The sequence below is a fragment of the Acartia tonsa genome, chromosome 7, assembly GCF_053477335.1.
Source record: "Acartia tonsa isolate MP-2025a chromosome 7, ASM5347733v1, whole genome shotgun sequence".
Lineage (NCBI taxonomy): Eukaryota > Metazoa > Arthropoda > Copepoda > Calanoida > Acartiidae > Acartia > Acartia tonsa.
This window is the reverse complement of record NC_137266.1, coordinates 47,872,851-47,944,939: the sequence shown is the minus strand read 5'-3', so window position 1 is coordinate 47,944,939 and position 72,089 is coordinate 47,872,851. Positions and strand designations below refer to the sequence as shown.

At 31.0% G+C, this 72,089-nt stretch overlaps 4 protein-coding genes across 5 annotated transcripts in view; 3 read left to right on the top strand and 1 right to left on the bottom strand.

Annotated features, from left to right (window-relative positions):
* Nucleotides 1–16,186: 16,186 nt before the first annotated feature.
* Nucleotides 16,187–56,031, top strand: LOC145323882 (uncharacterized). Of its 2 annotated transcripts, XM_080166471.1 has the most exons (22): nt 16,187–16,299; nt 28,464–28,555; nt 28,687–28,786; nt 34,223–34,295; nt 35,122–35,171; nt 36,580–36,661; nt 37,179–37,240; nt 38,053–38,163; nt 39,035–39,127; nt 40,165–40,227; nt 41,239–41,322; nt 42,851–42,916; nt 46,862–46,982; nt 47,471–47,544; nt 49,063–49,137; nt 49,429–49,553; nt 51,255–51,363; nt 52,757–52,794; nt 53,216–53,303; nt 54,157–54,225; nt 55,524–55,608; nt 55,934–56,031. In XM_080166471.1, the coding sequence occupies exons 2-21, from the start codon at nt 28,510–28,512 to the stop codon at nt 55,561–55,563; spliced, it is 1,569 nt and encodes a 522-aa protein (XP_080022597.1). In that variant the 5' UTR covers nt 16,187–16,299; nt 28,464–28,509; the 3' UTR covers nt 55,564–55,608; nt 55,934–56,031. The 2 variants fall into 2 exon arrangements, with proteins under 2 accessions (XP_080022597.1, XP_080022598.1); XM_080166472.1 differs by lacking the exon at nt 54,157–54,225.
* Nucleotides 19,878–21,461, top strand: LOC145323881 (uncharacterized). The gene is made up of 4 exons (XM_080166470.1): nt 19,878–20,277; nt 20,486–20,614; nt 20,805–20,998; nt 21,270–21,461. The coding sequence occupies exons 1-4, from the start codon at nt 19,881–19,883 to the stop codon at nt 21,459–21,461; spliced, it is 912 nt and encodes a 303-aa protein (XP_080022596.1). The 5' UTR covers nt 19,878–19,880.
* Nucleotides 22,197–26,375, top strand: LOC145323880 (uncharacterized). Its single transcript, XM_080166469.1, has 3 exons — nt 22,197–25,264; nt 25,553–25,719; nt 26,131–26,375. The coding sequence occupies exons 1-3, from the start codon at nt 24,689–24,691 to the stop codon at nt 26,372–26,374; spliced, it is 987 nt and encodes a 328-aa protein (XP_080022595.1). The 5' UTR covers nt 22,197–24,688; the 3' UTR covers nt 26,375.
* Nucleotides 56,032–63,359: 7,328 nt separating the features above from the next.
* The window catches only part of LOC145323879 (putative protein MSS51 homolog, mitochondrial), a 23,480-nt gene continuing 14,750 nt past the window's right edge, over nt 63,360–72,089 (bottom strand). The window contains exons 7-12 of the mRNA XM_080166468.1: nt 67,889–67,936; nt 67,044–67,100; nt 66,521–66,576; nt 65,116–65,201; nt 64,574–64,666; nt 63,360–64,094 (exon numbers count right to left, since the gene is read on the bottom strand). Of these exons, the coding sequence (XP_080022594.1) occupies nt 63,984–64,094; nt 64,574–64,666; nt 65,116–65,201; nt 66,521–66,576; nt 67,044–67,100; nt 67,889–67,936 (451 nt within the window). The 3' untranslated portion in view covers nt 63,360–63,983. The remainder of the gene's footprint in view (nt 64,095–64,573; nt 64,667–65,115; nt 65,202–66,520; nt 66,577–67,043; nt 67,101–67,888; nt 67,937–72,089) is intronic.

Here is a 72,089-nt window from a genome sequence, read left to right as displayed (position 1 = left end):
ATAAGATTTGGCAGGCATATTTTTTCTTTAAAACATAGCAAAATGATTTAAAGAAAATTTTCACATTGGTCATGGCCATTACCGATTGATGCATTATATTTTTGGCTGAAGATTGTTTTAGGTATGGTTTTGATGTGGCTATTAAAATACTGGCGATAATAGGTTTTGCTATGGTTCAATAAACTAGGCACTACCAAAGACATTACTCTTGAATTTAAGTCGCTAAGTTGGTTACTGTATCCTATGTTATAAAGTAGTAAGATTTTTTTTGTCTGTGTCTAAGGATCTCATAAATTGATGGTTTAAAGTGAAGTACTTTTAAGTGAAACAATTCAAATGTCCTGGGTTGGTGGTTGGCTATTTTTCTGACCTCCATCGCCCTCAACTAGAAGCTAGGGGCGAATTACAGAGTATTGTATATTCTCTTGAACAAAATGCTAAAATTTATAGACAGATTTATGCATCTGCCTGTGGATGGTGCTGCAAATTTGTAATACATATATTTTGCTACATTATACAAACATCTAAATCCCAGTAAGATTTGTTTCCGAAGAATATTCAAATTACAATTCTAAATGGAGAAAATTTGCTATAGTAGAACAAATAATAGAAACATTGTTTAGAAATACACCTTTTTGATCGAAGACGATTATGCCTTAAAAAATAGTCTTCTGTTAATATATCAACAGTCAGGGAGGGAGGGGACATTGGGATGTTTATTACACTAGTCCCCAAATTTTTATTATAACGTTTCCTTATAGGTTGGCTAACAACTTTAGGGACTATTAATAAATTTTGATTAGTTAGTTCATTAAGTAAAGTGTCCAACCGTTTCAACCACTCTACAGAAAGGGTAAATTTGTGTATCATTATTGGGGATGTACATCATTTTTTCGGCTATTGTCTTAATCCTTTAGATCCTTGATTGATAGCACAAGCTTTTATAATAAATACCAAAAAAGTCAACTAACAGACTGATCGACATAAAAATGCTTTAATAGGAAGCATTTAAACGTAAGCTAGAACCTTTCTGCCCAGCTGTTTTATGAAAAAAAATATTTATCCCAGCGCCATGTGTAATACTATAAGGCCTTCGCAAAGATTTATTAGCATATTTAATTATTGCATATTAGCAGATTGAAAACAAGAACGACAATGACCAAGGGTTCTAAAGGGATAAGACAATGGCTTATCTTAAGATGTCTTTAGCTTAAAATTTTGTTAACTACTCAACTGATTGAGTTCTCCATTTAAGGGAAGCTTCACATTGGTCTCTGGAAGGTTGGGCTATTTTAACTTTATATTTAAGTCTTATGATGTTTTAGGCTATTTGTCTGCCCTTTTCTACCACTTCCAATACAGAGCCCCTAGATGCTGAGGGCGCAGCCGCTAGAAATAACTAGTATTAGTTTATTCCTACTTATGTCTCTATGATTAGTAAAGATTGCTAACTAACTGACGGTCAAATAAAAATAATTTATGAATAGCTATGCTACCAGACATAATTATGATTAATATTTTGCAATATTAGGATTAGTGTAAATGTAATTGTAGGGGATCCTAATCTTATAGATACACTTTTTTTGTGGTAATCAATCACATCCGCTAAAAGATACAATTGCAAACAAATCATTGGATGTGTTTGATTATGATAGTGAAGTAAGAAAAAGTACACCCTTTATGCAATAATAGTATAAAAATAAATTATAATAACTTTTTAAAAATTGTATAGATTTGACTTTTATGATCTTAAATAATCTTAACCACTGCTCTAAATATCTATATTCACTGTCTGTCAGTCCGTCAGTTCTTCTGTTTTTTATTTTCTTCTTTTTAAAATAAATGTATTATCATTATATAAATATATGTTTCTTATTTCTCTTTAATTTGCACTTTAGTGTATCCTTTTCTATGCAAATTTGTTTTCTTGTGATATTAAATCCTCTTTAATTACATAATTAGAATATGGTTTCTATAGTCATAGTTGTCTACTGCAACCACAGTAGAAAGCAAATTTTAATATCTAAGCAATTCTTCTCTTTAAGATTTATAAGTTGAATATTATATTGTTATATCAAAATATTACTTTTAGTATGTATTATTTTAAAGATCACTTTGAAAAAAAACACCAGGTTTCATTTTTTTTGTGAAATAAGATATTATACCTAGGTGATTAATTTTTGTGATGGATAACAAGGGCCCTTTAAACCTAAAGTTTCACTTTTTATCCTTCTACTTTATGCAATCGTTCTTGTGTTATATGTTTTTTTGTTGTACTTGCATATCTTTAGAACCCACTTGTTTAGAGTATAACAGATTTTGTTTGGTTTGTTTGCATTTAGAATTGAAACTGGATTAATTCAATTTCCCTTTTTTTTCTTCACCCCCTTGCTACTTCTAAAATTTAAAGCCTTTTTGTTAAGCCTTCCATCCGTGACATAATGGGGGAAATAGGATATTCTCAGACACTATTCAAGATAGACTGCTCATTTTATGGATAAGATACCATTTTCTAAAGAGCATACAGCATACAACTGTCCGTCAGTCTGTGAGTCATGCTACAAAAAAAATGAATAATGAAAACATATGTGTTTTTGAGAGGTTTGGAGATTCTCGATGTCTGATAATTGCACATACGCTCTTTTTGATTATTTTTATGAATAAAAAACATCTATTCTTTTACTCAATTTATCCGTTTTACAAGTTTTACCCCTGTTTAATCTTAAATGTTATTTTGTATATGAAAAACTAATCATAGAAATTTATTTTAATATAAAGGATAAAAAATTATATTAAAATTGTTGTGAAATAAGGGGTTAAAAACATAATGTAAGTTTTTAATTGTTGATGAATATTTCGTCCAAAAAGGATTTGCATTTAAACACCTGCAGATTATACAGGTGTGAAAATAAATCAACATTTTAAACAACTTAGCAGATGAAGAATTATGAAACATAATGAATTAAAGTCAAAGGTCAATAATTATCATCGCAATTTATCTCTTCTTTCCAGAGCATAGGCCACGCACAATGGTTCTCCATTTATCTCTGAATTGGGCCTCAGTAGAGGCTGCACTGAAAGATGAAAAATTCTTCTTTCTCAGTTCCTCAAGGAATTCCCTCCTCCAGGTTGTTTTTGGTCTGCCTGGTTTCCTTTTTCCTGTGAAGGGGTCCCAAGTCAAGGCTTGATTGGTTAAATCATCATGCCCTTTCCTTAGAGTGTGCCCCAACCATCTCCATTTTCTCTGTTTTATTGTCAGTTTGATGTCTGACATATCACTGCGCTCTAAAAGCTCAGAATTTGTGATCTTGTTTGGCCAAAAGATCTTGTGGATTCTCCTAAGACATTTGTTGACATATGTCTGTAGCTTGGAGACCACTGCTGTGTTTAGGAACCAAGTTTCGGCCCCATACAGCAAAACAGAGAGAACATTTGACTTGAAAAGTCTTAACTTGGTCTTTATGGAGATGTTGTTAGAATTCCAAATTTTGTTCAAGCTGGCAAAGGCTGTTCTAGATTTATTAATTCTAGCTTTAACATCTGTCAAAGTGCCTCCAGCTTCATCAATTTTACTTCCAAGATACTCAAAGCAGTTAACATCCTCAAGAATTTGGTTTCCAATAGTTATTGGTTCTTGGGAGTTTGCATTTAATCTGAGTATTTTAGTTTTTGAAACATTTATTTCAAGTCCAACTTTCTTGGAAGTTTCAGCTATCATGTTAGTCCTTCTTTGCATTTGACTTCTATTGCTTGTTAACAAAGCAATATCATCAGCAAAGTCCAGATCTCCCAAATATTTCGGATTGCCAAATAACTGCCAGCAAATGCCATTGCTTTCACAGTTCTTCATGATCCAGTCAATGGCAAGGAGGAAAAGGAAGGGAGAGAGAAGGCATCCTTGTCTGACACCTGTTACAATCTCAAAAAAGGTTGATAGTCTACCTTTATACACAACATTTCCACCTCCTTTATGATAGACTAGTGGCTTCGCCCCTAGCCTCTAGGGGCTTTGCCCCAAGAGGTATAATTACATCTTCTATTACTTACCCAGCAGAACGGATCACAAATTTTCGCACCTACCCAGCAGGAAAACATTTTGCGATTAAATTTGCAAAATTCGTAAAATTCGTAAAATTCATAAAATTCATAAAATTCGTAAAATTTGAAAAAAAAAAAAAAAAAATGGGGGGGGATTTTTTTGTTTTAGGGGGGGTTGGGGGTGTCCCACCCCCCAAGAAAATAGCTTAAAACCACCGCAGGACCAATAGGTATATACCCTGAAGAGTAGAATCCAATCGGTTCAGTGGTTACCGAGATCTTAAGAGACAGACAGACGGACAGACATCAAGCTACTTTGTATTATAGATAGCTTTAATGATATTGATTATCTTTTCTGGAATGCCATAGTGTCGGCAGATTTTCCAGAGAGATTTCCTGTCTAAAGAATCAAATGCTTTTTTGTAGTCAATAAAGTTTACAAAAAGCTCAGAGTTCCATTCCTTGGATTGCTCTATGATGATTCTTAGAGAGGTTATCTGATCAATAGTGGAACGGTTTGGTCTAAATCCAGCCTCATTAGGTCTTAGCTTTTCATTAACCTTCTTCTTTATTCTATTAAGAAGAATCTTACTAAGGATACGGCCAGGTACTGAAAGAAGCATTATCCCTCTGTAGTTTCCACATTGGGTCAAGTCTCCTTTTTTGGCCAGTATTGAGATATGTCCATTTTTCCAGTCCTCTGGGCATAACTCATCATTCCATATCTTAGTGATCAAAGGTAGGAATGCCTCAGCAGATGTGTCTAGGTCTGCTTTTATGACCTCAGCTGGGATGTTATCAGGTCCAGCGGCCTTGTTATTTTTCGAACTTTTAATGGCCTCTTTGATTTCCCATAGATTTGGCGCTCAACAGTCAATGTCAAGTGCATCTGAGGGTGGAATCTCAGTTTCTTCCTCTGGAACTGGGAGATTCAGCAGTTCAGTGAAATGCTCTGCCCATCTATTTAGAATATCCTCATCAGTTTTAAGGAGTGAACCATCCTTGTCCCTAATGTGTGATCCTGATTTGTGAACTTTACCTGCAATGCTCTTAGTAATCTCATAGACATCTTTCATTCTATTTTGATTAGCAGCATTTTCTGCTTGCAAGGCAAGGTTTTCCAAGTGTTCTTTTTTGTCAATTCTGACACTTTTTTGGATTTCCCTGCTGAGCCTCTTATACAGGTCTTTATCTTCTGGAGAGTTTCTAGAGAGTGTCTTTTGTCTTACCTCTCTTCTTTGATCCATGAGATCAATGGATCTTTGAGTGATCCACGGCTTTTGGTAAGCCTTTTTGAAACCTAATTTTTCTTGGCTAGTATCATTATAAAATTTTTTGATACCTTGCCAAATATCTTCCACTCCATCTTCCTCTTGAAGAGTCAGCAACTCAAATCTTTTCTTTAGAGTGAGCTTAAACTCTTGTAACTTTTCAGAGTTTTGGAGGGTTGTTAAATTATATTTCTTCCTGGGGTTAGGCTTTGTGTCCTGCTTTTTAAATCTAAGCCGAACTTTAGAAGATAGAAGATAATGGTCTGAATTCACATCAGGTCCTCTTTCAACCCTGACATCAAGGAGAGAACCTTTAAAGCGTCTAGATATACATATGTGGTCTATCTGGTTAAAGGTTCTTTGATCTGGTGATCTCCAGGTGGCAGTATGAATCTTTTTGTGTTTAAAGATGGTTCCACAAATGACAAGTTTGTTTTCGGTACAAAAACTTACAAGTCTATCACCATTGTCATTTTCCTTGCCATTACTTAAGCCTAGGCCATATCTGCCCATGACTTCTTCTAAATTCTCATTATTACTCCCCACCTGAGCATTGAAATCTCCTAGGAGCATGGTCAGATCCTTTTCTTTATGCCCATTTTTAAATACAGAGTCAAGCTGGTCATAAAATTCGTTTTTGACCTCTGTATCTGTATAAAGTCAAAGGTACAAGAATTAATCAGAAAATGTTATTTAAATCAAATGTCTATACAGATTATGCCTCTATATCTAGGATGTAGAAGTTTGGATGTAAGCAGACAATCCCTTACCTTCAATTTAGTTTGAAAGGAAAAGAAAATAAAAAAATGGAAATTAGAGGTACCCTCTTTTCCTAAAAAATGGTATGCCCCTTTTCCAGGAATCATATCGGTTCAGTGGTTAGCAAGATCCTTTAGTACACACCGACACACAGATAGATATCCTGCTATTTTTATATATAGGGTTGATTTTCCCTTGATATTTAATTGCAAAAAATTGGCTAGTTTGTTATTATTGCTAGATAATGAAAACATCGATAATCTTTACCTAATCTCTCCCTCTATCTAACCAATGAACATTTATGTTTAAATTTTAAATCCAAATTAAACAATTTAAGTTTTGCTATGTGATGCAATCTTATCATTTATCTATCTATCTATATCATATCAATTTATCAATGAATAACTTAACTTATACATAAAATGTCTTTAGTCCCAAACTGGTTAGACCATTATGATAACTTAACTGTATTACTTTATTGTTATTGGTTTCATCTCACAGACTAAAAACATAAAAACAAGGATGACAACATCCATAAAAGCGAAGCTTTGAAACAGTATGACAGACGAACATTAACTCTTGTGGAGTGTCAAAATATTGTACCTTATTGTAATAGGAATCAGTAATCCAAAAATCAGATCAATCGGATGATTTTATCACATAAAAACTTGTTGTTAAAAAAGTTAAAAAATCTAAATGTTTAAAATGGTCGTACGGACATTCTGCTAACGATTATAGAGTTGCTACGCTTTCTAAATCTTACCTAACTACAACAGGAGTCATCATGCAAAGTTTGAAATCGATAGGACAATTCTAACATGCCTAAATTAATGAAAAAAGCTATCCGTTACGGACGGACGGACGGACTGACGGATGGACGGAATGACCGACCCTAATTACAGAATAGCTTCGCTTTAGAATATTGTTAGATTTTAGCCTGTTTTTTCTGAATCAATTATTGAGTTTATTAATATAAAGGCCATACTAATTCAGTTACTTTATTAAAAACTAGTGGCTTCGCCCCTAGCCTCTAGGGGCTTTGCCCCAAGAGGTATAATTACATCTTCTATTACTTACCCAGCAGAACGGATCACAAGTTTTCGCTCCTACTCAGCAGGAAAACATTTTGCGATTAAATTCGCAAAATTCGTAAAATTCGTAAATTTCGTAAAATTCGTAAAATTCGTAAAATTCGTAAAATTCATAAAATTCGTAAAATTTGTAAAAAAAAAAAAAAAAAAAAAAAAAAAAATGGGGGGGATTTTTAGTTTTTTGGGGGGTTGGGGGTGTCCCACCCCCCAAGAAAATAGCTTAAAACCACCGCAGGACCAATAGGTATATACCCTGAAGAGTAGAATCCAATCGGTTCAGTGGTTACCGAGATCTTAAGGGACAGACAGACAGACAGACGGACAGACGGACAGACGGACAGACATCAAGCTACTTTGTATTATAGATAAAATTTAAAATAAAAAATTATTTTATTAGTATAAACTTGGCTTTTTGTCTTGATTTTTCTTTATCATTTTCATAAGACACTTAAAATTATATTTTCTATTGTAAAAATGTTGAGGTTTATATAGAAAACGTCGTTGTTTGAGTCAAAATGTACTTGGATGGCTGTCTATTATAAAGTAAATATATGTATAATGTTAGACTCTTTTTATTGAAATGTTCTTCTCTTTTAATGAAGGAAAGTTTAAATCATTTCCAAGATAATCTACTTTTCCTCTTTTTCTCTTCTTAATATTTTAATATCTTTCTATTCTTATTTATCTATCTATTGTTAAAACCGCGTCATTGTCTTACAATGGGACAATGGTCTGTTCAATACACTAGTCCTCAAAGTCTTTTAATAACTTTTTTTATATTCGTTGATTATTAACTTTGGGGACTTTAGTTAATTTTGATTAGTTGATTTATTAAGTTGATTGTTCGATCGTTTCAACCATTAATTTTACGCTGCAGAAAGGGTAATTTTGTGTATTACCATTGCGGATGTACATCAATTTATCCTTTGTCTTATCCCATTAGATCCCAGATAATGTAACAATAGACAAAGTTGTGTTTCGGCAATCAGATTTTAATATTCAATTTAGGTTAGTTTGACTAAAGTAAAGGGTTTGATTTGAAAATATAAGTTTATAAAATATTTTATAATTATTCTTTGTATTATAGACAGCTTCCCGTGGATATTAGAATCAAGAAGTATAAGATTAAGACCAGTTTTGTTATAATATTCATCGAAAATTATCTGTAATACGATGCTATAGTGAGAACCGGTTCTAATTCAGCGGGTATTAATCGTTTTCGAACCCATGCTGGAAAATGGATTCCAAGAAAGATTATAAACTACCAGATTTATTAATTAAAAAAATTTAATTATGAATTCTTAGATCCAAAATGTTTTTTTCTTCTGTAATGTGACAATTTCATATTTGTATTTTTATGACACTCTATCAAAACTCTATTTTGTTACTCTATAAAAGCTCTATAATAACACTCTGCGACAAAAAGAGAAGATTGTTTCCTATTTTTCATCCAGTGAGGCCTTTTATGTGGGCTCAGTACATTACTTGTACATACGTACTAGCGGCTGCTTCCCTCGTATTAATGGGCACTGTATTTGAATATTGAGGAAGAGTACAGAAAATTAGATTGAAACAATATCTATAAATATTGAAATGAAGAACTTATCGGTTCAGTCGTTAGAGATATCATAAAGAGAAAAAAAACTTACAACTTTGTGTAATAAGATTAAAGATCCTATTCAAGTTAAGCTAAACTATATGATTTTAAATGTGTTCATCTTTTCTTTAACTTAAATTGTCTCTAAAAATAAAATATCCTATGATTCTTTTTAATATGATTGTCCTTGGTATTTTAATATTTATGATAGCAAGCTGTTTCTATTATATTTTTGTAAACATTCTTTGAAATTGTGCATAAACTATAATTAAAATCTGCTTTCCACGGATACAAATTATAAGATTAAAACCAGTTTTGTTAGCCAAGATGAGACTAATGCCCATGGCCATATTTAAAAAAACTTGTATTACTTTTATGCCTTTGGAATAACACCTCAACTCCACACTATTGAAAAATAACAGATTAAACTTTTAAAATTGAAATTGAAATAATCAAGTTTGCAATAGTTGCAACAGAACTAAGGTTAAATCAAATAAAAAACAGGCGTTGGTCAAAGACTTTTAACAAAAATAAATTAAAGTGAAATCTTGTGTTTTTTAACAATATGAATTGTTGTTTAGATTTTTAATACCTTATTTACTTTTTATTAAATTGTTTTCCAACAAAAACCCTTTGATGACTTGACCTTTTTGGGTGTATATCGAGTTTCATCTGGTTATTTACTATTAAATGCTTCATTTCTATATTCTTATGTCACGCTTTTAATATTGTATTAATATAGTATCATTTAATATTGTATTAAATCATGTATGAAATATATCATTGATCTAATACATTATTCAGCGAACAACTATTTGTAGTTTTGTTGGATTTTAAATTTCTGTATAGAAAAAAAATGTAAATTTTGATTTGGCATAAAGATTTAAGTCTAGTCTCGCTTCGAAATCAATTAATTTTAAAAATAATCTTGAAAACAAAAAAAGTAAAATCAAACCCAAATATTAACATAAATGTCTATCTGTCGGTAGCAAAGGATTTCGCAAATTACCGAACCAATACGGTTTAAATCTACAGTAAATCTTGGTAAAGGTCCAGGGAAGGTTTGTAACTTTTTGGGGAAAAAAGGGTACCTAAAACCTTCCACTAGAAATCCCAAATATGTTTTAAACTTCGTCAATAAACAAGTGGATTTCATTCACTTCATGGGCTTTTTGATCTAGAGGTAGCCTTTTAGATAAAATAGTAAGATTTTTTTGTCTGTAGTGAAGGATCTCACTAACTGTTGAACCGATTTGGTTCTTTTTTTTACTGTTAATCTTTTTAATTAAAATTTTTCTTTTGAGAACTAAAATCGAAAATGGGGGGGGGGGGATTTACCTCCTCTTACCTTAAGTGCCCCTTAAGGTTCTAGGGGCGTAGCTGCTAGTATATCATAAGCTAAAGAGTAGCTGAACAACTATAAAGATATTGCAGAATCTTTAAGTTTTACAAGTGTATGAGTAATTGTCTCAGAATCTCCATAAATTTACATATAATTGGATTTTTACAAAACTTGTAGATCGCACATACATACACACACACACACAGACTAACAAATCAGGTATCTAAAGGGATAAGCCAATTGAAGATAAAATGATACACATCCAAAATGATGATACACAAAATAACCCCTTCTGTAGATTGAAATTAGTGCTTGAAAAAGTTCGGACACTCAACCTAATGAATGAATCAATCAAAATTCAATAAAAATCCCAAAAGTTGTTTGAAACACATAAGAACACATTATTATAAAACTTTGGGGACTACTGTAATAAACAGTCCATTGTCCCCCCTATCTCTCTGATATAAACTAATGAGATTTTCTAACAAAATTTCGTCAGGGCAAATCAAATTTTACAAAAATCCTTATATAGATTTAGCTACAAGGTAAAAAATAATAAATTTAATTACTTATAATTTAAGAATCGTTTAAGACTTGCTTTGATTACAAAATTGTGTCTAATCATCCTAGATATCTAAATACGAAAAAACCTTACGAAATAAAGAAAGGGAACTAAAACAAGTATTGTAGATATTGTGCAATTAAAAAGTTAGATTGTCCCAATGTACAATAGTCGTTTTAGTATTACAACAAAACTCCAGGGATCTAAATAATGAGATAACGGCTGATAAATTGATGTACATTGTACATTCCCAATGATGATATACAAAATCACCCCTTCTGTTGATTAAAATTTGTGGTTGAAACGTTTGAATAACCAACTAATAAAATTTCACTAAAGTCCCCAAAGTTATTAGTGCAACGAATAAGAAAACGTTATTATATTACTTTGGGGACTAGTGTAATAAACAGCTCGACATTGCTCCCTATAACTTATATAAATCTCTTAATGTAAATATCTTTGATACACATTCGACTGTAAATAATTCGCGGAAAATTAATTTTCGATTTTTTAAATTAAAAAATCCGATATTATAGTGGGGAAACATTTATTTTAGAATTAGTTAAATTTTAATGTTAGCTGTTTTTCTCCTCTAATCCTTTTCTTCTGAATTATTAATTAGGTTTTTATGTTTACCAGAAACTTTGTGTTTCTTAAATCCTTCTTCATTTTTCTTTTTTTTTTAGTAAAATGAATTGTCATTGAAAGTATTTTTAAAGATAACTCATTTTTAACTAGAAATAAACACCTTTTTTATCTACTTCTTATCAAAAATAGCAGCGGTTTATTTTTGGCCTTCAGTCGAAACTACCTACTATTTAGGCGTAACAAATTGCTTTTTTTAAAGTTAAGGCTATTGTGTACAAAGAATTTATTTTATAAGTTGCTGCATCTTGATTATATATCATTTCTTTATCTATGGCATTTATCTTGCTGCGCTACTTATGACAGTTTCATCCTTGTTTATATTTATTATGTATAGTCAAATATTATTGAATAAAAAGAATATTGTGAGACACTGAATGGGTGGATAGAACATAGTTTATCCATATTAAGTTGATGATATACAATCAAATAAATGACCAACACATTTCACCAGACCAACAGAGGGTTCCGTAGTTGGTTTACCATGCAATAACAGTATGATATCAAGCTTGAGTACAGTATTATTTAAAAAATAGATCAAATGTTATAAGGACTATAGGAGTTGCCCTTAGAATAACTTTTCTCCAGGCAAAACACAAGAAACAAGGATAAGGAACAGACAAGAGAGTCCGTGTACTTAGCAGGGACAAACATTTGACTGTAAATTACTCTGGTACCCAAAGTTTTCTTAGCTAAAAAACTTTGGATACTTTAACCCTTACAGATCGGGCCCCAATTCCCACCTTAATAGATCGGGGGGGGGGGGGGGGGGGGGCTAATTTGACCCCCCCCCCACTATTTCGGCTCCTGTTACAGTTAGAGACATAAATTTTTTTTCTGGTGGTTCATGTGCATATTTACAGAAAATTACTTTTTCTAGTCATAGCGGTCAGACCGCTCCTTAGCCGCTTTTTAGCGGCCAGCCGCTAAATATTAAAACAGCTGTAGAGCAGCCAATTTTAAAGCTAGGATTACCAAATTTTAGGTGGAACTTTTATTTTCTATAACAAAAAATTACTTTTTCTGACCATCGCCTAAAAACGGCAAATAACGGAAACCGCCATTTTCGGCGGTTACGGTGGTAAAACAGCGGTTGGCGGCGCCAATTAATATTTTTATCTGTTTCTGATCACAATAAAACACTACATAAAAAATTTGGTTGGTCTATGTTTCAGTAGCCAAAACAATATATTTCTCAAGAAAATAAACACCAAAATTCCTTATGATTACAGTATTTTTAAAAGCGAAGCTTTTCTATAATTAGGGTCGGTCAGTCCGTCCATAACGGATAGATTTTTTCGTTAACTTAGGCATGTTAGAATTGTCCTATCGATTTCAAACTTTGCATGGTGATTACTTTAGTAGTTAGGTACGAATTAGAAAGCGTAGCAACTCTATAATCATTACCAAAATGTCCGTAAGTCCATTTTAAACATGTTGATTTTTTTTACTTTTTAACAACAAATTTGTATGTGATCTAATCATCCGATTGATCTGAATTTTGGTATATTGATTCCTGGGACAACAAAGTATAATGATATAAACGAAGCAACTCTATAATCAAGTCCTAAAAATGTTAGTATGTCCATAAACATTATCCTGTATCAAGCAGTTTTTCAACAAATTTACTTACAATTTTGCTTTGACTCTTATACATTTATATTATTATTCTGATTATTCAGTTCTGACACTATGCAAGTGTTAATGTCCGTTTGTCCTACCGTTTCAGTGCTTCGCTTTTATGGATGTTGTCATCCTTGTTTATTTAAAAGTTGCTTAGCCTCTTGAAGGGGTGAAGGGTCATCCCATCCTAACAAAGTTAAGGGAATTTTTCTCAGCGCATAATCCACAGGGGGGTTACATACCTCCCCGTTCATTAGCCCAAATTTGATCCCATAAGAAAATGAAAGATATTGAACGATGAGTCCAGCTGTTTACTAGATCTTTCTTAACATACATGCATTGAAAATAGATTAAATTTTCAAGGGTTTGAACGAAACGTCCTTAAATTTTGAAACATGATAAATTTAAATGGAAATAGATTAGTTGTTTATCTTGTTTTGTCCTCGTTATTCATACATTGAAAATAATATTCTAAGATAGCGTAAATAAAGAAATATCTGTAGAGAAAAAAATGTTTCACCTTAATTTGCTTTAGATAGATTTATTTCTATTTATGGATAGGTTTTAGATTTCAGATATGTTAAGAAATGTATATTAGATCTACATGTTTTTATATGCATTCTCATATTCATACAAATTCATTATTGAAGAATATTTATCAACATCTTGGGAACACCTTATCCTTATCAAAATCTTGACTCTTAGGGTTGCTCATATGTGTTCCTCTCTGTTGCGGTCAGCTAGACATCTCACTGTGGTCTTAATTGGTACAAAATATAATTTTAGTATTTGTTTATTTTCAGTAAAAATCGAGATTTATTTTAGTCTACTATTTAAAAGAATTACCCTTATTTCAATGTGTGTTTTAATATCTATTTTAACTCCTATGGCTAGGACTAAAACAAAACTTCATTAAAGAACATAGTCCACCCGTTTCCGTCGTCTTAAGCAGCAAACAAATTGTAATAGTGAAATTTTTTTATAAGGGCTAATTTAGTTTTAACCCATTGTGACTTAAAGGTAAAAAAAAGAAAGATAGGTTAAGGGTGTAATATGCTCTCCTCCCCCTTTTCTTCAGGGGGGGGGGGAGGATAGTAGTGGAAGATGGCGATCATAACTATTCTCAGATAGATGACGGGTAATAAAAATCTGAAAATTGAAATGACGCAAATGACGCAAATTCTGACGCAAATTCTGAACGCAATTCTCACGTTTATCTAAAAATGCAACATATAATAATAGCTATTAAAACAATTTTCAAGCATAACTTTTATCTTATTAGGATAACAATTAAATAAGAAAAATATTTTTACCATATGAAATTCGTGATCAAACACCTAATTGAAAAAAAATGCAAGACATAACTTTTATTTTAAGAAAGACTAGGGGCAACGGACGCCCCCAAGAAGCCTCTAGGTGTTCTTAAGGTGGGAGGGGGATAAGTCAACCGCCCTTCTACTTTTTAACTGAGTTTTAATAAGAAATATTCAGAAAAAAATTTGGGGGTGTGATTTTAAATTGGGAGGGTAGAGATACGCTCTCCCAAAATAGTTAAAAACCTTCCCTGTACCTAAAAAAAAGCTTAATTGCAAAGGAAAACCAAACAGATGTCATTTTTTAACAATTTTATAAAAAAAAACATTGGCGCACTTGTATAAACACCTTATCGCTATCAAGTTTTGGAATAAATAATCCAGAAAAATCCAGTTCAAAGGGGAATGCATAAAGAGATGGGGCGAATCGAACTGAAAATAGTTATGATGGACATCTTCCTGATGACGGGTAATAAAAATCTGAAAATTGAAATGACGCAAATGACGCAAATTCTGACGCAATTCTGAACGCAATTCTCACGTTTATCTAAAAATGCAACATATAATAATAGCTATTAAAACAATTTTCAAGCATAACTTTTATCTTATTAGGATAACAATTAAAAAAGAAAAATATTTTTACCATATGAAATTCGTGATCAAACACCTAATTGAAAAAAATGCAAGACATAGCTTTTATTTTAAGAAAGACTATAGGGCAACGGACGCCCCCAAGAAGCCTCTAGGTGTTCTTAAGGTGGGAGGGGGATAAGTCAACCGCCCTTCTACTTTTTAACGGAGTTTTAATAAGAAATATTCAGAAAAAAATTTGGGGGTGTGATTTTAAATTAGGAGGGTAGAGATACGCTCTCCCAAAATAGTTAAAAACCTTCCCTGTACCTAAAAAAAAGCTTAATTGCAAAGGAAAACCAAACAGATGTCATTTTTTAACAATTTTATAAAAAAAAACATTGGCGCACTTGTATAAACACCTTATCGCTATCAAGTTTTGGAATATATAATCCAGAAAAATCCAGTTCAAAGGGGAAAGCATAAAGAGATGGGGCGAATCGAACCGAAAATAGTTATGATGGACATCTTCCTTCATCCATCTTCCTTCATCTCTCAGATATCTTCAAACTAGTTTACCCCCTCTCTTCCCCCTCTCTTTTTTTCCTTCCCCTTTCAAACCTATAATTCTGGTGTTCATACAAATGCGCCAATTTTTGTTTTATAAAATTTTTTTGAAAATAACATCTGTTTGGTTTTCCTTTGCAATTAAGCTTTTTTTTAGGTACAGGGAAGGTTTTTAACTATTTTGGGAGAGCGTATCTCCACCCTCCCAATTTAAAATCCCCCACAAAATTTTTTTTCTGAATATTTCTTATTAAAACTCAAATTAAAAAGTAGAAGGGCGGTTGACTTATCCCCCTCCCACCTTAAGAACACTTAGAGGCTTCTTGGGGACGTTCGTTGCCCCTAGTCTTTCTTAAAATAAGAGCTATGTCTTGCATTTTTTTTCAATTAGGTGTTTGATCACGAATTTCATATGGTAAAAATATTTTTCTTATTTAATTGTTATCCTAAAAAGATAAAAGTTATGCTTGAAAATTGTTTTAATAGCTATTATTATATGTTGCATTTTTATATAAACGTGAGAGTTGTGATCACAATTGGCGTAACATTTGTACTCTTTGGCGTCAATGCGTATTTTCAGATATCCATTACTCGCTATCGGGGGGGAGATTAAGATAAGCATTTTGTGCGTAATGTACGCATTCTTAACTTTAGGAAAATGGACTTTTATAAGTAATGTACGCATTAGCAAGTACGCCCCCCTCACACCTCTCCCCTTTTCTTTTCCCCCTTCCCCTTTTCCTTCCCCTCCCCCACAAATGTACACATCAAAGGCCCAATGTACACATTTTTTGTACACTTTGATCTAAAAAATATCTGGCAACTATTTAGCTAGGGGATCTTAGTTTGGGTGTGTGTTGGAGACCTAAAGGACGTTATTTTGTATGTGTGATTATTAGTTAAATTTAGAAGATTATTTAGGTAAATTTTGCAAATCTAAATAAATAAGTTTTTTAAAATAATTTTACTATTGCATAGCGTCATTGACATGGGTGGCCACAATGTACGGATTTACGGAATTGTACGGATTTTCAAAAAAGTGCTAAGAAATGTTTGGATTGTACGGATTTTAATTTTTGGTGTACGGAAAATCCGTACATTCTAATTATTTAAAATAAAAAAATTGTAATTTTAGCTATTTGTCATACTGTAGTTACAAAGGTTTTAGAATGTGTTAAAATTAGTGTCATGTTCTTAATGAATTAAGTAAAATTTATCATTATTTGTAAGTTACATTTGGATTTCACGGGAACCACAGAGGACAAGAATGGTGTATCAGAAGTTTAATTATTCTTTTCTTAAATATTCAATTAAGTTTTTCAAAATCATCTTATTATGATTATAAGCAAAATTACTGCAAGCGACACCTCATTTCTTCAACACCTGTATCTTAATTCATAGTTCGTTTTAGATGAGAGGACTTTTCATGAACTTTGATTGGATGTTATATTAAGTTGAGTGTATATACGTTTCAACAGCTACTTGTCATCTACAAAAGTGGCAATTTTGTGAATTAACATTGAGGATTTACATCAATTTATAATATTGAAAAAAAAATTTTCTAAGAGGATAATACCATTTTTTTTATATATTTACTAGTTTCACAAATGATATAAAATAATACTAGCTATTTACAGGGTATGGCATTAAAGTAGCTTACTGGTTGCGATATTTAATTTATATTTAGGTTTTTCCACAGGGATAAACCTTTCTCGCCCTGCATTGAAATGTTTTGTACTTTGATATACACTAATTTTTTACATATTTTTTAACAGCTTTGGATGAATTTAATGATCTTAGCTCACCTGCCCAACTATTCCAAATTTTCGGAATTTTACTGAAGGAAAAGTTTCATAGATTTTATAATTTTTATAATTTTGATCTAGTATTTTGCAATGGTGTCAGAAAATTAAGCATACATTTGGGAAGTTTGTTTTCTAAATATTTAGAGACAAATTCAACTACATTTGCATTCCTTAGGTCAAAAGTGTTAAGAATATCTAGTTTTCCTATCAAGGGCTCGGCATGCACATTGTACTTAGCATTTAAGACATTTCTTACAGCTTTCTTCTGTAGGTTATGCATTTTTGTGATATGCTCAGCCTTTGCCGCACCCCAAACAATTAAGCCATACTCTATGGCCATTTTTTGTTGAATTAAGAGGAATATTGATATTATTTTATTGATCGATTGCTGAAATACATCACGGAGCATTCTCGAAAATTGCGCGTCACACGTTTTTATAGCCTGCCGGCACACGAGTTGAAATCTCCTAAAACTTACTTTAAATCAAAACGTTTTTTATATTCTCATTCGTTTTCATTTCACCGATAGAGCTAGTACTCTCTCTTACATCGCTTTTTTAATACGTTTTCAACAGTAAGTTTTAGTTTTTTAGTGTATTATATATGTTTTTTCAACGTATTATTTCATTTACTATTTTCAGTTGGGGATTTTATTTGCATTTGGGATTATTCAGGAGAATTTCAATAGTAAATGGAGATTGGTTCCTAAATACTTATCGAATTCTTCGAATTTTCCCAATATTTAAACTCTTTTAGCTTATTTTCGACGGATTCTTTAGTGATTTATGGAATATCGATCGATAAAAAATATTAATTGTAGCATAAGGAAACGAAATAAGACGTTTTTAATGGAATAACATGAAGTTACAAAATGGCCATTTTTTGTTGAATTAAGAGGAATATTGATATTATTTTATTGATCGATTGCTGAAATACATCACGGAGCATTCTCGAAAATTGCGCGTCACACGTTTTTATAGCCTGCCGGCACACGAGTTGAAATCTCCTAAAACTTACTTTAAATCAAAACGTTTTTTATATTCTCATTCGTTTTCATTTCACCGATAGAGCTAGTACTCTCTCTTACATCGCTTTTTTAATACGTTTTCACCCACCCTCCCTAACCCTTTATTTTATTATTGGAAATTTTTATCTTTCTAATTTTCTGTATTTTTATATCAATATCGGTCATTCTAATTTGACATATTTAACTATTCATGTCTCTACATTTTTTCAGATCAACGTTTTTTAAATCCTCAGTGATCATGACACCATTTGAGTACTATAAACTCAAGAATGTTAAGACATTCCATGCTCACAATCTCCGTACCTATAGGCAGATTTTAGCTGTTAACCTGCTTTATTATGTCACTTATCAAAGTGAAACCGATAGACATTTAGTAGTCAGAGAAATGATTAATCGTGTATTTCGTTTTCGTGATCAATTAGAACAAATTAATCATAATTTAGAAGATAGTTTTTTATCCGCCAAATCTGTTTATGATAATTTTGGCCAGTCCTTCAAAGATTTTGAAGCTGAATGTCGCAACACCTTATCACTTCTTGATTGAATTAAGTTACTAAATTTTTTCTTTTTCTTTCTTATCCAAAAAATTCTTATTTTTTTTCATTTAACCCATTAGTGCCGAGCGCCACTTTTATGGGCCGATCGAGCTGTAAGTTTCAGGGAAGCTTTATAATGGTCAAAACGGAATTCGTATTTTTTTGTTTTGCTCTAGTGGCGTGCACAGGAAAGTTGCAAAAAAACCCGGTTCGGCTTGGCCATAAATACCAACCAGGCATTAACACCCGTTTTTGGTGCTTTCCCCCAGTTTTAAAACCCGGTTGACCTGTATAAACCCGGTTATTTTGACCAAAAATCGAAAAATGTAATTTTTGAACGCCAAAAGTGAGATGAACACTTTTTAGAACTTTGATACGATCCGTAATTGAAAACTACACAACCTCATGTAATCTAAAGAGCTACAAGTATAATACGAAGCGATTTATTTCAAATTTCGTGTTTAGCCGGCGATTTCGGGTAAAAAAACCCTGTTTTGTTGTTGTTGTCAAAAAAGATCTATTAGTGAAACCGGGTAATAAAAATTTCAGACTCAAAATGGAAATGCCGAACCGGGCCTATATAGGGCGTAAAAAAACGATAAAAAAATCATATAAAAAATAATAATTTAAATAAAACGAATTCACAAATAGATGTACTTGTCAATAAACATTAGATTTCACGAAAAAAATCAGCGACTTTACTATAAAAACAAAAAAGTTAGATGGGGTATTTTGAATTGTCATGATTTTCAAACTTTGTTGATCTATACCAGCAAACGGAAGTAAGCTAAACTGCCAGCTCCAGGGGGAAATGAAAGCCAGGGTAGTAGAGGGGGGATTCATACTGAGAATGATGCAATTATGAAGCCGGAAACCGGTTTTTTTTCCATTTTCTGGCACCGGGTTTTAAAACCCGGTTCGGCACTAATGGGTTAATTTTCAGACGCTAATTTTCTTAAATTAATTTCAATTTTTTCCTCTTTAGATTTTCTTTTTCTTGAAAAATACTGATTGTTAAATTACAGCATGTCTTATTTTTAAATTTTTTGCATGATTTTTTTTCATGAATGTTTTTTTATTTTTATACTGTTTGTTCAATTTTCTTTTAAATTTATTTTCATCTTCAGACCTAAAATGCCTGTTCCTACAGGACATTCGCACAATTCCTCAGATGAGGATAATTCCCCCCCCCCCGCATCTTCTACAGTGGTTCCTACCACAAATTTGTCTAGATCCTATTCGGCTCCGTTAAATACCTCAGCTCCCTCGTCGGTTGTAGCTCCAGGTCCTTCATCGGTTGCACAAACGATTATTCCCCAGGATCCTAAAGATCCGTTGGGGTTAAATAACCTCCCTCCAGCCGGCTCATATTTGCCGGGGATAGGTTTTGTGCCACAAATTAATCAGCCGCCGAAAATGACAGCGCGATTTCAAGAGTCTGCAGCTCCAGCGCGACCATCGGTGTCTGCAGCTCCTCACATTGAATCTGAGAAAGTTAAGATGCCTGTCAGACATGCTTCAGTGTCTTCAGGTAAATTTAATACTTAGTAATCATGATTTTGATTCAATGATTTAGAAATTGAAGTTCATATAAATTTGTCTTCTTGGCAGTTTTTTACCCCTATAAAAATTTTTTTCCTTTCTAAACTTTAAATTTTTTCCCCCCTTTTTTATTCTTTTCCTTTTTTACAGCTATAAACCTTTTTTCCGCCTTATTTTATTTAAATCTTTTTATTTAGACGATTTTTCCCCTAAACGCAAGAAGTCAAAAAAGAAGAAACGCTACTCTAGTAGTTCCTCTTCATCCAGTTCTTTCTCTTCATCTTCGAGTTCTACGGAATCAGATGAACCTAAAAGGAAAAGAAAAGGTAATTTTTAAATAGAAAAAATCCTTTCTTTCTCACATTTATGAACTTTTTAAATTTTAATGATATTTATCACAGAAATTTATTTTTAGTTCAATTATTTTGAAATATAAATTTCTCGTTTCTATGAACACCGACTGAATATTTGACATTATTCTTCGGATTATCATGTCTTCATATATTCTTTCTTTAGGAAAGAAGAAGAAAAAGAAGAAGAGCAAGAAGCACTCTTCCGATTCTGACAGTAGCAGCCAACTAGTAGGCGGCCGGAAAGCTAGACGTCGCCTCCGGCGAGCAGCTGAAATACTGTCAGACCCACCTGCTTGGATAGGTATGACGTCTGCAGACATACATGCCGAGCGGGAACGCCTCTTCGAACATCTCAACGTAAGAAAAACATTTTTTTTTTTAAATTTCCTTTGATCAAGCATATATTTTTTAATATATGTAAGGGTTATTTAGTCCATCTAAACAAAAAAGGGTAGTTATTTTGGGTTAAGGGCATTTTCTTTTTCTAAATTCCTTATAAAATTTTTTTTCTTCTCAACATTTTTGAATTTTTGTTATTCAGAATATTAGTTTTTTATTATCCATGTTTATCTTTTTTCCATTTTAAAATTCTTTTCTTGGAAATCTCACAATAGTTTTTTCTATTAAGTCTTTGGATGAAAAGAATGACGTCTCTCTCACATTTTTAAAATGCGTCATAAGAGACACCTGCCGTTCGAAGAATTATGTTGAGGATGCTGCGAAGCGTCTTGTGGCGTTGAAGGCCCCCAAGAATTTGTTATATGACCTACAGCAGTCGTTGCAAGCCTGCTATCAAGCAATAAAGGCAAGAACTTCATAAATTTTTTCTTCTTTTTCGTCTTATAATAATCAAACCTATGCCATTTTTAATTTTCTTATTTACGTTTAAATTCGACAGATAGAAACCGTTTCTTGTCTATGAAACCTATTTAGTTTTTTCAAATTTTGTTTTTTTTAAAAGATGTGCAAGTACTTGATTAACACCAGTTTTATTAGCTCCCGCACCACGGAAAGAATTTTTATAATATATTTTGTGACATTTAAATTATTTTTCATTTCATTTAAATTTTCATTATTTGTCATGTAAAAGGAAAGAATAATTTCTACGACACCTTTCTTTTCATAGAGCTAGATATCAACATATTTTATTATAAAATTATCAAGATTTTCGTTTTATCTAGATAGCTGAAAGTTCCATCGGGTACATCGAACTGGCTTTTTCGAAAAACATCGGCCACGCCAACCGGTTGGCTCTATCAGGTAACAGGCGCTACCTCACCACCCAGCAGCAGCGCATCTCGGACTCCTTACCTGACTTTCGAGGAGACTATAGCAGAGGAGCACGTGGCGGCTTCTCTAACGGCCGGTTTAACTCAAATGGAGGCTCAAACCCTAGGGGCAGAGGATCCAGAGGACGAGGTCGAGGATCTCTTCGCTGTCACGGATGTAACGGCGAAGGACATAAAGTCGACGACTGTCCTTCCGCCAACCCTAAATAATAATTCTACCCCTCTTTACGCTATTCAAGATTTAAACCTACCGATACCTACCTCAGATATTCCAAATTTTCACATCGCTTCTCTAAAAAATTTTTGTTTTACAGAAGATTATGAACATTATAAACGTTTATATGACATCCAGTCGGATTTTTTATCTAGTTATTCTCCAGCTTATTCTATTCATTCGCTTACAGCAATTAATTTTTATAAAAATATTCTTAATGCACCATCTTTTGTTTTGCAAACCCTTACTTTTGGATATCAACCAGGTAGATTATTGAGAATAATTCTTTCCACATTTACTTATATATTATTTTTGTTCAACAAAACTTTTCTTTTACAATTATTCTCCATAATCTATCTTTTTTAAGTTTTTACATCTCCTGTGTTACCGTATTTTGAGAAGAACAACAATAGCGCTGTCCGCAATCCAGAATTTGTTCGTCAAGAAATTCAATCTTTGTTAGACAAAGGTATTATTGCTCAAATCGATCATCAGCCTTATTGTTGTTCACCTCTTACGGTAGCTAGTAGAACATGTAGCTTAACTAACACAACTAAACTCAGGAAAATTTTTCGACACATAAATATTATTCCTAATTCTTTCCTCAATTCTGTTTTTGATTCCCCTCTTTTTTCTATTCCTTTTATATAATATTCTTCTTTTTCAATTCTTTTCACTACCCCTCAAAATATTTTTTGTTGAGTTCATTTTTCAAAAATTTTTTCATATTTATTCCCCTTTCAAATTTTTCGAAATATTTTCCTGCTTTTAGATTGTGCATTGACTTATCCCGCCACATTAATCTACTTCTCCAGCCTGAGAACGTCTCTTTAAATGACATTAAGACAGTGCTGCCTCGCATTTCTCAGGATGTATTTTTTACATCTTGGGATTTGCGGGGCATGTACCATCAAGTACATCTAGATCCTGCCGTTACTGAACTTTTTGGTTTTTGTTATAAAAATGCTGATAATTCCTACTCTTTTTACAAATATTTAAGGCTTCCCTTCGGGGTTGCCTCAGCCGTGTTTTTAGTTGATACCTTGATACGTCCAGTTAAACATTTTTGTCACCGTCACAATATAGACGTGAGTGTCTATATTGATGACGGTTTGACTGTCGAATTAAATTATTTTAAATGTCTTCTTAGTACACACTTTGTCCTATCAGTTTTACTATGTGCAGGTTGGCATTTTCAACTTTCTAAATGTCAACTAGAACCTGTTCGTCGTATACAATATTTAGGTTTTATTCTTGATAGTAGTAAAATGATAATTTCCCTGCCCATCGTAAAAATTCAGAAAGTTTTATTTCTCCTTGATAAAATTTTACTTGCTTTTGATTCTAATGACCCTGTAGATGTTACAATTTTAGCCTCTTTTTTAGGCAAACTATGTCATGCATATTTTAGTCATGGAGATTTTATTCGTGTTGTAGCTAGAAACTCTAATCATGCTCTTGGTGTTTACACCTCACAGTATGGTTGGAAAGGAGCTTTGTTTGTCAATGCAGATATGTTTCAAGAATTGTCCCTCTGTAAAGAACATTTTGTTTCTTTAAACGGACAACCCATTCGTACTGAATCTAAAACAATAGAAGTTTTTTCCCCCCATCAAACATCTTTTTTAATTGACAACATTGATCCTAATGACTTAAACAAACATTGTAATATTTTTGTGTCAGACGCTTCTGACCACTCAGCTTTTTCATTCAAAGCTGGAGACTGTAAAATTATTTCTGATTATTTATTTACTCCACAAGAGGCTGAATTATCTTCAGGCCATAGAGAACTTTTAATTATTATTAAAGCTTTTGAACATTATAGCAATTATTTTGCCACCCTCAAAGGACAGTTGGTTATTTGGATAACGGATAGTATGTGTCTTTACTCTTTTTTTGCGTATTGGAAGCCGTAATTTAGTTATTCAAAAATTATTAATTCAATTAAAAATTCTAGAGTTCCAATACGCAATCCGTATTTTACCTAAATGGATGCCCCGAGACAGCTCACTCATCACTTTAGCAGATTTAGGCTCTAAGCTTTTTAAATCCTCTAATGAATTTGGGATTAGTTCTAACGATTTTCAATTTCTTCAAAATTATTTTTCTATCAAATTTTCAATTGACTGTTTCGCAACATCTAAAAATTGTATAGTAGAGAAATTCATTTCCCCTTTTCCACAACTAAATTGTTTTGATATTGATTTTTTCACAGTTTCCCTGACTAGTTCAGAATGTTACTACATCCACCCCCCAATTTCTCTCCTTTCTCGTGTCTTTAATAAATTAAAATTGTATGAGGATATAACAGCAGTAGTAGTTTTGCCCTTATGGCCGACATACCCTTTTTGGAATTGTATTGTTAAAGGATCTTATTTTAATTCTTTTGTCAAAAAATTTCTTCTCTGGGATCCTTATTACATTGCTTCTACACCTAATAATTTTTTCAACGGTCATAAGACGTTTAAAACTCTCGCCTTATTGATTCACACCGGTAAAGACTATGCAATTCCTTTACCGAAATTTTAATCAATATGTTTTTTAATGAATTGTACAAAATTTTTTCAGCATCTTACAATGAGAACGTCTTTCAAACATTCAGCTGTAAATTATCATAAGTTTAATGCTCCGTTACAAACTCTTAAAGACAATAGACCTCTAGAAAAGAGAGGCCCTCTTTATTTTCCTTCAGTTTTAGAGAAATACAACCTTACAGAAAAAAGGAAACGTCATATAAAATTGACAGCGTCTTCAAGAACTAAGTCCACGCAATTACTTCACAACCGTACTTTACGCCGTTTTGAAATTTTTTGCGAAGACAGAAATAAAACTCTGTTAAATTTTTCAAAAAAGGATTTAGCCGCCTACATAGAATATTTAGAGGACTCCGCAGCTAAAAAATCCGCCGTAGTCGGTTTGGCAGGCGCTATAGATTTTCTCGCCAGCGCATTAGATATGAAATCCCCCTGGACCCCCCAAATAGAAAGAATGTATCAAGGTATCACGAGAAGAGCCTCTGCAGAACAGCCTTTAACCAAGAAAGCGCCTAAACTGCCCATAAAATACCTGACCTTGGCCATTGATAAGCACGTGACACCTTTCTTAAAGAATCCAGATCAGGTAATCCGCTTTCATATGAATCATAAATCTTCTTTTTCGAATAAATTTTAGTTAATACTTACTATTTAGCTATTAGAAGTTTTCGGACCAAACTACCTTTAATATACGGAGTTTTACACTTTCTTTCTTTTGTCTCGCATTAATACTGATTTCTAATAGAAATCTTATTTCTTGAGATTCCAATTTAGTTTTTCGGACCAAACTATTTTAAGATATGGAGTTCTACACTTTTTTATTTTTCCATTTCACATTAATATTGTTTTCTAATAGAAACCTTGTTTTCTTAAGATTCCAATTGTGACCCTCCGAGCAATCGTGGCTCAGCACCTTCAATACAGCTTGTGTGCGCGCATATCTGACCTGTTGAGATTGAGAGCTTGTGATCTAGCGGTTACCACACTAGGAGACACGCCAGCAATGTCCATAACCTTCAGATCTTCTAAAACTGATCCTAGGTACTTAATTTTGACAAGAAAAATCTCTTTTAAACTTTTCTTTTTTTCCCCAAAAATTTTTTAAAAAAACTTTTAATTCAAGATTTTTTCAAATATTATACGACATTTCTTTTCTACCTATTTTCTTACTTTCTATTAAGTTGGAAATTACATTATAGTTGCAAAATAATTTCTAATTATCTTAAAACAAATTCCTTTCAAAGTTTTTTAATTTCTTAGTTTGAAATTTTTTAAAATTATGATTACAAACGAATTTTTAGCTATTATCTAATCTCCTCTACCTTAAAATTGTTAAAGAAAATTCCATGGAAATCTTTTTCAAAATCCCAAATTTGTATAAATTCTTCAACTCTGTATTTCATCTAGAACATCACTGTTTTTTACACAAAAACATAAACATTATTTTTCTAGATTCGAGGGCTCCACCAGTTACGTGATCTTCAACGGATCAGAGTACTGTCTTTATTCATTGTTGGTCCTGTATTACAATAGGCTCCGGTTATATTCATCAGATACATCCTGTTTGGATACTAGCTACCTGCTGCCACGTACAGGGAATGGTACCACTTCGAAATCTTCTAGGCGAGTTTTTAAGCATAATAAATTCACACATTTCTTTGTTCCTTTTTTAAGTTTCACAAAATTTTATTGGTAATTATTTTTTTTTAGAATCCTAGTCGCAGATGGACGTTACGCCATTTCAGCTTCCACCTTAATGAAGGATGTAAACTTAATTTATAGTAACTTAGGACTTAAGCATAAAATTACATCTAAATCTGCTAAAAGCTTAGGAGTGTCATCTGCCTTTAGATTAGGTATGAGCGATGATCATATCCGAGTCTTAGGCAGATGGCGCTCCATAGCTACAGCTCAACATTATCGAGCTATTGATGATACAACGCTCATTGAAATATTTTCCAAGATTATGCTAAAATCCTCGAGCACAGCAGTCCCCAGGTCTTTAGCAGCCCTTACAGACCAGGCCTCCAACTCCATCACTTCACGGATGACACCTTCTTGGTCCTCCGCCCATTCAGCATCTCTGAACCGCGCCCTTATCTTCCAGATTTTGTTAGCTTCGGGCTATCTAGACCCCCAAGGATGCCCTCTCAACAACGAGGGTTATCCTCTCCCTCAAGACGTTCCAGAGGTTAGAGCCAACGGCGAGGAACTTCTAGCCATTGAGTCCTCTCAAACTTTCATAGTGACTCTGCCGAACTAAGTTATTATACACTTTGTATTATTTTTTATATATTTATGCTTTTTCATTTTAAAATGCTTAAATAAAACAAAATTTTTTAAATTGCATATTAGTTCTTTTTTCAGTATTTTTTCAGATTACTTAAAATGTTTCTTTTTTAAGAAAAAAGAATTTTTTAATAGCTACCTACCATAGAATTTATTAATCTTTCGATTTCGAACTGGTTTTATTTATCCGAATATTCTCACGAATTTCTTCGTTTCATTTCGATTGGTTCCTAAATACTTATCGAATTCTTCGAATTTTCCCAATATTTAAACTCTTTTAGCTTATTTTCGACGGATTCTTTAGTGATTTATGGAATATCGATCGATAAAAAATATTAATTGTAGCATAAGGAAACGAAATAAGACGTTTTTAATGGAATAACATGAAGTTACAAAATGTGGGGCTTAGCAAGGCTGTTGTAAATTGTTTTTAAAGTAGTGGTTGAAAAGAGCTTTTTTGTTTGGGATAGGGCAAAGACTGAGCTTGCTATTTTATTTTCTACATAGTTTTTATGTTTGTCCCACCTTAGTTCATCATCTATAAGAATACCAACAAACTTGAAAAATTTAGTATTACAATCTCTGCCAATTCTTTCAATTTTTTCCCTTCCTATTTTCAATGTGCATAACTCTGAATCAAATGGCTTTTTATGCGGGCGAAAAATCATATATTAAATCATTTAGGTTGTTGTTTGATTTGCTAAAAGTAGTATCATCAGCAAATAAGTTTGTTAAAAAAGATGTTGCATTTGGTAAATCATTTATGTATAGAATGAATAAGAGGGGGCCTAAAATACTTCCCGGTGGAACCCCCGTTTGAATGATTTTTTTTAGTTGAGTTTACACCATTGATTGTAACAAACTGTTGCTTTCCTATTAAATAGTTTTCAAACCATTTCAAGGTATTTTTAAAACCATAGTGTTCAAGTTTGTTTAAAAGAATTTTTAAATTTAGGACATCAAAGGCTTTTGAAAGATCTAGGAAAATGTTTATTGTATATTCAGGGTTCTTTTTGTTTAGATTTTCATAGATATGCTTAAGTAAATTTAATAAAGGCTGTGTTGTGTTATGATTAGGACGAAACCCATATTGATATATTTTTACAGGATATTACAATCTGATAAAAATTTGATCATTTGTAATGCTACAACTTTTTCTAAAATTTTGCTGAAAGAATAGAAATTGGACAATAATTAGTAAACTTATTTTTTCCCCTGCTTTAAAAATAGGTACCAATGACTAACTTACTCTAATGATAAATACTATACTATATGAATTTATTAATGACAATGGAGATATTTTACTAATAATATCAATTGTATATAGTAAACAGTTTACCAAAACAACATTAACAATCATAGTTTATTAATCTGTTATATAAATGTAAAAAAGTATTATAATTTTATGTAATTTGAAGTAAAGTACTAAAGCAATGTAGCAAATACTATAATCAATAATTGCAAAGAAGATGTATGATTCAAATACTTAATTTAAGGAGGGGAAGTTATAATTTTGAGCAGAGGGCCACAATCACATCCAAGATGCAAGGTGGCAAGTACCTGAAAGCTGAAATTGTTAGAAAGAAAGGTATTTACATCAAAATCGTTTTAAATATCAATTTATTCAACAAAAAATAATTAAAAATATGATAAATTAAAGTAAAGTGTAAGTAATAGTTCTAATTGACTATATAAATTTAAATTTGATTGCCTATTTAGGCAAGAATCTTGTCTCTGACCCTATCTTCAACAAGGATCTTGGTTTCACCATGTCAGAAAGAGATAGACTGAGTATCAGAGGTCTTGTACCTCCCACCAGGTATTACAATGATCTGCTTTTAATTAATCTTGTATATTACATACAAACTTTTGTATCATCATAAGAAAAAGTAAGGCTTCAATTTTATATAGAGTTTAAATTACTATTGTATTTTCGGTTGTGGGGAAAAAGGTGGGTCCGGCTTTCTGGTATATCTCAAATTTGGCGAACTTAAAACTTTGCAACGCCTAGATAGAAATTATTTTTTTCTATTTAGAATATTTACATTCTATATTTAAATGCACTAAAAATTATTAAAGGATTATTATTTTGTATATCAAAAACATTAATTTGATTTTAAAAATTAGCGGTTGTATCGGAGACAACTTCTCAGGAAACTAAATAACATTCGTGTTACATCTAGGATGACTTTAGAGTTTAAGTTTTAGTAGCGAATTTACTCTATGTTTAACCCTAAACGGTCAGTACCCTTTCTGGACCTTAATAGGTTTTTTTTTTTTTTGGGGGGGGGGGCGTTGAAGTTCCCCCCTATTAAACAAACATCCTGTTATTTTTTATGAGGATTGCTAAATATTCTTTTTAAAAGCGAAGCTTTTCTATAATTAGGGTCGGTCCGTCCGTCCGTCCGTCCGTAACGGATAGCTTTTTTCGTTAATTTAGGCATGTTAGAATTGTCCTATCGATTTAAAATTTTGAATGGTGATTCCTTTAATAGTTAGGTACGATTTAGAAAGCGTAGCAACTCTATAACCATTACCAAAATGTCCGTACGTCCATTTTAAACATGTTGATTTTTTTACTTTTTTAACAACAAATTTTTTGTGATCTAATCATCCAATTGATCTGATTTTTGGTGTATTAATTTCTGGGACAACAAACTATAATGTTATAAGCGAAGCAACTCTATAATCAAGTACTAAAAATGTAAGTATGTCCATCAGCATTATCCTGTATTAAGCAGTTTTTCAACAAATTAAATGTTGACAAAGAATTTTAGCCTTCTATCTTAAATGGCAGCTTAGAAAATCACATTTTCCCAAAAGTATTATTGACTGACAGACTGATGGACAGACTGACAGACAGATGGACAGATATCTCAATATCTCTAAAATTAAGCTCAGAGCCTAAATTTTTAATGTTTGTGGGGTCTTTTGCTCAACTAGCTCCTAAAAGGAAATTCCCAATATGAATTCTGTATTGATTACTTAGTACGGTTATGTTAAGAAAGTTTTCTGGAAAAAATCATCTCAATATTTCTAAAAATAAGCTCAGAACTTAATTTTTTAGTGTTTGGGGGTCTTATGCTCCACTAGCCCCTAGAAGGAAAGTCTCAAAATGAAATCTGTAATGATTACTTAATTGGTTATGTTAAGAAAGTTTTCTGGAAAAAAAATCATCTCAATATCTTTAAAAATAAGCTCAGATTTAAAATGTTATTGTTTGGGGGGTCTTTTGCTCCAATAGCCTCTAGAGGGAAAGTTCCAAAATGAAATCTATAATGATTACTTAGTACGGTTATGTTAAAAGGTTTACTACAAAAAAAACCATCTCAATATCTTTAAAAATAAGCTCAGAACCTAAATTTCAGTGTTTTGGGGTCTTTTGCTCCACTAGGCCCTAGAAGGAATGTTCTAAAATGAAATCTGTAATGATTACTTAGTTTGGTTATGTTAAAAAAGTTTTAGTGTTTGGGTGGTTCTTTTGCCACACTAGCCCCTAGAGGGAAAGTCACAAAATTAAATTTTTAAAGTTTTATGGGTAGATCCAGTCATGTAAAGGAGCTTACAAAAAGAATTAGGTTGATAACTAGAAAAACAAGCCAGGGCAAAATTTGCTATTGAATTTCATTTCCTATAAGTGTACTAACTTCCCCCCTCCCCCCTTATTTCATTTTTTTTGCCAGCCGCTAAATATTAAAACAGCTGTAGAGCGGCCAATTCTAAAGCTATGATAACCAAATTTTAGGACGAACTTTTAGTTTACATAACAAAAAAATATTTTTCTGACCATCGCCGAAAAATGGCAAATAACGGAAACCGCCATTTTCGGCGTTTACGGCGGTTGCCGACGCCGATTAAGTTTTTTATATGTTTATGATTACAGTAATAGACTACAAACAAAATTGGCTGGTCTAGAGCTGTTTTGCTCCACTAGCCCCTAGAGGGAAAGTCCCAGGATGAAATCTGTAAGTGTACAAACTCCCACCTTAAATTTTTTATGGAATATGGATATGATTATACATGAATTATAATAAAATTAACAAAATTTACCTATTATTGCCCTTTGGCGCATATCTTATACAGACTTCCTCATTTGGCAACATCCATATAAGAAAACCTCTGAAATGTAGGACAAACGAACATAAACACTTGTAGCGTATCAGAACTTAATAAGAAGAATACTAAACACAGGTCTAAAAAAAATTGAAGTAAAGTAAATTTGTTGCAATCTTCTTTAATACAGAAGAATTTTTAAGGACATTTTCAACTTATTTATAGAGATGATTTGCTTATAACAATGTACCTTGTTGTAATAGGAATCAGAATCCCAAAAATTAGCTGAATAAATAAAAAATCATCATGTTTTAGATGTACTTTCTAGTAACAATTATAAAGTTGCTACAATTCAAAAACCATACCTAATTATTATAGGAATCATTATACAAAGTTAGAAATTAATAGGACAATTCTAACCTGTTTAATTTAACCAGAAGAGCTAACTCTGCCAGAATAATAAACTTACATACAGACAGACAGACTTTAATTATATAAAAGCTTTGCTTTTAAAAAGCTGATATGAATTTACTCACTAACAGAATAATACTGATTAATTTTCCAATATTTTTCTCAACCAGAGTACACTTGAACAGAATATATTTGTTTTATTTTTGAATCTTTAACCATTTGAGGGTGAGGAGAAAGTTGAATGGCAGGAAAATGTTGGCAAATAAACTAATTTTTAAAAGCAAATCTACACTGCAACTCACTTTGTTTTTTCTCCCTGTTAATCTATCACTCTGTTTGAAATCCTATAAGGAAAATACCTAAAAAATATAAAAAATTAAAAATAAATGTGGTAAAAAAGTTAAATTAACCCTTTACAGTCGGGCCCCTTGCCGCCCCTTAATCGGTCGGGGGGGGGGGGGGGCGTTCACCTCCCCCCTTATTATCTCAGTTCCTGTCAGAGCTAGAGGGCTAAATTTTTTTGTGCAAGTCCCCTGTTTGATAATGAATTTCCGACCTTTTATAAGTCTAAGTCAATTTTCGCTTCCTTCACACTTTTATTTAACAACCTTTGTTTTTAGGTCTTTTTTTACTTAAAAATTTCAAACGGCTATAATTTTCTTATTTTTGAAGCTAGAAGAAAAATTTTTTCCAGAAAATGTTTATCTTTATGTAAATTTTACATTAGAAATATCAAAATATAAATTTCTGCGGCCGCAGCTGTACTTGGCAGCTGCAAGCCGCCGCAGTCGGCAGGAAAACGGCGGCGGATCTTCATGAAATTTTTATATGTAATGTAGACATGTAAGAAAATCTTAAGTTTAAAATTTGAAGTCTCTAAGTCAAAAATTGCGGCTACAGGAGCCTTTTAAAGATTTCTGGAGACCTGGAGGATCATACCTGGAACCTGAAAGTGACTTAAACACCTGTATTTTATATAAGGATGTACTACTAGAGGATTTTTTAGTATTTTGGCATGATAAAATGCTTTAGTCAAAAAAATATTTTTGCTCTTTACCTGGATGACCCTGCCAGGTTTGCTGGCATCCTGTGCACTCCAGGATGGAGATATTCAAAAAATTCCAACTCTCAGTTATGTGTCATACCCATACTTAAAAAGTCAAGCAGTTTAGGCTCTTTATCTTTCACACACAGAAAATGAGATAGAAAAAACAGGATGGAAAAAATGGAAAATGAGATAGAAAAAACAGGATAGAAAAAAAAACGCCCCCACCCCCCGACCGTTAAGGGTTGACAGACATCTAAATTATAGATAAGATTCGCCAACAATTTCAAGATCCATATTTCAACTCCATTTATCCCTGCAAACATAATTTACATTGATGCGAATACATTCAAACACATGCGACGCATGTGAATTAATTGATACTTTATCTAAAGTCGCTTGTAATAAAAGATTTATATATATCTATGTATATAAAATACATTAAAATACAGATTTTTATTTTTGTTTAAATTTTAATTATTGGTGGTGTTTAAACCACTTTTTTGAACAACGCCCCCATAAAACGTTTCCATGTATAAATTGAAGAAAAGTACATTAAGCTATTAAGTACATCGATAAAGTATTGTTTTTCTTCATAGTATTTAAATTAATTTTTGAAACAAACTTAGAAAAAAAGCTTTTGAGATTTTAATAATCATTAATTAATTCTTTTTAAAAAAAATTAATTTAAATATCTGAAAATTTGCCGTTAGTTCTTAGTTGGTATAAAACAAAATAATTTAGAGTAGCGGGGCTACTCTATTACTATTAATATTACAGAAATTTTAAATGAGTAGTAAGTAAATATCATAATATTAGCACCAGTTTTGTTAGCTCAGGCATTTGAAACCTTGTTTTCACTTATTATCCACGGAAAGATGTCTATAATACGATGTGGTAAATTACTCAGCTAAATTTATTTAGGGTCTACAATATTTTGATATACATGATACAAAATATATTTTTTTTATTTAATGAAAAAAATATATTTCTTTATTTCATGAAAAAAAAACATTTTCTACTTTTCATCCCTTTTGTCCTTGTTAACACAGTATAAACTTTGTACAGCAGAGAAAGAGTGGGCAATGACAATAGTCCCCAAAGTTTTAAATAACGTTTTCTTAATTATTAGCTTAACAATTTTGGGGATTGAGTCAATTTGAATTGGTTGCATCAATAGGTTGAGTGTTCACACTTTTTAACCACAAATTTTAATCTACATAAGGGGTTATTCTAAGTATCATCATCGGGGATGTATATTAATTTATCAGCCATTGTCTTATCCCTTTACATCCATTACACTCACTACTGTATACAACTTCTAATTTAATTTGCTTTTGTTTATTGATAAAACAATATGCTTATGTGATAATATGCGGAAATGACCGCACACCGTTGAATTGATCTTTTCCCCCCCAACTAATTTGTTTCACTACGCCTCCCACTGTATAAAAGTAGTCAGTAATTAAGAACGATAAATCATGAGATATTTGATCATGCACCTCATGCGTGGACCCACCATATTCCCCACAACCGTATTTTCTTTCTTTCTAAAATATGTCACTCTTTGTCCAAATTGTTATCAAATTCTAAATTTAAAATACCTAGGTAGTGTAATCAATAAGACAATGATTATAGTATTACATATCTCTTATAATTTTGAATTGTCATAAAATGTCCATAGTAAATTACATAAAGTCTCACCTTTCTTTTCTAACCGTTTGTTATGTTGTTTTCCCCTGTCAGGTTGGAGCTCCCTGAACAGGAGAGAGTAATTATGGAGGAGTATGAACTTGGCTGGGCAGCAAGAGCTGAGAGAGTAAGTTTTTAATATAGGGGTCAATATTTTCTCTTAGATATAAACAAATAAGTTAATTTTAGGGTAGATTTTCCAATCTGTTGATAATAAAAGATAATTCTTGTTTTTACTTTATTTTGGAAATGTGTTAGGTTATTTTAAAGATGCGAAATTTAGTTAATAAAGTTTTTCTTCTTTCTTCTGATCTACCACAAAATTATTTTTGTTTTCATTTTACTCTCAAAACTAAAACATTAATAAATCTAATATAATCCACAGTTAATCAATATATTTCTGAAATACTTATGCCTTATTATAATGTGATTTATAGGAGTAAAAAGAAAGTAAATCATAAATTATCATGAAACATTACTAATTGTATATTCCAGGGGTTTGCTTTGTATGGCGAGGTATTTAGAATTTAGAGAGGTCCCCACATACATGTAATTGTGTTGGTAATTGTTCACCCCCTTGAAATGCTCACTTACATGCTTTAATCAATTCACAAGTACTTGTCCCATTTGATGTATCTAATATTTTCATTTAATCACCTGTTTCCCTTTGCATAAATGTCTATGGCATTTTTTACAGTAAAAATATAAATGATACCTAACAATTTCAAATTTTTTTATTTTTTTTTATTTTTAACTTGAGAAATAGTGTTCATTTTATAATTCTAATATTTGTATCATAAATAAATATTAAGTTTTTATTAAATTTATATTTGCTAATATTTTAGTGAGTTGGCAACCTTGCATATATTACCTATGTTGTTTTTGTTAATTGCTTTGCTTTATTGTGCATTCAATAGTTGAAAAAGTTATTTAACTAAAGTATTTTGTTATAGGAACCAGATGATGAAATTATCAAGAGCGGTGTCAATCCTGATAATATTAGGTAATTCATAGTAACTTGAAATTATAGGTTGGAATCTAGTCTTAGAGGACTCTGTTAATCTTTAAATAACCCTTGTTCTTTAAATGCAAACATGTTTTTCAAAATTTTAAATGCTGTTTGAAGAAATATATATTTTGTTTTGAAGGAACAAATCAAATTTTTACAGGCTCTGACACAAATTGAATGATTTTAGCTTTAAACTGCATTTCAAAGTAAATAAAAACAAAAGTTAAATTATGAAAATAATAAGAATTTAGTTTTTAAATTTATTTTAGAAACTTCAAAGTGTATAATGTTATATTATTTACTATTAGTTTTGCATTTATTTATTTCATATTTATGAAGAAAAAAAATTCAATTTCAACATTTTGTATAAAAAAAAGCAAATACATTTTAATATTTACAAATATACAAACTCTTTCTCCACACAATAGGAATAGATTGGTACATAGATTCTTTTTTAAATTTATGTTATCTTATTCCTCATTTCAATTTTTAGTATAAAAATATCCTATACTTGAATTATAACATTCTAGAATTTGTTAACCATACTACATAAATATATATTAGCTCAGTATTAGCTGGCATTGTTTACTTTCTGAAGTGGATCTCTATTGTTAAGACATCTATATAAGAGAATGCATTAGACATATGTTTTCTAACATTTAATGTGTTTTCAAAGTTTGTTTGTATCCAGGAAATGGTTAGGATGGAAAGGGTTTTACAATCATTTCACCAGAAATTGAGCTCAACTTGGTTTTACAGTTTGAATACATTACCTGATACCAGATAAAACAGAAAAAGTTTTGTTTTCTTTGTATCCAAATTAAACTTTGATAATAAATACCAATTTCTAGTACTTGAAAGCAAAACAGTAATAATTTCTTGAAAAAGTCAAACTAGCTTTTTTTATTTCTCAAGCTTTTTCGTTCTCAGCTATCCCTACAAATTTGCTTTGTCTAGTTGTATAATTTGATTTTTTTATATTATTTGAAATTAGGGTTGGGCCGGATACTTTTTTGGCCGGATACCGGATATCCGGTATCCGGATAGTTTCAATATCCGGTATCCGGCCGGAGATCTGGCCAACGCTCAATATCCGGCAAATTACCGGATATCCAACTGAATAACCGGATATCTGGCAGTAAAAATCAGCCGGATATCCGTTATCCGAATAGTTTCTATAACCGGTAACCAGCCGGATATCGAAAATGGCCGGATATCCGGCCAAACTGGATATCCGTCCCAACCCTATTTGAAATAAGGATGTAAAATGATAGATATATGAACATTAAAATTGTAGGCAATAAATTAAATTTATCAGGAATGTACAAAAAAAACAATACAATTTTCATTCCCATATTAATATGTCATATAAGTTAGTTAATTATTGAAACATTTATTGTAGGAAATGGAAAGTACTTCAGTCAGTCCAGGACAGGAATGAAACCTTGTTCTACAGAATACTTATGGATAACTTCCACAGCATGGTAAGCATGTAGATTCTCAATAACTGGTCAGAATTGACAATGGATGTAGAATATACGTGGATATTATTACAGGGGAAATTTTTTGTCAATTCATGTTGCTATTTCCCCTGTCATTTATTAACCACTTTGTTCATCCAGTAGGAGTACCCAAGAAATAATAAATCCATTACCTTTGCGTACTAAGGATTTACATGGTGGCATACGGTTTGATATGTTAAGTAAAGGGAAAGACAGCTTTACCTAGTTTCTTATCGCACCACCTAACTCCTCTCCCTAAATTAGCAAAATTATTATGGTTTAAGTCATAACACAGAGAAATTTTTTTATGTCTAACTAAAAAAGAAAAATAGCTAATGTAACAATTTCATTGCAATAATTTTATATTTGAAATACTTTAATCAAAATGCTATATTGAGAGAATTATTGAAAATAGCTTCCTTAATTATCAATAATGCTTTATGTGCTGACACAATAGGTGATGTTAAGAGGTAATTAACACAAATTTATATGTTTTCAGGCTCCCATTATTTACACACCCACAGTTGGTTGGGCTTGCTCTCATTTCTCCAATCTGTATAGGTAATACAAATCAGGGATCTAAAGGGATAAGACAATGGCCGATAAATTGATATACATACTAAATTATGATGCACAAAATTACTCCTTCTGTAGATTATAATTAGTTGTTGAAACGTTTAAACACTCAACTTAACTAACCAACCAATCAAAAAAGTAAAGTCCCCAAAGTTGTTAAGCCAACGAATAAGAAAACGTTATTATAGGACTTTGGGGACTAGTCTAATAAATAATCTATTGTCTCCCCTCTCTCTCTCTCTGACCCGTTAAACAACCACAGAATCATCTAAATGTATTGGGATTTCAAAATTGGAACCAAACATTTTTGATTTATTTAATAAGCTTTCTAGCAAATACGTTAAAATCTAAAATTTTCCCAAAACATTATTGCAAATAAGTAAATAAAAATTAGGTGGTATTTCGTATTTTTACTTATTTTATACTAGCAGCTACGCTCCTAGAGGCCTTTAGAGACACCTGACCGGTTGAGGTGGGAGAAGTTTATCTATATTATATTTTTAAATCTTTTTTGTCGGGGCATTTTTTCTATGGGCGAATTCTCTATGGAGGGTTGGGGGATGCTACACTCCTAAAAATAGTTTTAAACCTTCTAAGGACCATCGAGAAGCTTCACTGTAATGAAGAACCACAGTGGTTAATCATTGATAGAGATCCTGAGACAGTCACTCACACATTTTTTACTTTGATAAAAGAAATTTTATTTAATGCAATTTTCTCTTGAAATTTTATGTCCCTATTATAATTTAAATTACCATCAAAAATTTTAAATCAATATATCTTTTTTCATTGACCAGACGTCCCAGAGGCATGTACTTCTGTCCTGCAGATAAAGGTGAAATGGCTAGCATGATCTACAACTGGGAGAGTAATGAGGTGGATGCTGTGGTAGTTACAGATGGATCCAGGTAATTATTTATTAGATAAAGGTGAGATTGCCAGTATGGTCTTTAACTGGGAGAGTAATGAGGTCGATGCTGTGGTAGTTACAGATGGTTCCAGGTAACTATTTACTAGATAAGGGAGAGATGGCCAGTATGGTCTACAACTGGGAGAGTAATGTGGTCGATGCTGTAGTAGTTACAGATGGTTCCAGGTAACTATTTACTAGATAAGGGAGAGATGGCCAGTATGGTCTACAACTGGGAGAGTAATGAGGTCGATGCTGTGGTAGTTACAGATGGTTCCAGGTAACTTTTGGAAGCAGCTTAAAGTGCCTAATAAAAAAAAGACGTCATACAATACAAATGACCAATGATAGGCCAGTAAATATTTTACCATTGCTAAATTAAAATGTATACTGGCCTATTTGTATTATATGACGTCATTTTTATCAGGCACTCTAAGCTGCTTCAACTTTTTACTAGAATTTTTGTGGAATGTAGTGGTCTTTTAGCAGTTTCTAAGACTACTATTGTTAGTTTTTACCATTAGGTATACTAATGCTTGAATTCCAAAGGAAATTTATACCTTTATTGCATTTTTTCGCAGACATTAAAATAGAAAGATATATATACGATTAAAATCACTTTTGTTAGCCCTTAGAGGCCAAAGGCCCGGACTTACAAAAACGGTATTGATTTTATATTTTTTTTTATATCCGTTGAAATTGTCATTAATACTATTCTATAAATGATTTTTCAGTATGGCTGAGAACAGGTTATAATGCAGCGGTTTCGAAGCTATACTAGAAAAAAATATTGGCATTTTTGAAATTTTTAATTTTGAATAAAGATTATTAATTGTTAGCTTATTTTAGAATAAAAATTTGTTTTTCAGAGTTCTTGGTCTTGGAGATCTTGGTATTGGTGGACTTGGTATCTCCATTGGTAAACTTGACCTGTACGTTGCCGCTGGAGGCTTCCATCCCAGGTATGATTTAATAAACAATTAAGACTGAGTAACATATATGAGTAGTAATATTCAGAGACCTAAAGGGATAAGACAACTGCCGATAAATTGATTTAAATCCCCAATGATAATACATAAATTATCCATCCCGTAGATTATAATCAGTGGTTGGAACGTTTGGATTCTAAAGTTAATGAACATACCAATCAAAATCCAATAAAAGCCCCAAAAGTTAGTAAGCCATTGAATAAGATTGAACATTATTATAAAACTTTGGTGACTAATGTAATAAACAGCCCAATGTCCCCTCTCTCCCTTTTGAAGAGGAAGGGGTTTCTGTGCTTCCTAGGCTCTTTGAGGGAAAGTATCATATAATATTAATTGAAGTACTTTTATTTGCGCTGTTGTTCTACTATTGGTTTTTCCTCTCATTTTCTGCTTTATTGTGTTGAAATAAAATAATTTGTTTTACAACTATGGCTTCGAAACCGATTAATATCCGCTGGATTAAACAGTTATGGAGTTGAATCCATTTTATAGAAGCAGAAATATAATCTATGATTACGGTTTTGACCCTCTAAAAGACGTAATTCCACTTTCCCCTCTCTTGGTGATGATATTATCAACGCCGATATGATTTTTGTAATCTACCATTCCAATTTTGCCTCTCTTGGGTATGATATCATCAATGCCGATACGATTTTTGCAATGTACCATTCCACTTTCAAGAGAGGCGAAACTGGAATGGTGGTTTTCATTTTTAACATCGACATAATTGAAATCATACATACTATTTTTAAATTATGTTATCCCTTACAGATCGGGCCCCAATTCCCACCTTCATAGATTAAGGGGGGGGGGCTAATTTAAATTCTCGGCTCCTGTTAACGATAGAGACGTAAATTTTTTTTCTGGTGGTTCATGTGTATTTTTATTTTTTTTGTTATCCCGGGCTTTCGGGTCTACAAAACTGGTTTCAATCTTCATTTTTATTAATTTTATTATCAGCGGAAAGCTGTCTATAAAACGATGCGATAAATAACTATTAATGTTTGTAGACGTGTGCTGCCCGCAGTTATTGATGTTGGTACAAACAATGAGAGGTTGAAAGCTGACCCCAGGGACCAAGTCTTTAAATTAAATAACTTGTCCTTAACCCTTACAGATCGGGGGGGAGGGGGGGCTAAATCGGCCCCAAAGTTTTTTTTTAGGTAAATTAGCCCCCCCCCCCTGATCTATTATGGTAGGGATTGGGGCCCGATCTGTAAGGATTAAAAAATTTGTATTATATTATGTTTTTTACTAAAAAGATATAATTAAGAGGTAAAACTGTTTTTCATACAGTACGTTACAATTTACTATGCTAGATAAATAGTATAAATAGTGTTCCCTCATTATCATATGATAATCTATTGGACACGCCTTTAGAGGCATTCTGATGTTGGGGGAGTCCAACCTTCATTTTCAATCTCAATCTAAAAAGAAATAGTTAGGAATTTTAGTTTTGAAAAGAAAAGAAAAATTGAGGAGGGGGGGGGGAGTTCTTTCTTTCTAGTGGTGATTTCGCTAGGTAGGACCTATGAAAACCGACTTTGTAAAGAAGGACCAAATCGGTTAAGCGGTTAGCGAGATTCTTTTGTACCAACATACAATCATCCTAATGATCAAAGGATATTTATTCCAAACTTAATGACTTATTCCCTTGTACCTGTAGAATTTAGTAACTAAACAATACTGTTTAACTTCCTACATTTTATTGGTTTTACACACACTACAGAAACATTATTATTTTTATTTAGACAAATTTATTTCAAAATGTTGAAATAAAACTTTTATTCTAATGTCATACAGTAAGAGAAAGAAATGTTCAATATTTTTGCCTCCTTTGTATGAAAGACTTGCATAACTTTTAGAATACATTGGCATATATGTAAATTCAACCCTATTATTTATTAATCTATAAAAGATTTCTCCATTTTAACTTTTTCAAATTTTACATTATTCTTTTGGGTAACCACGCAATGAACATTGACATATGTGATATTTGTGTTTTCATTACGGCCCAAAATCACATCGTATTCATTGCCTTTGTGAGAGTTTTAAGATAAAGAATATAAACTTGGTCTTGTTAGATATCTGGGTCTGAGAAGCCCAAGGTTGGAGGGAGATGAATATTATGAACTTATTGATGAATTCATGGCTGTCATTAAACTCAGGTATAAAATAGATAGATGGATGAATAAATAGATGGATAGATAGATAGGTGGATGGATAGATAGATAGATGGATGGATGGATGGATAGATAGATAGATAGATAGATAGATAGATAGATAGATAGATAGATAGATAGATAGATAGATAGATAGATAGATAGATAGATAGATAGATAGATAGATAGATAGATAGATAGATAGATAGATAGATAGATAGATAGATAGATAGATAGATAGATAGATAGATAGATGTATAGATAGATGTATAGATGTATAGATAGATGTATAGATGTATAGATAGATGTATAGATGTATAGATAGATAGATAGATGTATAGATAGATAGATAGATGTATAGATAGATAGATAGATGTATAGATAGATAGATAGATGTATAGATAGATAGATAGATAGATGTATAGATAGATAGATAGATAGATGTATAGATAGATAGATAGATAGATGTATATATAGATAGATAGATAGATGTATAGATAGATAGATAGATAGATGTATAGATAGATAGATAGATAGATGTATAGATAGATAGATAGATAGATGTATAGATAGATAGATAGATAGATGTATAGATAGATAGATAGATAGATGTATAGATAGATAGATAGATAGATGTATAGATAGATAGATAGATAGATGTATAGATAGATAGATAGATAGATAGATAGATAGATGTATAGATGTATAGATGTATAGATGTATAGATAGATAGATAGATAGATAGATAGATAGATAGATAGATAGATAGATAGATAGATAGATAGATAGATAGATAGATAGATAGATAGATAGATAGATAGATAGATAGATAGATAGATAGATAGATAGATAGATAGATAGATAGATAGATGGATAGATAGATAGATAGATAGATGGATAGATAGATAGATGGAAAGATAGATAGATTGATAGATAGATGTATGGATAGATAGATAGACAGAAAAAATATAAATAAAAGATGAATATTATGAACTTGTTAATGAATTCATGGCTGCCATTAAACTCAGGTATAAAATAGATAGATAGATAGAAACATTAATGGATATATGAATGGATGGATGGATAGATAGATAGGCACAGATATAGAGGACAAACAATGGATATTATGAACGTATTAATGAATTCATGGCTGTCATTAAACTCAGGTATAAAATAGATAGATGGAAGGATAAATAGATGGATAAATAGATATATGGATAAATAGATGGATAGATAGATATATGGACACAGATATAGAGGACAAACAAAGAATATTATAAATCTATCAATAAATTCAAGAATATATCTTTTTAAAATTTAAAATACAAATACTCAGATGAATTTGCTTTAATGCAGATGATTACTTTTTAGTAGGTGAAAAAAGTAAAGATACTGATTTTCTAAATTCTTTTATATATCGAGAGACGTTCAGGTGTTCATATGTTTTCATCTGATATCATGACAATACAAAATGATAAGAAAATCTAGGAAAAAGTTAAAATTGCAGAGTTTTAAAATTTAATATTTTTTTTAGATGGCCCACAGCTCTCATTCAGTTCGAAGATTTCCAATCTAAGCATGCAATCAAGCTTCTACGAAGGTAAATACAGAGATCTAAAGAGATGAGACAATGGCCGATAAGTTGATGTACATCCTCAATGATATACACAAAATTTCCCTTTTTGTAGATTACAATTAGTGGTTGAAACGTTTGGACACTCAACTTCATGAACCTACCAATACCAAGTTCCCAAAGTTGTCAAGCTAACGAATAAGGAAACGTTATTAATAGAAATTTCGGGACTAGTGTAAATAAAAGCCCAATGTCTCCTCCCTCCTTGGGTGTATAGAAAGATATATAGATTTGTTTGTTGTAGCCATGATTCTCTGAAGTTAGGACTCAGATGCACACGGAGACTGGAAGTGAGAATTCTTTGGCCAATCTTAGATTGGTAAGCTTCGCGCACAGCTGATTGTATTCTATGTTACATTACAAGCTGACCCGCTATTCTCGTGGAAGCTACTCAATTATTACATCACCCTGGCCTAGAGTTTTGGCAGGTGTTCCATATTAAGCCACCCTAATTAATGGCACTCTCATACGAGGAGCATGGATGAGGGAAAGCATGGTTAGATCTGCTTGATTTGTAGAGTCCTAACTTCCTACAAATCTCCCCCCTTACAACCCTAGGGCATCTTAGGGAGGGTTGCGTGATCATAATCTGACAAATTGCGACAGCATTTGTCAACCAAGTGCAGTCTATGTGGGGACTTGAACTCAGTTTCTCCCAACCACAGCGTAGTGCGCTAACCACTACACTATGGGACACCCTACATATATTTGTAATAGGAAATATTTTTTGTTTTGAAAAAAAAAATATTTTATTTCCTTTTTCTTTTTTTGAAATTCCAACTTTGAAAATATTTTTACACGAATATAATTATAAATTTTGACTATTATTAGTTCCATTCAATCCAGGTCATAAATAAAAAAAATCGTAATCAATTTTAAATTTGTGGTGCCTATCATGGCATATTTAAACTAAAATACTGTAACTAAGTTATATTAGACCATCTTTTTCGTTATTAACTAAATTACAACCACGTGAATAGTTTGACATCCTGCATAATTTCTGCATGCATACTAAGTAAAGTCTGTTAGTTTTTTTATATCTCCGATCATGTATTTGGCCATAACTCTGTCCAATAAAACTATTTCAGTATCTTAGGTCGAAAAAGGTCTGTCTTGAAAGCATTTTTGACAGAGTTATGGCTAAATACATTATCGAACATATAAAAACTAACTTTAAAGCAGAATCATATATGTACATTAGGATATATAAGTTTTCCGGAATTTTAAATTTAGGGGAAGATTTGAAATCTGCATCAAATTTTGAGGATTTTTTTTATAAAATTAGTTTTTTCTATAATTCTTTATCTAAAAGCGGAAATGCAATTTACGTTAATTACTTTTGGCATCTGTGATTAGTGGATTTAAAAAATCTGCGCTCTGATTGGATGGCGTACATCATTCAACCAATTAGAGCGCAGGTAGTTTAAAATCCACCTATCCTATTGGTCAAAATTAATTAACTTAAAATGTATTTCTGCTTTTAGATAAAGAATTATACAAAAAACGAATTTTATAAAAAAAATCTTAAAATTTGATGCAGATTTCAAATCTCCCCCTAACATTAAAATTCCGGAAAACTTATATATCTTAATGTACATATGTAAATTGAAGATAGGAAATAATCCGCCACAGATTGTCTTTGATTTTAATTGTACTTCTCAGGAAAGTTTAAACTTTCCCAACCAAACTTAAGTGTGTAGAAGGGAGGTGTCTAACACTGCCACTCCACCACTTAAAATTGAAATTGCGAACTGTCTTCCCCGCTTTTAACCCTCTGACAACTGGAACAAAACTAGCATATTTACAAAAAAGATATAAAAGACACATAATTTCAGTCTTATATAATAATAAATTGCAAAATAAATGTGTAATTTCCTAGATTATCTTCTATTTCATTTCTTTAATATGAAAAAAAGAGAATTTGATTTGATTACATAAGTAGAAGCAAAAATCTAATTTATTACTTATTTTGTATTTTCCATTATTGAAATGTATATGGAAAAGATAAAACTTTAAAATTCCAGGACAACTATGTTCATAAATATCAGAGCCTTTGCTGATTAAATACATTAACTTTTTTAAAGAAATGGAAGGAAGTAACCTCTCCAAAGATAGTTATCAAGCCTTCCTGAACCATAAGAATATTTACTATATATATATTTAATATATTTACTATTTACTATTAGGGAGAACAAAATTGTTCCAGTGCAGTGGTGCGAGATCTTAAGCTACATACACACATACACACTGTCAAACACATAGACAGGTGGATATCCTTTTAATATTTATGTAGAATTTCTAAAACAACTGAGATTCCACCCTCAGATGCACTTGACATTGACTGTCGAGCGCCAAATCTATTGGAAATCAAGGAGGCCATTAAAAGTTTGAAAAATAACAAGGCCGCTGGACCTGATAACATCCCAGCTGAGGTCATAAAAGCAGACCTAGACACGTCTGCTGAGGCATTCCTACCTTTGATCACAAAGATATGGAATGATGAGTTATGCCCAGAGGACTGGAAGAATGGACATATCTCAATACTAGCCAAAAAAGGAGACTTGACCCAATGTGGAAACTACAGAGAGATAATGCTCCTTTCAGTACCTGGCCGTATCCTTAGTAAGATTCTTCTTAATAGAATAAAGAAGAAGGTCAATGAAAAGCTAAGACCTAATCAGGCTGGATTTAGACCAAACCGTTCCACTATTGATCAGATAACCTCTTTAAGAATCATCATAGAGCAATCCAAGGAATGGAACTCTGAGCTTTTTGTAAACTTCATTGACAACAAAAAAGCATTTGATTCTTTAGACAGAAGATCTCTCTGGAAAATCTGCCGACACTATGGCATTCCAGAAAAGATAATCAATATCATTAAAGCTATCTATCATAAAGGAGGTGGAAATGTAATGTATAAAGGTAAACTATCAACCTTTTTTGAGATTGTAACAGGCGTCAGACAAGGATGCCTTCTTTCTCCCTTCCTTTTCCTCCTTGCCATTGACTGGATCATGAAGAACTGTGAAAGTAATGATGGCATTCGCTGGGAGCTATTTGGCAATCCCAAATATTTAGGAGATCTGGACTTTGCTGATGATATTGCTTTGTTAACAAGCAATAGAAGTCAAATGCAAAGAAGGACTAACAGGATAGCTGAAACCTCCAAGAAAATTGGACTAGAAATAAATGTTCCTAAAACCAAAATACTCAGATTAAATGCAAATTCCCAAGAACCAATTACTATTGGAGACCAAATTCTTGAGGATGTAGATTGTTTTGAGTATCTTGGAAGTAAAATTGATGAAGCTGGAGGCACTTTAACAGATGTTAAAGCTAGAATTAACAAATCTAGGACAGCCTTTGCCAGCCTGAACAAAATTTGGAATTCAAACAACATCTCCATAAAGACTAAGTTAAGACTGTTCAAGTCAAATGTTCTCTCTGTTTTGCTGTATGGGGCTGAAACTTGGTTCCTAAACACAGCAGTGGTCTCCAAGCTACAGACATATGTCAATAAATGTCTCAGGAGAATCCACAAGATCTTTTGGCCAAATAAGATCACAAATGCTGAGCTTCTAGAGCGCAGTGATATGTCAGACATTAAACTGACAATAAAACAGAGAAAATGGAGATGGTTGGGGCACACTCTAAGGAAAGGGCATGATGATATAACCAATCAAGCCTTGACTAGGAACCCCCACATAGGAAAGAGGAAACCAGGTAGACCAAAAACAACCTGGAGGAGGGAACTCTTAAGTGAACTGAAAGCTAAGGATATTCCATCTTTCAGCAATGCCTCAAAACGTGCCGAAACAAAGGAAGATTGGAGAACTATTGTGCATGGCCTACGTTCTGCCGAGAACTAAAAGGCAATGATGATGATGATTGCTAAAACAATGTAATGTTCAGGTATAAGAAAGAGTACCTGATGTTCAACGACGACATTCAAGGAACAGCTGCCACAGTTTTGGCGGGTCTTTATGGTGCTATGAAAGTACAGGGTCTGGGCCCTGAGGCAATCAAGGATCAGGTACAGAAATAATTCTTATTGCACTCCATAAATAAAGAAAGGGTAATGGATAACTGTCTTAAAGATTAAAAACAATTTCCCTTAAGATGCAACAAATTTAAACCCCTAATTTCTTCAAACAAGTTACCTGTATCCACCACATCAGGGCAACCTATTACACACGTGAACATAACCTAACAAGGGATAAGTTGAACTTAGATATTCAGGATGAGTTTGATGTGATGTTTTTAGAACCTATATTTTCTATTTGTATTAATATTTAGGAATTGATTTAGTATTACTTGGATCTTACAGCAGATTTTTATGTTCTCTAATAAAGGAAACCTTTCCCCTCTTCCACTCCCTTCACTTAACTGTATGAACGAACTGAACAATAAAAGAGTTTGGAAGCTATGTTAGGAAGCTAAATTAACGACAACTGGTTGTGTCTGGTAGGAATTATGCAGTAATTTGTATTCACACATTGTTTTCATACAGGCCATATTTAGGTGTTTGTTGTGTGTGGTGCTGGATCTGCAGGTAGTGGTGTTCTCCTTGCCATCAGAAAAGCTATGACTAGAAGGTAACAAAAAAGTCAGGGATCAAAGTAGATAAATGGCGGTTTTCTTGTCAACATTTATATCCACAATTAACTTGACAATTTATATATTTTCTCTGTATTAGGATTTCCACATATTTTGTTATTTAAGAAAATTAAACAAAGATATAAACTTAAATAATTATATAGTAGATAGATAAACCTATCTCTTCCAAATTTAGGTGTATTTTTCCCAAGCTTAATTATCTTACCTTTTTAATAAGATTTATTTTACTTTTTAATACTGATCTATAGTTTTAGTTCTGTTTCTATTTTCAATCATATAAAAGTACACTTACCTCACACATAGGTTACTATGTACATCTGGATAATACATAATTCTTAGCTTTGAAGTGTTTATTTTTCGCACTTTGCCTGTGTTCATGGATTACCAAATACTTAATAGGTACATCTTGGTAATGATAAATAGATCTTAATTGTTTATTTGTAGAGTTTGTAGAGTTTGGTAGATTTTTTTTCAAATTTTTCAATATTTTTTTACATTATTTATGTGAGGTTAGGTTAGGTTATAGGCAAGGGGGCCGAGCGCCTGCGGCTAGGCAGGCCAAGGGGCTGAGCGCCGCGGCCATATATTGATTATGTATTACTTTATTAATAAATATGGTGTTTATATAACAATATATAGGTGTTGGTCTTATGTAGGTGTTGGTCTTTTGTAGTTGTTGGTCTTTTGTAGAGTTGGTCTTTTGTAGGTGTTGGTCTTTTGTAAAGTTGGTCTTTAGTAGCAACGCCTCACTTAGACTTAAGTTTAGCATTTAATGAAATCAAGAACATTCGTTCTAACCCTAAAATATGGCTGTCTTTACAAAGCTTCTGTTCATCTAGAATGTTTGTACAATAATTCAAAAACATTTTACATGCCTTATTTTATAATGTATGTATATTTATAACACAATGTTTTTTTTGATAAAAATGATTATGAACGAAGAATCTTTATAATTAAGTCTACAGTTGTGAAAACTGCAATATTGTAGAAATACTTAAAATTTAACCTAAGACTTGATTAATTCATTTATAATGCATCACATTTATAATTTTATTTTCTTCTTTGTTTTATTGTGATTTTCTTAACTCCTCTTAAAGATAAACGGGTTTAATTTTTAGTGATTAAAATAGTCATTATTCTGCATTTTTTGACCAAGTTTTCTAAAGACTTACTATTGGTTGGGATGCTAAAACGAATTTTGATTTTAAAGTTTGTTTATTACCTTAATGCTTTAAAAGACCATCATACATTTTTGAAAGGTTTCGTGATTTTATTATTTAAGTTTTTTTTGTAACATATCATTTTTCCCAGATGTCTATTCATAATTTTTTAGCTTCGCTACTTATGGATGTTGTCATCCTTGTTTAGATTTATGTCTTGGATTGATTTTAAGCTAGTTTTTGCCCTTCTCTAACTCTTCAAGAAAAAAGCCCTTATATGATAGGGGCATATCTGCTAGTATTGAATATAAATTATAATAAATATCTGTTGTTCAGGTTTGGTTTGACAGACGAAGAGGCTGGCAGAAGATTCTACATTTTTGATGACAAGGGTCTCATCTCTAAATCAAGGTAAACTTTCCTTCGCCTTCCCTTCATCCGCAGGTAATTCTGTCTATTAAAACATCAACCACGTTAAAAACAAATCTGATTGTGTTTACTTTTCCTTTTATCTGTCTACATGAAAATTTTGTGTATCTTAGCCATTTTTCTACGGATTTTAATTTTTTGGTGAGCAAAAACATGGGGAAATTGTGTATATAGTCAAATAAAAGTATGCATCAAAACAAATTTTTTTTTTATTTAGAAGAGGCTTTTGGTTTCATTAAAACTCATCTTGTTTCTTTCATATTTCAAATCTAGGGCCAATCTGAAGGCTATGGAGGAGTTTTTCCACGATCTGACCAGTTTTGCTGTGGATGATGGTAACATGGAGGGTATGAGTCTCGTGGATACCATCAAAACTTTTAAACCAACTATTCTTATTGGTAAGTTATTGTTATATTAAAATTTTAGTTTTTACAAAGGTACAAGCTACTTGGATTATCGTAAATGGTAATGTGTCGGCTATCTATTGAATTAGGTGTTGAATAATGGTAGAGTTATAAAAAACAGTGATAATAAATGGTTGGTTGTATGTTGGGAGTTAATTTAACAAGAGAGCAATAAGCATGGCCTCATGTTACAGTTTCATGGAAGCAGCCTAATGATTTTAAAAATTTTAATTTACACGGATTCTTAAATCCATCACTTTTAATAGATAAGTTAATAAAATTTCATCAGTATCTCATAATAATCCTTATAAAAAGTAACAGGTTCTCCTTTACGATGTTGCTTTTTATAGGTCTTGGAAAGGTTTATAACTATTTTGGGGAGGGGTGAGAGTACCACCATCCTCAAGAAAGAATTCATCCCCAAAAACATGTCCTCAAAATTGCTTTTTCTTTTTAAAACTAATTTACAAATTTGGTTTGAAGTTGTATTTAACCATCTCAAGTGCCACTAGAGGCCCCAGGGTCGTAGCCAATAGTATTTTAATGAAGTATTTTTTTAAACTTTAAACCTAGAATAAAATAAATGTTCACATTTAGAATTACAAAGTGTGTACATTTATTCAACATATAAAATGAAAATTCGTGTTACAAAGAAATGAAATAAATTAGAATTACCTGTACAAATGAAACTAATATCCTGCTCCAGAGTAATTTATTGTTTCCAGTCCTTGAAATATTTAATCCAATTTCTCTCTTGTCCCTGGATGCCATTTAATCTTATACTACAATCAATTACTTTTCTTAATTGATTCTATAGAATAGATGTACAAAAACATATCAAATTGTTGATGTCCCTAGATTAAAGGTTTTAAACTTTGCGTTGATAACCGCCCAATTTGAAATGGCTGCTGGCTTTCGAATGGCTGCAACTGAACAAATCTTGTGAATCTTATCAGGTGGGTAATGGGAGGGTGGGGGAGAGAGGTTTTGATCTGTCTTGATAAATAAATACTAACAGTATACAAACTTTTCTACGAATATCTTAAATACAGAATGGGTAGTTTTTTTTATATTTAGAGAACTTAATCATCCATTGTATGACCCATAAGGGTATTGGGCTGCAACACTGTTTCTTCCTTAAATACTACACAATAAAAACATTGATTTAATAGTTTATATCTAATGTATAAAGTGTAATGAATTACTTGAACAATTATATTGACACACAACCAAATTATCACAACCAACCACTCAAGCCCAGTAAATTAAAATTATAATATGCTTTCTTTTATTTTCCAGTTTGTATTTGAAACCGATTAATATCTACAGGATTAAAACCGGTTCTCAGCCATACTGAAAATCATTGATGGCATTGCATTACAGACAATTTTCCATGTTTAGAAAATAAAAAAAATCATAAAATTAAATCCAGTTTTGTTAGTCCAGGCCTTGGGACCCCTTAAGGGCTAATAAACTTTTTTTATTAGTATAATTTTAATTTGTATATCCTCGGAAAGTTGTCTACAATACGTTATAGTTATTCTTCAACTTTTATTAATCTTATAACTAGCAATAAAACAATCAACCTATTGCTAACAATTTACCATTCTTACTAGACAATGACATATTAAAGTTACAAATGTGGTTTCTTCATAATTTGACTAATTAAAAATTCTATAACTTTGTATATTTAAGGTCTATCTGGTGTTGGTGACCTTTTCACAGATGAAGTTCTGACCACAATGAATGACAACTGCCAAGACTCGCCTCCAATTATCTTCCCTCTCTCCAATCCAACTTCCAGGTATTTTAGTACTAAAAGTTGGACTATCCCTTTGAAGGGTAAATGATAAAATTTACTTGAATCCTTTTTCCTTTCTTCATTTTTACTTTCAGTTATTTGTAAAATCAAAAGTTGCAGTATCTCTATTAACAATGAATGCTAAGATTTTCCCCAATCATCTTCTTTTTCTTTCAAAATTGACTTTCAGTTCTTTGTACCACTATAAGTTGCACTTTCCCTACAATATACTCTTATATTCCATCTCCAAACAACCTAGTTGGTATTTGATAACTATAAATTGCACAATTCCAAAAAAGTAATTCTAATGCTTCTTAAACAATTCACTTTCTCCCTCTTTAATCTTCTCTTGGTACATCAAGCAATTCCTCTGTCCTATTAACAATTAGATTAATACTCAAATATTTTTTTTAATATATCTATGATAAAAACAGAGCTCTTTTATATTTATCTCAATGTCTGTCTGATCAAAAGACTTATAAAGTTTTTTGATTAACATGCATATAAGTTATGTATGTATATAATAGATCGTGACAAGTTGTAATGTCAATGGCTTTCATTGATGTTCTAAGGTTGTTCTTTTTATACTTGTACTTATTGTACTTATTTTTTTATGATAACCTTACTAAATCAAAATCCTATAATTTAAAGTTTAAGTTTTTTTTTGTCTGAATCTAAAGATCTCTGAAATGATAGGTGCTTTACTGGGAAACTTTTCAAATGGCATGGATTGGTGTTAGGCTGTTTACTTACACTTTTCCCATGTCCTCAAAGAGTCTAGTGGAGAAGCAACTGGTAATCATATATTTGAACAAATGTTGTCATTTAAACTTATTGGGACACCGTAAACCCTATTGAGTTAAGTAAAAATAATTTATGTTTATTACATGGAGAATGATATGTGTTAGATCAAAATTATTATTAAAGTATAATATCAAATGGTATCCCAAAGTGAAGTTTACAAATGATTACTGAACAATACCATGACAAGTTTTGTTCCAAACCCTTTCTTATCAAGCAGACCATGAAACATATGGAAAGTTGTTACAAAAGTCATTCAACAAAACTTGTTTCACTATACATTGATAAGCTTATATGGCTAAATATTTCACTGTTATTATTACTAGTTATTTAGTTAAGAACCATCTTTTGTTAAGTTACAAGGTTTCATTGTTATTGTTAGTTGATATTAATAATCAAGATCCCATTAACAAGCTTTAGTCTACCATACTAGTAGCTACATATTTAAATTGTTTAAGAATAAATTCTTTGATCTATTGCTTCTTTAAATAAAATAAAATGATATTTATTTATGATTTAAAGAACTTACTGTATTCTTTGTATTTTCAAAATTATGGCTTGAAGTTGAATCTAATTCTTTTATTATATTTCTTAGATCTGAATGCACAGCTGAAAGAGCACAAAGATGTACAGGTATGTTATTACTAGTTTAAAAACAGATGCCCAGTTCACAAACAATTTTTAGCGGTAGACCGATTTATTCTGTAGGTCAACCTAAACAAGTACAACTAACAAATACCTTTATATAATCGGTCAACCTAAAGCTTCTTTCTAGGTCGACCTAAAATTTTCTGAGGTCGACCTATGTCTTTTGTGAACTAGGCTAGAATCTGTTAAACAAAAAGAATTTTCATCACAGCTGTGAATCACTTCAAAGAAAAAATTCAATTTTTTCTATTATGAAATTTCTTCTTTATTGAATCAATTAAAATTAATTATTTAAGATCAAAACAATGCTTAACTGTGAAACTACAAAACTATTTTAGGATTTTGAGAGAAAAAAATATCTGCATTTCAGCCTTTCAGCACAGTTAATTGTCTTTTTATCCTATAGGTGGCAGAGCCATTTTTGCCAGTGGTTCTCCATTCCCCCATTATGAAGTTCCTGGTCAAATTATTTCCTCTTCTCAGTGCAACAACAGGTTTTTAATTTAGAAATTTATTTGCATTTTGATATCGTAAAAAGATGATAATTGAGATTAGTATGTATATCAATGATTTTTCTGTTATAAGAACCCATTTAAAGAATTAACATAAACAACTTTAATATAAATAATGTGTGTTAAATAGTTATTATTTACTTTTTAAAAATCTTACTGTTAAATTAACTTTTTTTTTAAATTATATTTTGTTCATATAACACATCATCTAGATCAATAGAACTTTATCAAAAAGAACTGTTGAAATTTTGCTCATGGTTTATTTTATTTTTTTGTATAGCATGATTATTGTGAAGTTAAATTGAATACACTTTTTGAGATTTAAATTTAAAATATTAGTTAACAAAGCTAATATCTAAGTTTTGCTAACTAAAATTTTAGATATCTTTATACAGCAAATATGTTTTAAATTTATTATTTGTGAAACATATAATTACTTTTTGCATGATTCTTGTATAGAATTTATAATTTCACTGTCATAATTTTCATATTTTTTTTTGCTTATTTGTGAATGATAAGTGTGTTTTCATAATATCATTTTTCAGTAGGTATTAAACTTAGGTATTTGCTTATTAAACTTCAAATAAAAATCAAACTGAAAGAGTATCTTTTTCAGTTTTTAAAATTGATTTTGAAGTTATATTTATCTTTGGTAACAATGGGTAATTTTGTGTTTTATTAACCTCAACAAAAATTTGCATTAAAACAAATGTTTCAAACTTTTGTTTCTGTGGACTGAACATCATTTGATGATAAAATTATCCAATATCAATATTGATTAGCTATTTCTAGCAGCATTGTTTAGATCTTGCTTGCCTTATATATTATTATATAGATCTGGCTTGCCATATGAATCAGCATTACAGCCCGGATCAGTCATTGCATCATCACAATGTAACAACAGGTATTTAGAAATATTAATCTCATGTATAGGGACAGGTAATTAATCCTTGTTCCTAGCTTTCATCACCCCCCCCCCTTTAGTCACCCATTTATCCTTTTATAAGACTAATAATTTAAAACCCATCCTTAAAAAAAATTAAAGAAAATAATATTCAGGTTGAGGGACAAGAAATTTGTCCTTTTCTCAACTTTCATTCATTCTTTTTAGTCACCCATTAATCCTTTTATAAAAAAGACAGGTAATCCTGATTGAAAACCTATTATTTAGAATTTAAACAAATAATTGTTAAATGTGTTATTAAGATAAGAAAGCCCTTTTAATTTGATTTATTTTTGGTTTAAAACCTACATATTATATCAGACTAAATATCAAATAGTATTATTTGATCCAAATAGTTAAAAGTAATTAAACTATCAAGTTTTCAAAATTTTATAATAGTACATATTATCAGAAATCAATTTAGATTTGATATTTTGATAAAACATTTATTCATTTAAAATATTATAAGATTAAAAATATTTTGTAACCCAGTAGCTTAAATAGGTAATATCCCTTCTTCATTATTTTTCTTAGGTTGAGCTAATTTTGTCAAAATAAAACTATAATTTAAGTTGAAAGGCCTTAATAAACATTCCTATTTGAGAAATTTTCAGCCCTACCTAAATAAACTTCTCAATTTCAACCTTATTTGACAAAATCTAATTTTTCTTTGAAATATTATCATGTTAATGTTCTAGCTTCATATAATTTTATTTTAGTTTTAGATTCTTAGCAGGTAATGTAATTTATTTCTGCTTTTACAAAGCATGTCATTTAGATTTTATTATTTATCTCTTATTAGTCTTAGTCAAAAAACACAAGTGTAATAAAAACTCAAATCCTTTTAGTTATTTTCTATTCTTTAAATATTATCCTTTCCTATCTCCCTTCATCCCCCCTCCCCCAACCCAAACAAAAAAAATAACTATTTTTTTATTAAACCATGACTTTCCTATCTCCCTTCATACCCTCCCCCTCCCCCCTACCCAAACAAAAAAACATAACCATTTTTTATTAAACCATAACTTTTAGACTTTCCTTATTACATATTTCCCTAATAATTCAAAACTTTTTCATGCACCTTGTTATATACTTCTCAATATTTTAGGCATGTTTTATCAGGGTTCTTTCTTCAAATTTAAGAAGAACCTTTTTATTATTCTTGCTTATTTGTTCTTATAGCTTAATAGGTAAGATTTTCATTATTATAATAAATAATAGAATTTCCTTAATTTTGTATCCATAATTGAATTATTTAGATATATTTTCCCTGGCTTGGCCCTTGGAGCTGCTCTTTGACAGACTGGTGTTGTCACTAATGCCATGATCAACAGAGCTGCTGAGGTATAAACAAATATTAACAAGTTCAGATTGACAAAAAGACATATATATTTAATAAAAGAATGACATAGATATGAAAAATGTTGACAAATATCTAAGTACTAAGATAGCATTTTTATATTAGAATATAGATCATAGTTAAATGAATTTTAAGCAATATGGATTAGTTATTAAAAAATATCTTCTTATAAAAACACAACTTGATGCATTACACAAAATGATAAATTTCTGATTATTATTATAGAGATAGAAATTATTAGGTAACTTCTTTAGAGAATTGTAGCAATGATCTTGTTCTAGGAAAACTATAAAGAAAACTCATTTTTAGGCCTTAGTTGAATTAATCAATGATGATGACTTGAAAAGAAGGGCAACCTTCCCTGAAAAGGCAGATATCAGAGAAATCTCTTGTCATCTTGCCTACAGGTCAGATTGTTTAATTGTTTTATTGTTGTAGTACTCTGATAAATCCAGGTAGGACGATTGTCAGAGGTTTACAGAATTATCTGTTCAAATAAATATTTAGTCTTTTTTTTAAATCTTCAAATTCAATTCAGTTTTCACGTTGTTTGGAAGTAAACCATGACTTTGCTGCTCTGGTACTGAAAAAGTTTTTAATTAAAAAGTACATTTTATATGACATCCACAATTTTGATACAAATTGGTTCATAATCATAAGAAAAAATTATATTGATGTTACAAAGTAAAAAAAAAACCTAAATTTTATATAGTTTTGTCAATTGATTAATAAAAATGAAGGAATAAATAGTAGAAGTTTCTTGAATGTAAAGATATTTACTCATTTCTAAAGAATTCAAACAATAAAATAATGAATTTAAAATGTAATTGATTTAATTAATTTCAGAGTGTTTGAACAATCCCTTGAGGAGGGGATTAAGGTAATCTATCCTACACTTTATTTAATTTATATTACACACATTTAATTAAATGTCTTTTATCTCACACCAGTTTACTTTAGAAAATTTTCTATTTACTACTTAGAAAAAGCTATTTATTTCTACCTATTACTTGCTTTTAATGAAATTTCAAGATAAATTTAAACCAATATTTGTTACTTGATGGAAAAATATTTAAATTTGAATTAGGACTTTTAGATATTGGGTTAAAATATGCTTAAATTTACTATTGATAATACCTATTGATAAAAACAGTTTTATAGCTTAAAAGAGTTAAAATAACATTATAAAGGGTATTTAAAAACAATTGCTTCACTTTTTTAGTATAAACCCTACAGTTTTGGTTAAAAACTAATTAAAAATAATATAAAACTAATTCATGCTCATGCAAAACTGTACGCATTATATTGAAAAACTATATTGTTTTTTTTTAACACCCTTTATTAGCTGTAGAGTTGAAGAAAAAAAACAAATGACTGATTCTTAACTAAATTTTAGCCTGGTAACAAGCAGATGGTTGAGGCTCTGCAGCATGGTGGTGAGACTGAGATCAAGGAGTATATTTACTCCAAGATGTGGTATCCTGACTACAGACCTCTGGTCTACCTGCCTCCTGGCAAGGGAGAGTAAACATTCTGCCAGCAGCTGTTCACAGGGGCTAGCTAGAGATGCTGTACCTACAACTTGAGATTAGGAATGGATAATACAAACGCACTTAAATCTCATCTTTTTTGAAAACTAAAAACTTTGTAAATCTTATTGATTTTAAAATCGAAATTACCAGTATAATAATCCATATATAAAATTAAAAAAAAAATCCTACATCCCTTTCTAAATTTACTAACAATAGATTAAAAGGCAGAATTAAGGAAAGATACACTTGAGCTATTTTTGATAGTTGAGTAATCTTTTTTCTCGTATTCATTCGAATCCGGTGGTTAGGAACCGGTTCTCATCCATACGAAAAAACTATGTCTCACATCGTATTATAAACGGCTTTCCGCGGATATAGAATGTACAATTATAAGATTAAAACCAGTTTTAAAGCTGTTTATAATACGATACGAGAAATAACTATTCTTGCATTAATAATTTAAAATTTGATCCAAGCCTCTGATTGCAATTGTATTTATTATCCTTTAATTTAGACAAGTTTACTGTAGAAAATTTCTCTTTACTCATTAGGGTGGGCCCATTTCCCCCTTTTTTTAGATTTTACTGTTATCATAAGTTGTGGAAGAGGTTTTTTAATCCAAAAACAACGGGCGCAGGGGGTATAAAAAGTGCCCACCCCCTTAAAAACCAAAAATTTAAATTCCTTCAAACACAGGCATGTTGCATATCAAAATGACCGCATTGAAATGCTGATTACGAATCTGAAAACCGTTTTGAAAAATATTGCTCCTATTTCGAACAAGATCTCATTAAGTACCTAAAAACAGCTGATTTAGTCAAAATTGTTCATTTTGGTAGGTTATTTGAAAATCATTTCAGACTGAATCAATATTTTTCAAAACGGTTTTCAGATCTGTAATCAGCATTTCAATGTGGTCATTTTGATATGCAACATGCCTGTGTTTGAATGAATTTCAATTTTTGGTTATATAAGGGGGCGGGCACATTTTATACCCCCGTGCGCCCGTTGTTTTTGGATTAAAAAACCTCTTTCAAGTTTCACAGGGTTTTATATTGGCCCAGTAACCCTTGCCAATGTCTACTAATGTGAAATTCCAAAATTGACCCACCCTATTACTCATACTCATGAAAATCAATTTTGATATCTATATCTTTATAATTCAAAAATTTACTGAATATTTCTGAAAATTTTAGTATTCAATGTATCAAAATTATTCTAAAGCCTAAATCATTTTGAAAGCATCACAATGAAAAAATATCCTTGAATAAACTGGAGAACTAAAATCTTGAAGTGATTTTGAATTTCTGTCACCTAATGATAAAATATAAAATGAGGTTCCAAAAAGTCCTGAAATTTATTTCAATTTTAGGATATAAGAACTTTAAAACCACTAAACACCTCTTGACAAAGCAATATCATTTAAACATAGAAACCAAATCTCGCTGACCAAATTCTAAATGTACACAGTTATGGAATCTCGACCACAAAGATTTTTTTATCCAATCTTTACAAGAGAGGTATTTTTGGAAAGAGGAATATACATAGAAAACGCCTATGTAAAATAGAAAATCCGCAGAAATCATATTTGCAAGTTATTAGCAAAAATCTGCAATGTTAATTTGCAAAATTAATTTTATGCCTTAAATGACTTATTTAGAAAAAATCTTTTTATGAAATGTGTTTATCTATAAGTTTAGAACATACTTAAGGCAAAAAAAATTTCTTTAGTGTTACTTTTTTCACCATATTTATGAAAAAGGCAGTTTCTCACAATTTATGATAAAAAAAAGGTACAGGAAAAAAAATATGTTTTTTCTTGATGTAAATACAATAATTGGCATAAAATCTATCATCCTGAATGTAAAAATCAGATATAGAATCCTTTTTAGAGCAAATATAGTGCAAAAAGTAACCAAGACATTTTTGCAAAGTATGAAAATCTAAAGAAAATAGTTCTTTTTGCTTTTGATATACATATCAGATAAATGTATATAAAATTAGTGATCAAAAACTATAAAACAAGATATAACTTTTTTCAACCCTATCATTGATTAAAATGCACTTTTAAGTTTACTCATTACCAAAGTTGCACATAAAAACTCTTTTTATTCAGTTATTAAACAAAATAAATTCAAATCAACAATTAGGCGTTTTTTTAAATTCAGTAGACCATTTTGTAGTTGGTTTTTTAGCATTTATTTTGTTTAATTACTTCATAAAAAGAATTTTTATGCACTACTTTGGTAATTCTTAAACCTTAAAGTGCAATTTAATCAATGACAGTGTTGAAAAAATTTATAACATGTTTTATAGTTTTTGATCACTAATTTTATATACATTTATCTGATATGTATATCATAGCAAAAAGAACTATTTTCTTTAGATTTTCATACTTTGCAAAAATGTCTTGGTTACTTTTTGCACTATATTTGCTCTAAAAAGGTTTCTATATCTGATTTTTACATTTAGGATGATAGATTTTATGCCATTTATTGTGTTTACATCAAGATAAAACATATTTTTTGTTCCTATACCTTTTTTTATCATAAAATGTGAGAAACTGCTTTTTTCATATATAAGGTGAAAAAAGTAACACTTAAGAATTTTTTTTTGCCTTAATTATGTTCTAAACTTATAGATAAACACATTTCATAAAAAGATTTTTTTCTAAATCTGTCATTTAAGGCATGAAATTAATTTTGCAAATTAACATTGCAGATTTTTGCAAATAACTTGCAAATATGATTTCTGCGGATTTTCTATTTTACATAGGCGTTTTCTATGTATATTCCTCTTTCCAAAAATACCTCACTTGTCAAGATTGGATAAAAAATTCTTTGTGGTCAAGATTCCATAACTGTGTGTAAACAAATTATCATGAATTTTCACAGTCTTCAAACCAAATATTTATTTTGTATTATCTATCATATAAAATGTTATATTTGTATTTAATAATATTATATCTAGTGTAGTATAGTAATGTAGATACTTTAGATAAAGCATTTTTTTAATCAAATGACTACTTTATGCAAAAATAACTTTTTTACATTCACTATAAATTGTTAAAGCCAAAATTAAAAGTTATTCTATGCAATTTTTTTGGCACTTTTAGATAAGTGTGACTTGACTTTTCCGGTGTTTAGATTAGTCCTATGTATAAATTAGCAATTTTTTGTATCACAATCTAAAACAAAACTTGTATTATGCATACATGTTTGTAAAGGAAACTTTATGGACCTAATCAGAAAACAAAGAAATTAATTTTTGTTGTGATTTTATTCATAAATATTCCCCTTACAAAATATTGAATTTTTTACTTAATTAATACTGTAGATAATCTTTAGTGATTTAATGAAAAAGATAAACATTGTTATGGCCTAAAATACTCTGAAATAAATCTTATTAATGTTGAATTATATTTTTTTGTTTTGCATAGCTACTCTATAAGAATTTGATGGATTTTTTTTTCTGTCCAGTTTTTCATGGAAAAGTTCTTGCGTGTGCTCTAAAATAAATATTATTGTATCATAATTATCAAAGCATATTTTTAAAACTTTTTTGGGGGGTTCTGGTTCAAACTTTTATGGTAAATTCAAATAATTTAATGAAAGTATTAAGTCTCATTTTGAATATAGAAAAGTATTTGACAAGGGTAAAAATTGATGCATAATTCTGAAATCAACCACAAGCCACAGCCATCAATTTTTTTAAAGCTAGCCTAAGTTACCATCAGCTTCAGCCACCCAAAGCTGCTTCAGCAACCATCTACACAACTGCAGTAACTCGACTGAAGACTCTTGCAAATTGTGATTAAATCTCTAAGCTTGTAACTCTATTGTTAATTTTCTTTAGTAGTATATCTATAGAACCCACATTACCTTACAGGGATCTAAAGGGATTAGACAATGGACGATAAATTGATATACATCCCCAAAGTTGATACACAAAATTAGTAGTTTAGACGTTTGGAACCAACCAATCGAAATTTGATAAAAGTCCCCGTAGATGTTGGGCCTACGAATAGGAATACATTATCAAAAAACTTTGGGGACTAGTGAAATAAACAGCCCAATGTCCCCTCCCTCCCTGACCCTAATATGTTATGCAAAGTTAATATATCAAAATGTTTACACCAGAAGAGTATTCTGACATTTTTACAAATCTTACAATAAAAAAAAACACAGCAAAGGGCTATTTATTTTGGGATGGTTTTAACCTATTTTATTTCTGTTCTTCGTTCCCTCCCCTTTTGAATAAAGATACTCTAGATGCTAGGGTCAAAGCTGCTAGTTAATATAATATAATTTCTTCTTTGCGTGTAATTGTTTCGAATACAAATTAAAAGTTTTTATACATACAATTTTTACACATTGACTAAAAAAAATTTGGTTGTATCAAAAGATCACCCAAAAATGTTTAGGAAGAGTTTAGGAAAAAAAAAACCTTTTAGTAAATTGAGAATTGACACTGATTATTCATCATTTCAGCGGGTTTTATGCCATTTTATTAACAAAGGTAAAACAACATAGTTGCAAGCTGTGTAATACTCGATTATAATGTGATATTAATACTAGAAAGATATGAATAAAGTTGAAGGTTAGCTACTCCTTACCTAGAGCTAGTTCGTGTGTCCGTAAATAAAAGTGATTTATGAATATTTCTAGTGAGGTGTTTTTTTAATTATTTTTTAACAATTTTGACCGTACACCTAGTCTTCTATTTGATTGTATGGACATTTTTGTGAGTCCTTAACTGTTCACTGATTTGGGGTTCGCTTTGATACTTATAAATGACTTTCTGATACTTTTGTCTATTATAATTCAATCTGTTTTTGTGTCTATTAATTAATAAAATCATCCTTGTTTTATCTATTATATTGCTTTCCATACCCCCATCGGAGAAACAAAACAAAATTATTTACTTCTTATCAGATAAAAATATTACATATTTTTAAGCACACTGTTAACACCAACGCTGTTTTTTTGATTGAACCCTTAATTCGGACATTATATTTTAGCCTTTTGGTAAAATAAATTGCTTTGTTTAATTAAAAAAGAATATTTTTTCTCTCTAACTGGATGACTCTTCCAGGTTTGTTAGAATTCTGTGCCCGCCAAGATAAAGATTTTGAACTTCAAATATTAATAGGAATCAGATAAATAGGTTAATTATATCACATAAAAAAATTTTGTCAAAAAAGGTTAAAAGTAAAATGTCGTAAGGACAGACGGACCGACCCTAATCATAGAAAAGCTTCGCTTAAAAAATTTGCATATATTATATATCCTTTTCCTTTTTCCCTGGTCATGAAAAATAAAAGTTGTATATAAAAATGATAAACTACATGTCAGAAACCTCTCGACAAACTAGCAGCACATTTCTTTTTATAGCAAAACAATAAGTTTATTGCAAATGTATAAATTCCAAAAATGTTTAAGTCTATTATTCTTCTTATAAAATAACAGGATGTCTGTCTGTTTGTACCAAAGGATCTAACTAACCGCTAAACTGGTATGGGTGTCCTTTACAGGGTAGCTTCTCATAGGCTCCGGGAAGGTTTATAGCTTTTTTTTTTTTGGGGGGGGGGGATACCAACAGTCTCCTAGGAGAAATCGCATGTAAAGAAAAAACTAATCTTTTTCAAAACTTAAATAAAAAAAATGGGGGGGGGGAGTATGAATCAACCCCCCCCCCCCGGCCCCCGGCAAAATTAACACACGCTTGTTTGACTTATGAGTATGTTCATTATGTAGAAGGTTAGAAACCTAGAGGGGGTGCATCCACCCTCTTGACCATACAATAACAAACTTTTGATTTCGTTTGCAAAATTTTTCTGCCAAAATCGTATGCACGCCACTGCACTGGTTTAAAGAGTAGCTTCACCTCAAAAATAAATATGCAATATTGTCTTTTGATGTCAAAGAAATATTTTGACAATATTTTCCAACATATTTTGTTAAAATAAGACTCAAATATGATACTGAGACTGTATTTTATATGTATTTATTTCGTATTGTATGTATTATGTCATTTGATATATTTGAATACATTTTAGATTACATATTTAGGTAGCAAATGCTACTCTAAACAATGTCATTTTCTTAAAAATATTTTATTGCATGAATTTTATGCCTTTAGTGCATTTCTGCCCCTATAGGCCTCTAGGAGCGTCGCCGTTAGTTTATTAAATAAATGACCAATGCCTTTATACATGTATTTAGTATCAATAAAGATTACTTACAATAATTATATTAATGGGATTACAAGTTTACACAAATTCTTAAATTACGGTATAAACTATACAAAATTGAAATACATTAATTATTTACACTGTTAAAAATGAATATTTCTTTACAGTGTGTTTTATAAGAAAAAGATTAAAGGTAGGTATTCTAATTTTACAAATGACATATTTTTCCTTAGATTTCTTATTTTAACAACATTTTTATATTTATTTTATAATGTTAGTGAAAATATAAGTAGATGCGAATATTCTATTTATGTAATAATGAAGGGGGAAAATACAAATAAGAAATAGAAGAAAATATCAATCAAAATGCAAATATCTTCAAAATGATTTTTATGTTATCTTTTTCTATGGAGTGTTTTAATAAATATGATTTAAATTATTACATTTTTTAAGTTAACTTCTTGAATTTTTATATTCAAAATCATAATGTGTTTACATTTTTCACTCCAAAAATAGTATGTCCAGTATACAGATGCATTATCTAAAATACTCTGTTTTTTTCTTCCTAATCTTAAATATTTGAATTTATATTTTTAGATAGGGTATCCATAAACTAGACAAAGTAGGCTTTTTCTTAGTCATCATTCTCCTGCAGAAGCCTCTCAAATTCAGCCTCTGCACTTTCAAGAATTTCTTCTGTAGGATCTTCAATCAATGTCAGAGTTTTCATGTCAACAGTGCGACCCTAAATGGGTTTAGATGATTAGATTAATGTTTATCAAAAGTTACTTCCAATGCAAAGTGTTTATAATAAATAGACTTTATACATTGCAATTTAAGTAAAGGTTAGATTATCATATAAGTAAAACAAAATAATTGTATATAGAATCAAGTATACATTTACACTTAAAGAATTAAATCAAGTTTATTATCCTACCTGGATAAAGTGATGTACTCATTTCAAAAGTAAATTATTTGGGATCATACTTACAATCATAACAACAGAGTTGGACCAAGCGTACAATCATACCATAAGAGTTGGTCCAAGTTACAATCATACAGAGTTGGACCAGAGTAGTATCTGATGAATAATCGTACCTGGAAGACAATTATAAACTGATTGCTGGACCAGACCATATTGGGATCATGTGTACAATCATATCAACAGAGTTGAATCAAGTGTACAATCACAATAACAATATAGTATCAGATGAATACTCGTACCTGGAAGACAATGATGAACTGATTGCTGGACCAAACCATGTTGGGATCATGGGGGGTCTGCTTCACATTCATGGACACCCAAGGATTGGGACCCTGAAAAATAAGAAAGTTTAATAATGTTTACTTTAAATTACATATCAAGCTGATGTAAAGGAATATAGGAAACCCTCTCTCTTTGGCAAGCCTAGATATTTTAGAAATAAAAAATTAACCAACTAAACTTACAAAATTAAAATTGTCAAATATTGCTAAGGAAAAGCTGCTAGATTTTAAAAGGTACATATTTCAAACAGACTTAACTAGTGATGTAATTTTGTATAACCGAGTCAGCATATTTTCCTTCATTTTACAGTTTTAATTTTTCTTTTAAGTAAAAGTATTTTTTAACTTGTATCAAAAGACAATTGTTAGGCTTTGTTTATTTATAGTGAATGCAAAAAAAGTTTAATAGAGGAAGGATAATAAAAAAATATTTCATCTTACAAAATCAATTCAATTTATGTTAATAAAATAGTTTGTTCTAAAACCTTTAAAAAACTTACCTTGTAGACATATTTAGCAAAGACATAGTCCAAACGTTCAATAGCTTGGATAAATTGTTCCTTGTTAAAGCAGGTAAAACATGTCTGCATTAGCAACATTATTTTCAATACTGTATTTTATTTTATGTTATCAAAAAATGATTTTAAAAAGTATTTGCCTAACCTACAGATATATTCTATAATATAAAGTAGTAAGTTTTTTTTCTTGTCTAAAACTAAAGATCTCGGAATATACTGGTTCGGATTGGATGTACTTTTCAGTTAGGCTTTGTAAATGTCTCTTTCTTAATAATTTTCTCTCTGACCCTCCTCTAGATGCTAGGGGTGTAGTTTCTATGATAAGTAACTATATGTACATATGTGTATTCTGTTTATTTTCTTTACATATGTAGAAATGTCTCTCAATAAATAGTATAATTATAAACCTTTTATATCTGGACAAAATCTGCCACTACTTTCATGTGACTATTGAGGCAATTTTCATCCAGGCTTTGGCCAATATATCAATTTGAGGTATACAGTGATTAAATACGAACTTTAATATTTTGTAACCTTCTTTTAGTAGTTCTTAAATTCAAAAAAAAAAAAAGAAGAAGAGGTAACTTAAATAAAAAAGCCATACATATTGTAAAACAATTAGTAAACAACCCATGTATCCATGTATAGCAATTCGAAAAATAGATAATACAGTTAAGTAGACAATAGCTATACTTATTGGCTAGGGTGAAATCTTAACAATCAACCTTCATGAAAAAGCATTTAAACAATTTCTTGAACAAGGAGCTATTTACATCGGTCAAAAATCCAGACCTTTTCAAACCAATGGCTAAACAAACAATCAAGCTATTTCTATTTCGAAATAAAATAATTCTGTAGAAGATATCATTAAACTTGTTATATCTACCAAATAGCCAACCCTTTAAAAATCTATATATCAATTTTGTGAGTTTTGTATGAAAGGATCCAATAACTTGAGAATAATGGACTCAATTTTACACACACAAGGATTTAGATGCGCTTTTAAAACAACAAAATTATAAATTTTCTAGAAGAAAATTGCAGGATAAACTCTCATTTTATTTCCATACTTTTTGCCAAGGTTGGCATGGAGTAGTCAATTTGATACAACTTTAGATAGATGTTAAAAAATCGAAACAGCGCACAGTATCCAATAAAAAATGACGTCATACACTACAAATAACCAAGGATAGGCCAGTATACAATTTACCATTGGCTAACTATAATGTATACTGGCCTATAATTTGTTATTTGTATTGTATAATGTCATTTTTATTGGACACTATACGCTGTTTCTAAAAAATCTTTTAAAATTGAGCCAAATTTCTATCCCTTTTTTGTATTTCAACCTATAATTATAAGGTTATTGGTATTGAAAATAATTCCTTGATGTTTTCATCCAGTAGCAAGTCAACTGTTGGACCCCAGAACTCACCTTCCAATCTAAAAAATAAATATTTTTTTTTTCGAATAAGGTTTTTTTGCGTTTTCTCCGTAAAGTTGTTTGTAAGCCTGTAGTCAAATGCATTTATTAAGAACAGTTTGACTTAAAAAGCACATTTGACTTACATCCAACTTTACAGTAAACTCGCCAAAAAATTAAAAAATTTTATTATTTCAATGGGATGAATAGACATTTGAACATCTGTTTATTTTTTTAAAGTTATCTGAAGATGTTATTAGTTAGTTATCAATCTATTAATTATCTGTCTTTATTTATCTATCCTAATTTCTGCCTTAATATCTATCTATCTATCTTACTTTCTTCTTGAATAACTGTCTTTCTTACTTGATTTCTGCCTATCTAAGTATTTACATATCAAACTATCTTTCTTGAGACAACAATATCAGGCTTTTCAATCTATCTATCTATCTATCTATCTATCTATCCATCTATCTCTTTAGCTTACTTGGGATGTATAGCCATAACAATATCAGGTTTTTCCATCTTTCTGGTCTGCACATATCTAAACAAAACAAAACCTTTTTAAAAATCAATATTGGCTTTCAAATCAGAAAGTGTTAGCTTTTTAGCTGTTATAACTGTTTTATGTGTGAAGAGTACAGATGCTCTATAATTAAATAGTGAGACAAAGTAACATGTAAATTATTATATTAAGTATATTTTTAATTATTTTCAATGAATATGTATCAAAACTCAGGTATATAAAGGGATAAGACAATAGCCAATAAAATTATGCACTTCTCCTAATATTATCCCTTTATCTAACAATTAGTGTTTTTGTAACGTTTGGATACAAAATGTAATGAACCAACAAATAAAAATTCATTAAAACTCAAAATTTGTGAAGCAATCAAATAAGAAACTTTATTAGATTTATTGGATTAGAACCGGTTCTCATCAATACAAAAAAAAAACTATGTCTAGCATTGTATTATATCCAGTTTTCTACGAATATAAACTGTACAATCATAAGATTAAAACCTGTCTTTTTAGCCCGTGCCTTCGGCATCTCGGGGGTAAAAAATCTGGTTTTATTCTTGCAATTTTACATTTTTATATCCGCGGTAAGCTGTTTATAATACGATGCGTTAAATAACTATTATTACACATTTAGGGACTTATATAAACAGCCCAATGTCCCCCCCTCCCTGATCAAAATATAAAATTACATATCAATCTAAAAACAAAAAACGTTTCTGGGAAGATTATAGATTCATTACAAAAATGGTAAAGTTAAAATAGATTAAAAATAAAATAAAATTAAATGAGTTAATAAAATTATTAAATTACCTTTCCCAGAAATCATGGTAGAGACCATCCCATGCAGTTAACTTACATCTGAAAAAAAGATAAATATATTAGAACAAGTATCCTGCAATATAGATTAACCAGGAGTTTTATTTGTCCGTCAAAATCTCAATAATCATAAAAAGGATTGAGTTCTCCAGTTAAAGCTAGGCTCATCATATTTTTTACCTTATATTAAATCCCATAGATGCTAGGATCGCAGCCGATTTTAGATTTTACGTATTTTTAGATTTATGATACCTTTAACATTCAGACTTTTAATTAGGGTCCCAGGCATGTTTAAAGCTATATTAGGTGGTTGGCTTGCTCCACCTGGTTACTCATTATCCAGTCAATATCGGACATTGTAACCTTCGAAAAAATAAAAAAAAAATATGTATAGGATAGTTATACCCTGAAATAAAACAGAGATCCTAACAAAAAGTTAAAGTCCATGACCTCGCAGACAAAAAAGATTATTGTCAAGTAACTCAATAAGACTTCACAAAAGTAAGACGCACTCAAAAATGAAATATATAGCTTAGGTATAAGGTTATTGGCAAAAAGTTGAAAATATTTAATAATATCAAAATGGGCTTGAAATTTTAGGTTTGCTTTAAACTTAGACTTAGGTTTAGAAAAAAATATTATTTGCCAATTTACTTCAAACCTTTATTCTAGGAAAAATAGCAATACTTTTGCATGCTATAATATAAGTTTCAGCTAAATCCAGAATTTATTTGAAAAGTTTTGCTTTCAGAAAAGGATTATATGGTCAAAATATGCGTCAACAGAAATTTAATATTATATACAATGTAAAGAATTAGTTTTATATAAAATAAATTATAGATTTATGAATGTTATTAATAAGTAAAAATATAAAATATCTTTCAAAAATGAAAACATTTCAAATCTTTTTTTTATGATTATTTAGATTAACAAAGTACGGCAGGAAAGTTTAAATATGGTTATTTTAATCATTTACTGATTTATAATATATAGAGACTTTCGAAAGTTCGAAACTTAGAATTAAGCTACTATTTGCAATGATTATGTTTTTAAATAGTGTCCCTTTTTTTGATTATATATTCTTGAAAATTTAACTTTGACTTTTTTATTGAAAAATTTTAATAGCAAATCTTAGGAAATCATGATGATTTTACTTGGTTTCTGAATTTAAAAATGTCTGAATACATTTAATTAATTAAAACAGTTGTTATAAAAAATCTGTTTTTAAATCTATCTTTGATAAAAGATTTTAGTTATTGTTGTAAATTTACAATAGAAAACAATTAAAATAATTTATCATAAGTCATCCAGAGAGAGAGAGGGGAATATGGGCTGTTTATTATATTAGTCCCCAAAGTTTTATAATAACGTTTTTCTTATCGTTGGCTTAACAACTTTGGGGAATTTACTGAATTTTGATTGGGTGGCTCTTTAAGTTAAGTGTTTAAACGTTTAAACCACTAATTTTAATCTACAGAAGGGGTAATTTGTGTATCACCAATGCAATGGGAATGTACATCAATTTATCAGCCATTGTCTTATCCCTTTAGATCCCTGTAAGTTATCTAAAACTTAAAAAAAGAATTTATGATGATGTTTTATTTGACCTTAACCTAACTCTTATCTTGATAGGTCTAATTTAATTTATATTTTAAGATATCTCCATCTTTCTCTTCCTTACTTAGTTCTTCCCTTTCTTCTGATATGTTTCTCTCCTTTTCTTTTTCTTTCTATCTCTCAATATCTATCGCTCTCTCTCTCTCTCTCTCACACACACAACCTCTCTCTCTCTCTTTTTCTCTCTACAAAATACAACCTTTTTTATCCCTTTTTCTTTTAGAGATGTTTTTTCCACGGCTTTGTGCAATTTCAGCATAAAATATTTGGTGTGTAGTTGACCCAGTATGCATGACCTCGCGCAACAAAATCACGCATGCGCTTTAGTACAAGGACAATGATATATATCAGGGATCTTAAGGGATAAGACAAAGACAATTCACAATTTTGATTCATAAAATTACCAATTCTGTAGAATTAAATTAATTAGTGATTGAAACGTTTGAACACTCAACTTAATGAACCAACTAATCGAAATTCAGTAAAGTCCTCAAAATTGTAAGCTAATGAATAAGAAACGCTATTATAAAACTTTGGGGACTAACTAGTGCAATAAAAATCCCATTGTTCCCTCTCTCTGGATTTATATACAATAGAAAAAATGTTCACATGAGCACCTGCAATTCAATGGTTAACTTATAATACAAAGTAGTAAGGTTGTTAGTCTGAAGCTTAAGATCTCGAAAATGACTGGTCCAAAAGGCTGTTATTTTCAAAGAAACTGTATAATTGGCTCAGGGTGGTTTCAGGCAATTTTTCTGACCTCCACCTCCCTCCCCTGAAGGCAAGGGGCTAAATCAACTATTAAGAAAAATGTGCCAATACTTTTAAGGATTAATTTTTATGCTCATAAACATTTGAAATGAGATTGTAGATATGCTACGCTTCAAAAAAAGAAAATTCAAACATATTCGTTTGTTTTTGCCTTTTTTACAAAGTTTAAAAACAATCGCTATTTCTTTGTTAAACATTAAAGTACATACCTTAAAACGTTGTCAATTTAATATATTCGTTTTAAGAGGCCAATATGTATATTGGGAGGCTTTGAGGACTTTAATGAATTTTGATCGGATAATTAAGTTAGGTGTCAAAACGTTGCAACCACTAATCATATTACACAGATGGGGAATATTATGTATTATCATTATATAGGGTTATACATAAATTTATCGGCCACTGTCTTATCCCTTTATCCTTGATTAGGAGGATTCAATGTACATGTTCCTTAAGATCTCTAAAAGACATGAATTGTTCAGTCATTGCTATTTTTAAAATTAGAGTCTCTAAAGTCTAACGGTGCAGCCACCATTAGAATATAAACAAAGACACACATTTTCAGTGTTAAACAGTTAGGGAGTTGAATCCATTTTTATAGAAGCAGAAATATAATCTATGATTATGGTTTGGACCCTCTAAAACTGTAATCTACCCTTCCACTTTCCCCTCTCTTGGTGAAGATATCTTCAACGCCGATACGATTTTTGAAATATAAGATTCCACTTTTGTCTCTCTTGTTGAAGATATCTTCACCAAGAGACGCAAAAGTGGAATCTTAGATTTCAAAAATTGTATCGGCGTAGAAGATATCTTCACCAAGAGAGGGGAAAGTGGAATCTTACATTTCAAAAATCGTATCGGCGTTGAAGATATCTTCACCAAGATAAGGGAAAGTAGAATCTTACATTTCAAAAATCGTATCGGCGTTGAAGATATCTTCACCAAGAGAGGGGAAAGTGGAAATGTAGATTACAGTTTTAGAGGGTCCAAACCATAATCATAGATTATATTTCTGCTTCTATAAAAATGGATTCAACTCCCTAACTGTTAAATTATACCTTTTCATAGCTGAATTTTATTGTGCATTCAAAAGGTAGAAAACAAACAATATTTTTTGTCATTTTTATGAGACATAAAATCAAATTTAATATAGTTTTAAAGGGTTCCAGTCCATCTAATATCATGGATATTAACACTTTTATTACCAACTGATAAAAATATTGATGTACAATAACATTGAAAAAAACAAAACAAAATTTAAAAGTTAAGTTCATTTGTTTTATTATGACACAATCTTTTTAAAGCAAATTCTATTAGACCTAAATGTGCTAATGATATTTTTTATTTGAAATTGAGAGGCCGGTATATTTTAAAAGCAATATACAAGTTTGATACTAATTCAATTCATTGACAAAAAAACATATGTATATTTGCCGACTTTAAGATTAACAGAGTCGTCGTTTCATAATTTTTCTTGTTTATATACACAGCTATTTTTCTTTTTCTAGCCAACTTAGTAACTACTAGCAGCTGTGTCCTTAGCATCTAGATTCTTTGTATTGAAAGTGGTAGATAAGAGCAGAAAAATAGCTTAAAACCATACAAGACTACAATCAAAATAGCCTAACACCCCCACCCCCCGAACCTATGTGAAGCTTCCCTTAAATAGAGGACTCAATAGGTTCAATAGTTATCAAAATCTTAAGCTTCAAACAAACAAAAAACGGGTATAGTCCCTTCGTAACATCGCACCTTATGGGGCGATTCTTCGTATTTTTCACAGTAGCTTTTCTTCTATTTC

Coding starts and splice junctions, on each gene's coding strand:
- LOC145323881 (XM_080166470.1), top strand. CDS start 19,881: ATGCCTGTTCCTACAGGACATTCGCACAATTCCTCAGATGAGGATAAT. Junction 20,615..20,804: donor ACCTAAAAGGAAAAGAAAAG/GTAATTTTTAAA, acceptor TTCTTTCTTTAG/GAAAGAAGAAGAAAAAGAAG. Junction 20,999..21,269: donor GCCTCTTCGAACATCTCAAC/GTAAGAAAAACA, acceptor TTTTCTATTAAG/TCTTTGGATGAAAAGAATGA.
- LOC145323880 (XM_080166469.1), top strand. CDS start 24,689: ATGAATTGTACAAAATTTTTTCAGCATCTTACAATGAGAACGTCTTTC. Junction 25,265..25,552: donor TCTTAAAGAATCCAGATCAG/GTAATCCGCTTT, acceptor TGTTTTCTTAAG/ATTCCAATTGTGACCCTCCG. Junction 25,720..26,130: donor TCTTCTAAAACTGATCCTAG/GTACTTAATTTT, acceptor TTATTTTTCTAG/ATTCGAGGGCTCCACCAGTT.
- LOC145323882 (XM_080166471.1), top strand. CDS start 28,510: ATGCAAGGTGGCAAGTACCTGAAAGCTGAAATTGTTAGAAAGAAAG. Junction 37,241..38,052: donor CATTTCTCCAATCTGTATAG/GTAATACAAATC, acceptor TTCATTGACCAG/ACGTCCCAGAGGCATGTACT. Junction 47,545..49,062: donor AGAAAAGCTATGACTAGAAG/GTAACAAAAAAG, acceptor TCTGTTGTTCAG/GTTTGGTTTGACAGACGAAG.